The 71,489-nt window shown below is 38.1% G+C and overlaps 3 protein-coding genes and 1 long non-coding RNA gene across 5 annotated transcripts in view; 2 read left to right on the top strand and 2 right to left on the bottom strand.

Annotated features, from left to right (window-relative positions):
• The first annotated feature begins 15,998 nt into the window (after positions 1-15,998).
• Positions 15,999-58,323, top strand: LOC118023852 (protein FRA10AC1). 2 transcript variants are annotated; one of them, XM_035025315.1, is made up of 15 exons: positions 15,999-16,187; positions 16,298-16,366; positions 18,486-18,562; positions 19,883-19,978; positions 20,102-20,147; positions 24,108-24,184; positions 25,643-25,726; positions 26,316-26,400; positions 35,121-35,166; positions 37,180-37,293; positions 38,425-38,467; positions 42,309-42,427; positions 47,664-47,702; positions 52,830-52,908; positions 57,387-58,323. In XM_035025315.1, exons 3-15 carry the CDS (start codon positions 18,486-18,488, stop codon positions 57,427-57,429), a joined length of 948 nt encoding a protein of 315 aa, XP_034881206.1. In that variant the 5' UTR covers positions 15,999-16,187; positions 16,298-16,366; the 3' UTR covers positions 57,430-58,323. The 2 variants fall into 2 exon arrangements, with proteins under 2 accessions (XP_034881206.1, XP_034881211.1); XM_035025320.1 differs by lacking the exon at positions 47,664-47,702 and having other exon boundaries at positions 16,001-16,187.
• On the bottom strand, positions 22,944-23,369 carry LOC118023870 (ATP synthase subunit g, mitochondrial-like). Its single transcript, XM_035025330.1, has one exon. The coding sequence runs from the start codon at positions 23,357-23,359 to the stop codon at positions 23,048-23,050; it is 312 nt and encodes a 103-aa protein (XP_034881221.1). The 5' UTR covers positions 23,360-23,369; the 3' UTR covers positions 22,944-23,047.
• Positions 58,324-63,115: 4,792 nt separating the features above from the next.
• The window catches only part of PDE6C (phosphodiesterase 6C), a 48,484-nt gene continuing 40,110 nt past the window's right edge, over positions 63,116-71,489 (bottom strand). The window contains exons 16-22 of the mRNA XM_035025297.1: positions 71,097-71,197; positions 69,169-69,276; positions 69,020-69,083; positions 66,608-66,682; positions 66,409-66,492; positions 65,872-66,028; positions 63,116-63,441 (exon numbers count right to left, since the gene is read on the bottom strand). Coding sequence (XP_034881188.1) covers positions 63,380-63,441; positions 65,872-66,028; positions 66,409-66,492; positions 66,608-66,682; positions 69,020-69,083; positions 69,169-69,276; positions 71,097-71,197 — 651 coding nt within the window. The 3' untranslated portion in view covers positions 63,116-63,379. The remainder of the gene's footprint in view (positions 63,442-65,871; positions 66,029-66,408; positions 66,493-66,607; positions 66,683-69,019; positions 69,084-69,168; positions 69,277-71,096; positions 71,198-71,489) is intronic.
• LOC118023835 overlaps positions 64,641-71,489 on the top strand; it is an 8,429-nt gene continuing 1,580 nt past the window's right edge. The window contains exons 1-2 of the long non-coding RNA XR_004682913.1: positions 64,641-69,501; positions 70,722-70,912. This is a non-coding gene — a long non-coding RNA (uncharacterized LOC118023835). The remainder of the gene's footprint in view (positions 69,502-70,721; positions 70,913-71,489) is intronic.

The raw sequence follows: 71,489 nt of genomic DNA, 5'->3' as shown, positions 1-71,489 counted from the left end.
GGATGAGATGTGATGCCCAAAGAAGGGCATCCCCCTGCTCCAGATCCTAACTTGTCCACTTCTTGCCCCTCCCTGTGTGTACCCATTGCCCTCTTCCCTGACCCCATTTTTATTTTATTCACCTTTCCCTTGCCATTGAGTTTTGAGTGTTGTGCATTAAATTTGCTAGAAACCTAAGGAAAACAAAAACAAAACAAAACAAAAGACTGCTCTGTTGGTGATACTGTTTGCTTTCCTAGGATGCCTATCTGCTCCTCTCTTTCCCATCCTTGAAGGTTCTGCTCAAGTGTTACCGCCTTGAACTCAAGCTCAGGGTTTCTAGGCTCTCCAGGGGAGAGATCAGTCAAGACAAGGGTTCTCAGCATGGTGTAAGGCTGATGCTGGACTTGCTGGTCCAGCCACCCAGGCACACAGACATGCCTAAGGATAGGCTCTGTGTGTATGAGTGTGTATAAACTGGCCAGTGATATAACGCTGGAAGCACAGATCTGTTTGGTGCAGAATCTCTTAGGATTGTCAGTGGCTGTCTGTCTTGGTGCTGTAGCAATATCTAAAAAAAAAAAAATAGAGGTTTGTTCTACACAACTTCATTTCTTTTGTACCAATGTAAATCTGTACCAACAGCAGATGACAGAGCCCTTAGGTAGACTGACCAGACTTTCTGGCTTCTTCTTCTTGGAGGCCATAATAACTAATTAACAATGAACAGGTTGCTCTTGCTCTTAATGATGGGCTGAGCACACTAGTAAGAAGAGTACGGTGGACCCTTGATCAAGAATGAAACTTCAGAATCATTATATTTCTCTTTTATCGAAGTATAATGGACTAATGACATTGTATTTCTTTCAAGGGCACAACATAATGATTCAATATTTGTACATATTGGGAAATGAACACCACAGTAAGTCTAGTTCCATCCATTACCATGCGGAGTTATGAATTGTTACGGTCTGAGCCCTAACACAAATGTGGCCTCATTCTGAACCAAAGGCTAAGGAAGCAAGGCTACCAATTAAATTGTGGAAACAGAGACCTCTAATCTGATATCTCATTTTCTTCCTCACATCTCTGATGTGCTAAACTCCTTCAGTGAATGTGCCCCGAGGTCTCGTGACATGCTGGGCACTCGTCAGGCCAGGTCGCGCTGGGTCCGTGGCAGGAAATGGGGCAGGGAGGTCCCTGATCTCAAGGAGCTGCTGGTCTGCAGCCGAAGGTCTTGTTTCATTCTCAGAATCTCTCTTTTGTGGGTGTCTGGCTGTGTTAGAGGGACTTCTTAACCAGTGTTAACATTTCCCCCTGGAGAACAGACTGGTAATAATCAGTATGGGAAGAAAGGAATTGTTGCTACTCTGGTACGCACGAACTGGAGCATAAACGTCTTGGTTTCATGTCTCTTTTTTCCATGTGAGAAGCAGTTAGCTTCCCTGATTCCATACTGTTGAGGGTGACTTTTCCATTCTTCTCTCTTGGAAACATAATTTAATGGGAAGCGTCTATTGGTGGGCTGCAGGTATGAGGAATTCTCAGGATAATATATCTGATATCCCCTTTGAAATCAAGTCACATTTATTAAGTGTCTTTTTTATATAGGAGGCACGGAGCAAGGTGCTTCCCATACATTATATCACTTAGTCTCCTGTAAGCCTCCCAATCTCCCCGTGAGTGAGGCATCATTAGCCAGCTTTCACAAAGAAGATAAAAGGGGAAGGAGGAAATGGTAGCTCAGGGCTCTGAAAAGTGCTAATTCACTTCCAGGGGATGAATACGCTTACTGTCTAGTTTCTATTCGATGGATTTCAATAAGCATGTTTAATATTAATACCTGCTGCACATTTGCATAATCTTTTCAACTTTCCAAAGCACCGTTACCTCTTTCGTATCTGGTTTGATGCTCATGCTAGCTCAGCGCTGTTATAACAGTCTAGAACTACTTGATGGCGTCTCTTTTCAAGCCTGAATCTCTGCAGAGAAACTTGCTTTTTAAGCCAATAGAAACCTTGCTCCCAGAAATCAAATCTACATCTTCATCTGCAGGGTCTCCCTGGGATGGTGTAGTCGGCTGCTTAGTATAAGCAGAAGACATCAGCACTCATAGCAGGGCTGATTGCTATGGTTACATCTGCCCCCAACATTCTCAAAAACTCCAGATTTTAGAAATTTAAGCGCCTTTACTACCCTGCCTTTGTCCAGATCTTCCTGCCACTCAGTTTGCCCCAGTTAATGACAGTCAAAGAAAAAAGAAAGAAAAAAAAAAGAAGGGAAAAGCACATTTGTGTGCTTGTGCACTGAGGTGCATTTATTCTCAAAAAAAGCCCCCAGAAACCAGCCTAAATGAAGCAGGGAGGGGGGTGATGGGAGATGAAACATAAAGCAGGTGCTTACTTAATTGCTGCAGCTGGTGTCAAGTGTTTGACATAATTTTTCTCCTCGTTTTATTGGCTCTAGTGTTCATTTAACTTTTTAGCTGGAGCATCTGAGAGGAGTCTAAGAACTCACTCTGTTCTTGGTTTTACAGAAAAGCAAGCAAGGCAGTTTTCTTTTTAGATTTTATTTATTTGTCAGAGAGAGAGAGAGCACAAGCAGGGGGAGCAGCAGAGGAAGAGGGAGAAGCAGGCTTCCCACTGAGCAGGGAGCCCGATGCGGGGCTCGATCCCAGGACCCTGGGACCATGACCTGAGCTGAAGGCAGCAGCTCAACTGACTGAGCCACTCAGGCATCCCACAAACCAGTTTTCTTAAAATATTGTAAGTAAACATAATCCTGAGGATTTTTTTTTTTTTTTGCTTCAAAACAACTCATTGATTATAGAAAGAGAAATTGGCTTAAATGCCATTTGACATCTTATTTGATTCTGCCCTAATTGCCATGGTCAAAATTTTAATTTGTTACCAAAGACTTGATTCAACTTGTTCAGACTCATCTGTGTGATGTGGATTTCAGAATTGTATGTGTGAGCCCAAAGCTTCCTAAGGTGTTTTCTTTGGAAAGACAAGTTGTTAAATTCTCCAGTTGATGTGGCACATTCATTTTGCTGTTTGACTTTTCTCCTTTACATAGTGAAGGGACAAGTCGCAAAAATATCGGCTGCGAGTTACTTTATGCGCTGTCATTTCACAAATGTTTATAAAGCATAAACACCGTGCCAAAACCTTTTGAAGAATAAACACCATGCCAAAAACAATACAAAGAATCATGAGGCATGCAAAGATAAGATCTTTTCCTTTCAGCAGACTGGGTCATGGAAGGAAAGGGAAACAAGTACCAGGAATAACATAATGTAGTTCCAAGGGAAGTAACAGTAACACGCCAAGGAAAAGCACATGTAGACCAGTTACTTCTGATGGCGGATCTAATTTAAAGGAAAAAATTCTTCTTTTTCCTTTCTTAAAGTAATTCAATTTAAAGAATGCTGTTCAATTACTGCACTTAAGGTGATATTTGAATTTCTCCACATTTACCATAACTTTTTTTTAAAGATTCTATTTATTTGACAGAGAGATAGATAGAGCCAGGGAGCACAAGGGGCAGGGGGGTGGGGGAGTGGCAGAGGGAGAAAGAGAAGCAGACTCCCCACTGAGCAGGGAGCCCGATGCGGGGCTCGATCCCAAGACCCTGGGATCAGGGCCTGGGCTGAAGGCAGATGCTTAACTGACTGAGCCACCCAGGTGCCCCCCCATTTACCATAACTTTATTGCCTTCTATTGACTCTAATCTGTATATATATGATATATATTTGTATATTTACATATTTACACATAAATATATAATTCTATTGGGCGCCTGGGTAGCTCAGTTGGTTGGGCAACTGCCTTCGGCTCAGATCATGATCCTGGAGTCCTGGGATCGAGTCCCGCGTCGGGCTCCCTGCTTGGTGGGGTGTCTGCTTCTTCCTCTGACCCTCCGCCCTCTCATGCTCTCTCTCTCTCTCTCTCAAATAAATAAAATCTTAAAAATATATATATAATTATATTTCATATAAATATATTTGTATTTTATATATTCTATATATATAATTAATACTGAAAAAATTTTTTTATTTTGGAACTTTATTTCAGGGTGCATTTCATGGAGGGGGAAAGACAGGTTGTAGTGCAGAGAGAGCTTTAAGAGACCTGGGCTGGTCTTGTTTTCTCCTTCACCACTTGTGTTCTGGGTCTGTGAGGGCTTATCCCAGAACCTGTCCTTTCAGTCCTAACGTTAGCGTGATGCCTCCCGTTGTCCCATAGCAGTGAAGGAAGCTGGAGGCGTGAGATGCTTCCAGCAGAGATGCTGGAAGCGGGACAGGAAGTACCAGACTTGGGGGGGAGACATTCCAGTGCCTTTCTGCTCTGTCAGCCTTCTCTTTAAATACCACAGTATTTATAGAAGGCCACGAGGTCAGGGCCACTTGCAATTTGTGGTGGGTCTGATTCCTTTTAATTATCAGTTGGTATAGCACTGGCTCTGGAAGATGGGGAGCATGGTCTATCGAAAAATATCAGAAAGATCTACAGGGTGGCTAAAGTCTGTGCTGAGTTGTGTCCACAAAGCCTTGAAGGCAAAAGAAATGAGTTCTAAGGAACAGATGGAAGGAAATTGGGGACAGTGTGGAGTGAGAGAGGAATGCCGTGTCTCTTTGTGGTTCTTTACTAATGGCATAGCCAGCAATTTGTCCAGGCCCTAGTTAACCACATGCCTAGAGGTTGCTGCTGGTCCCCCAGTGATCCCTACCTTCACACGTCACTGTCCTTCCTCAAACACTCCACTCACCATGTTGCTTCCTGGGCCGTGATTTCTCATGAATCTCTGTGACCTGTCACATTCATCTCGACTTTTCAGCTTAGGTTTGTTATTTTAGCTCAGGAAGCATGGTAATAAAATAGGAGATCTAGCTTTTGCCTTGGTCTTCGCAGCTTTCAAGCTGTGTGATCCTGGGCATGTCCTTCAACTTCCCTTGCCTTCATTTACCTGATCTATAAAATGACTGGGGACTCCAGATGTAAATGGTCTCCTAGAAATGCTCATCCACCATGGCTGCCCTGGTCTTACATTTCCCAGGGATGCCCAGATTCAGATATGCTGGCCCACACTCCCGATAGCATCTATACTCCCAAGCCAGCCTTGGATCCCAAGTTTGAGTTTTAAAAATGTCACCGCCCTGGCTTGTTAAGACCATCTCCTGTTATTCTCTATGGCATTCTTCTACTCCAGACGCGTGGGTAACCTCAAGGACTCTGAACAAACTCAACTGATTCCGTCCTAGCTGCTCTGGCCCTGAGCCGCTGCAGCTGTCAGAAACGAGCTCCTGGTCCCTGCACCACCCCCCACCCCCATATGGCTGTTAACTCCCAGATTAAAGCTCATCTTACCCCGAAGCCCTCGCTGACTAACTCTCCCTGCCAATGGCCACTGCTTCTGCCGTGGCAAGTGTAATAGCCACGTTCTTGGCCCCAGTGGCCTTCGGCAGTCTATTTTAAAATTCCAATCATCCCTTCAAAAGTGCTTTTTTTAAAAAACAAAACAAAACCGTGATCATTATTATACATATGTACACTATTGGAGGCTTTTTCCCCATTGTATCATAGATGTTTTCTCTCATTGCCTCGAAGTCTGCACCAGGCGTTAATGAATGCCTTGGGACTCTGTTAACGCTTCCCCTCATGTTGGGCAATTAAGTGTTTAGTTTTTCGATATTATACATACCTCAGTACATGTTGCTTTTGAATTATTTTTTTGGTCAACTCAGATGTGTTATTATTGTAGGACAGAAACATTCTTACCTGTTTATGGCATCTTGTAGTTTGGAAACCCCTGCATAGGTCTTACTGACTCTCCAGCATGCACCCAGGACTGTTGTCCCGGCCTCCTTCTCTGCTCCTTCAGCCTCCCCGTGTGCCTACACTCAGTGGATGGCCTGCCCAGGGCACCACATAGCTTGGTCTCAAAGATCCCTGCCTCTTCAACTCTTGCCTAATCCAGTGGTTCTCCAGCTTCGGGTACATTGGAATCGCCTGGGGGGCTCGTTAAAGCAAAGATTGCCCCATTCTCCAGAGTTTCTGATGGAGTATGTCTGCAGTGGAGCAGGAAAATTGTGTTTCTAACCCCTTCCTAGTGGTACTGATGCTGCTGGGACAGGGTCCACACTTGGCGAACTCGGGCTGTAATTCTTTTCTCTGATGTCAGGGGAAATGGTTCAGCTTCTCTAACTCGTACCCACCCAACTATCCATCCTCTGAAACTCGTTCTCATCTTCTCCGAGACTGGACTCCTATTCTTGTTTTCTTTTAGTGCCTCCTATATCTGTGCCATTGAAACTTTCCTTACTTTGTCCTTCAAGCTCCCTCCCATCCCTGCTCTTTCAATAGTCACCTTTCTCTTACCAACATTACCTGATTCTAACTACCAACCCCAATGGCTTTCCTTCTGCTGCACGTTTTTCTGAACTTGACCTTGATCTTCACTTGCTACTTCTACTTCTTATCCATGTATTTGCTTTCAAATTACCAGAAATGTCCCAAGCTGCTCTATGGAGACTATCTGGAAAATTGAAAATCACCCTTCTTCCCAAATCCGATGGCCTTTCTTTATTATGTAACAATAGCAATTTACATTCATTGACTTCCGACTGTGTTCCAGGCATTGTGCTAAGCATTGAATATATAGCTTGTATATATAAATATAATCTCATTGTGAAGATTATCCTCATATCAACCCTATGGAGTAGGTATTATTTTATAGATTTAAAAAACTAGGCTCTGAGAAGTTAAATAACTTGCCCAACAGCTTAAGTGAAGGAACCAGAATCAGACCCAGTTCTGATTCCACATCCCATGTATTACACATTACTCCAGAACATGCATCAATGTCCCTGAGCACCTATTAAAATGCCAATTCCTGGTTGCAGGGCCAGAGATTCCAAACCAGGTGTGGCAGAGGCCTGGGAATCTGAATTCTTAATAATGGCCCAAGTGATTCTGATGTGGGCATTCCCAGAACCACACACATTTTGAGAAACAGTCCCTTGGTATTGACATAATTGGCCACTTCCTTTCTTTAAACATTTCCTTTGGTTGCTATGATACAACATTTTTTTCTGGTTCTGTGGGCTCTCTGAGTCTGTTGTTCTCCATCTCCTTCTTCCTCTCCTGGCCGGATCAGTGGCCCCAGATTCTGCCCCCGCCTTCTCCTCCCTCTGCTGTCTGTCCCCATGCGCCCATCCACTTGCAGCACTCCCAACTCAGGCAGATGGTCCCCAATCCAGCCATTCTGGTGCCAGCATCCTGGTGAGAGTCATGGAGCAGCATGATAGGATTTTGGAACAGCAATGAACTATTGCCCAGGCTCTGGACAAAATCGTGAGGCAGATGATACATTGATTTGGGTGCCCCACCACCACACCCAACCCTTGTCTTTCCCTTTGCCTATAAGAACCCTGTGCTTGCAGCTTTGTAATCAAATCAGTTCAGCAAAAGGCTGATAATTGTACACAGTCACACTAATGTGTTAATTCTCATTTGCCACTCATTTGCATTTTTAAAAGCCTTTTATCTTTTTTTGTGGGTTCAACCGTTGTTCACAAGTTGAAGACATTTCAGGCTTCCTTTAGCAGATGGGGGTAGTTCAGAGGGGAACTGGGTCAGAGGAGGAAGGAGGGCAAGCTGATTTGGGAGGGACCCTTCTCTTCTCCTTGACATTTTTTGAAGCTTAGACTCAAAGACAGCCATTTTACCACCACTGGGAAGGCAAGACCTGGCCTTTGTTGCCTCCTGAGCACTGGGGCAGGGATAAGCAGTAACTATAGCTGCTGCAGACCTGTCCCTAGAAGCACAGAGGGTGAGCACAGACTGTAGAGTTGGCTGCTCTGCTGGCTTCCTGCCACCCTCCACCTTGGAGTAGCTGGCTCCTCTTCATTTTTCAAGTCTCAGCTGAAATGTTCTCTTCAGTGCAACCATCCTGACCACTCTACTTACCTAAGCCCCTCTTGGTGATTCTCTGTGTTGGCAGCTACTTTCCTTCATTGCATTTATCAGTTTGTAATTATTTTATTTGTCTATTTACTATTCTTCCTGTCCCCATTTGGACAGTAAGGCTCCAAAGGACAGGAATCAGTCCGCCTGATCCCATAGTGCTCATAGCATAGTGCTGGCTCAGGGTAGATAGTATTTGTAGCAGGAATGGCTGGAGAGCTGTACCTCCACTACACGGCACCCAATGAGCAGTGCTTGAGCCGAAATAACCGTCGCCAGGAGCCATCACAGTGCTGACGGACTTCAGGCAACCTGAGAGCAGCTGGTGCACTTCACTGGCGGGAGAGTGGTGCTGGGGGTGCTCTGAGAGCAGCATCAGGAAAAATTACGAAAGACACTGAAATAGGCAAAAAAGGGTTACTAGGCTGGCACCCTTTTGAGTTATTGGGACTTTCATCATCTTTGAGCTATTTTACAACTTTTTAGGTTGTATAAAACCGATAGCATACAAATGATTCTTGTCAATAGAGACACAAACTCGTTTTGTCTGGTGGAAGCGCAACTGATTATTGCCCTTGGATACTGACCAGTTTTGCATCTATTTGTAAATTCCTGTTAGCTTTCCTGATTGCCTTTATGTCTGGGTTCTTTGAATTTTTCTTTGAACTGATGGTAAACTCTTGCTGGTTGTCTCATGAATTAGGTAAATAAAATCTCTGATATGTGTTTTTATATTTGTAGAAGAGTCATGATTTTGGCTTTTAAAAAAGTCTAATAGAAAACAAATCAGGATGTAGTTAGGAGAGGCTTTTATTAAAAGATGTTTACAAGGAGGAAAGGGACTATTGCAACAGGGGGAACCTGCAAGTGTCTCAGGGGTCAGGGCACATAAAGGTGGTTTTTTGCACAGAGGCATGAGCAGGGCTGGAAAGAACTGAGTGTGGGGAAAATGGAATGAAAGGGTAGCATGATCAGATGGTAGATCAGAGAAGATTTTATGCTAAGGCCAGTCTGTTCTCAGGAGGGGCTCAGTGCTGGCCCAGGCTGTTGGTGGGCCAAAGTTCAGGGGCTTGGAAGACGGAAAGAAGCTTACCCAAAGTTTGGTTAACATTGCGTTCCAATCGATCAGTGGAGTAAGCAGTTCAGCTCATCATTTATGAGGCAAAGAATGGGAATTTGGAAGGTCTGTGTGTAGCTTTGTCATTGGTTAAACAGGGGTCATCTGAGTCTTATCTAAGTCTTATGGGAAAGAATGGTTCTTTGCAGTAAGCTGTTTTCCAGAACACAAAAATGAGGGGATTCCTTTAATCATCCCTGTTTTCTAGGAGTGAAGAGCTCAGGTAAAATTCAACATTGTCAGCATGCTCTGGGATGTGAGTTCCATCCCCCCAGTCTGGGGGTCACCCTGATCTTCTCAGTCAGCATAGATATTCCTGCCCAGGAACTTAGGGACCACCCCTGGCTGTGGCCCATGCTGTGACCTCTCTAAACCCCCTTTCCTGAGTGTTTATTTAAGGCTTTGATTCCTCCTGCTTGACTTGCCAGGAGCCTGTCTTATCCCCAAGAGACAAACCCAAGATAGCTTCATAATCTTTGTTTCCAAATCACCATCTCCAAAGAGGATAATGGACCACCCCTTGGAAATTGGCATCCTTTGGGCTGAATGCAGGTCACAGAAGTGTTTTATTCCAAGTGGTGTTTTGCTTTGATTTTTAAACTTGAATTAGATGCCAATATTAGCAATCAGAATATTGAATCTAAAAATCCAGATTTTCAACTTCTCTGGAAAAATGGATTGCTCTGGCAATTCTGGCCTGCATTTCTATTGTATGCCATCCTACAGTATTTAACAGAATTCCTGACAATAAAGTGTGTCATTGAAAAAGTTCTATTTCTGGATCCAAATATGACTTTGGGTGCTGTTGCTTTTTTACAGCCTGAGGAAGGAGAGGCATGAGCTCTCCATCTCCTGTTTACCGCTGCTCCTCTGAGCCTGCTCAGTCATTTAGGTTATTGTGTGTGTTGAAGTATTTCTATTTCCTTCCACCGATGATCACTTTCAGTACCTGAACAACTAGTCAAAGAGGTTTTACTTTCAAGAGATTGTGTAATTAAGGCATCATTTAGGAAAACTGCTTACTATTTACATATAATTGCCTGACCACATAACACTACTGAGATGTGTCCTTAACCATGCAGCAGACCTATTTCACTGGACATTTCACTCGGCTACACCAGCATGCTCTATACATGGTCAACTTGTGTTCATACACTGTGAAATCATGGGATTTGGTCAACTCCTACTTGGTTCTTGCTTATGCCTTATAAAGAAAGAGGCTGTTGGTGGTCACTGGTGAACGTGGGAGGCCTGGAAAGACATATTGACCTTGCCTTTGGATGCAAAGTCAGTGCAGTTTGTAGCATAGAGTTAAATCTGTGATTTAAGCATTTGGAACATAAACATTAAGTCCTCTGAATTCTTAATTGCAGGAAACAAACTGAGGGTTGCTGGAGTGGGGGGTGAGGTGGGAGGGATGGGGTGACTGGGTGATAGACACTGGGGAGGGTATGTGCTCTGGTAAGCGCTGTGAATTGTGCAAGACTGTTGACTCTCAGATCTGTACCTCTGAAACAAATAATGCAATATATGTTAAGAAAAAAAAGAAGAAGAAGAAGGTAGCAGGAGGGGAAGAATGAGGCGGGGGAAATCGGAGGGGTAGACGAACCATGAGAGACGATGGACTCTGAAAAACAAACTGAGGGTTCTAGAGGGGAGGGGGGTGGGAGGATGGGTTAGCCTGGTGGTGGGTATTGAGGAGGGCACATTCTGCATGGAGCACTGGGTGTTATGCACAAACAATGAATCATGGAACACTTCATCTAAAACTAATGATGTAATGTATGGGGATTAACATAAGAATAAAAAAACAAAACAAAACAAAACATTAAGTCCTCTGTCTCCTAAGCATTTCCAGTCTTCCTATTCTCAGGACTAGAGGCCCCTCCCTGGTGCTTCCACAGCCTTTTGGGTCTCTCCCTATCACTTCTAATGACCTGTGTCTGTGTCTGTGTCCCACAGAGAGCCTCGGCCTTGATGGGGAAATTATGTATTTTCTATGATGATAGGCCCAGGCCTAGCCAGCCCTTGAGGCAGGATCCAGAGATACGACACCCATCAACCTTCATTAGTCTAGTGAATCTCTCTACTTTGCACGTGCCTGAGTGAGGCATGAAATCTTTAGACACACAGATATTATATGACAAAAAATAAGTGCATCAGTGTTCCGGTGACATTTAGTGTTCCTGGTGTCTGTTTCTCATCTCGTCTGATCTGGTGTCTCCCTATCTCTTAATCACAAGGCTCCCTACCCATGACTGCCTCAGAGAGGGGCTTTATAGACATCCTGTCTCTGTTCTTGCCTCCTGGGAGCAGGCCTAAAGATGACAATCAATTCATTTGGTAATTGGTATATTGCTGTCTCTCCACTTCCTAACATCCATCCAACCACAGTGTTCATGCTCTGGTAGTTTCCTTTGCGCATTTACACAAGCAAGTGCCTGACCTTTGACCAGCTTGCACAAGATACCTATTGGACTGTGTCTGTATTCATGGACTGAACTCTATCATGGAAGTTGTAGAGCTACCTTCTGCCAGATCCTGACTTGTAAATGTTCAGGAAGCACAGGCTGACCTTGCCAAGGGTTCTAGGCCTGGGTGCTTTCCGTCCTCTGGGTGCTGACTAAGCACTTACAGAGCAACCCCCCCCCAACCCCCCAGCTGCCCCCATCTCAGTGCTTAGGAAATTTGTCTTTGACTATGTAGCATTTATATGGCATGATTTCCCAGGAAATCCCATCTCTCTATTCCCCAAACTATTCTGTCATGCCTGACACTGCTTTAATCACCAACACTTCCATTTACCCGTTAGAACCAAAGTTTTTAAAAACCTCTAGGAATAGTTCAATTTTTTTAATGTAAACTTTGTATTGAAGTATAACATTCATACATAAAGGTACACAAACCAGGGGCACCTGGGTGGCTCAGTCGGTTAAGTGTCCGACTTTTGATTTCGGCTCAGGTCATGATCTCAGGATCTTGAGATCGAGCCCTGCTTCAGGCTCCATGGGGAGTCTGCTTGAGATTCTCTGTCTCCCTCTCTGTCTGCCCCGCCCCTTGCTCTCTCTCTCTAAAATAAATAAAGCCTTAAAAAAAAAAAGTACACAAACCATAGGTGCAAATGAACCACTAATGTAATGAATGCAAGGATCAAGAAATAGAATATTGCCATCTCCCCCAGAAGCCCTCCCCACCACTGCCTTGTGTTCCCTTCCAGTCACCTCCTCTTCACCCACCAGGGAAACCATTATCCTGACTCATAAGAGATTACTTTTGCTTTTGTTCTTTATATAGATGGGATTGTATTTTATGTATTCTTTTGCATATACAATGTTTCTTTTGCTCAGTATTATATTTATGAGATTCATCTATTTGTTGCATATAGTTGTGGTTTATTTGCTTTTATTGGTGTATGGTCTCCCATTGTGTGAATAAGCTACAATTTACTTAACTATTCTAACGCTGATGGACATTTGGATTGCTTCCAGTTTTTTACTTATAAATAGTGCTGTTAGTTGTAAATAGTGTTTCCTAGTTCAGGTCTTTCAATGAACATATGCACCCTTTTCTGTTGAAAATACACTGAGGAATGGAATATATGCAACACAGGATATATTCATCAGTACTAGATCCATTCTTTCCATTTAGCCATTCTGGGGGGTGTGTAATGGTGTACATTGTGTTCTTCATTCCCATTTCTCTGATAACTACTAAAGATGAGCACTTTGTTTTCTATGCATTGGCCATTTGGGTATCTTTTTTTGTGAGTTGTTTGTTTGAGACTTTGGCTAAATTTTCTATTAGGTTTCCACCTTTTACTTAATGGTTTTTAAAGTTCTATGTATAATCTGATAATTTGTTAAATATGCATACTGCAATATTTTTTCCCACTTCGTGAATTAACTTTTCATTGTTTAATTGTCTTCAAAATAAACAGAAGTCTTTATTTTTTTTCCCTTTATGGTTAGCCCTTTGTGTGTCCTGTCTAGGAAAATTTTTTATGCCCTAAGGAAGATATCATGAAATATCATGAAGATGTTTTCCTGTTTTCTTTGAAACTGACTTTTATGTAAAGTGTAAAGTAGGAATCAGTATTTTTTTTTCCATATTATTCAATTGACCCAGAACTACTTATTGAAAAGTCCACACTTAAAACTATGCCTTTAATTATGGGATTATATATGTGTGGATCTGTTTCTGGGCTATATTCAAGAAGCAGTTAATTGTTAAACTTATTCTCAAGAAAGAGTGCCTGTAATCTGCTTCTTTCCTCAAGTAGCATTCATTACATACTCATTATGAACTAGGCATCATGCTAAGAATTTTTGCTGCATCATTTCATTTTAAACCTCATTAACCCTCTGTAAGATAGCTCCTATGTGTAATCTCCATTTTGTAGATGAAGAAATTAAGACTCAGAGAATTAAATAATTTGCTCAAGATCTCCCAGCTAGTAAGTGGAAGAAAGTCTAGCTGACTTTGAAATGTGGTTCTTTATTATACTGTCTCCCAGAGCAGCTTTTTGAGTGGGCAATAAGAGTATGTATGTTGACAGTGAAAGGAGTAATGCAGAGGAGTGAGACCAACTTCCCTCACCTCCACCTATCATAGTATTTTGTTGCTTTATTTGAGTTATATGGCATGTGGCGGTGGTGTACATTTAAATTTTCACATTCATTGAAATAACACATTTTATAGCTTAGGAACCATAGGTTTATGCCATTTACTAGGTACTTGGCGTATGATAGAATATACTGTTCTTTTTTTTTAAAGATTTTATTTTTAAAGTAGTCTCTATACCCAATGTGGGGCTCAAACTCACAACCCCAAAATGAAGAGTCACACGCTCTACTGACTGAGCCAGCCAGGCGCCCCCATAGAATATATTGCTGTTATTATACTATTCATTTTTTCTTTATTACTTGTCAACCTTTTACATATTTGTAACCCTGATGAACAGAAGGGTACTCTGCCCAGAGCAAGGACTTAATAAATATTTGTGTTTTTATAGTTGTTGGGCTCTGATTGCTAACTTGAGGTTTTCTGTTCAGGTAGGTTTTCTATCCTGTACAAATTGTTTTTAGTTCAGATCATGTGATCTATCCCTAACATATATTTCCTATTTTTTCTCTTTCTTTTTTTTTTTTTTTTAATATTTTTTCTCTTTCAATAACTGCTGCCTCAAAGGGAAAAAAATGCAGATCTTTGGCTGCATGGTCTGGCAGCAACAGATGTGAAATTCTTAAAACGTTAGAACCAGGAACTACTTTCCACACAATCAATGGGTTAAAAAGAGAGGGAAAACTGACAGAGACACAGAGACAGAGAGAAAATGGAGTCTTGTAGAGAGACAAGCACTCCTAGTTCTAGACCTTTACCAGGTCTGTGGCTTTAAGTTCTGTGCTTTAATTTCTCATGTGCAAAATGGGGCTGATAACAGGACTTGTTTTAAGAGTAAAATGAAGCAGTGGACAAAAACATACCAAGAATGGTAGAAAAATGCTATTAGATGTCAAATACTGGTAGAAAGTAAACTGAATACAAGGTACAGATGTGCTTGGTTTTAGTAATAAAAGAACTAAATATAGATTTTAGATATTTACTAAAAAAGGAACTGCTTGACAAAGTAATTCAGTATAGTATAATGTTAAACTGTGGTGTATTATTACTTTACATTTTTTGAGTTAATGTTTTTATTGAAGTATAATCTGGGGCGCCTGGGTGGCTTGGTCAGTCTAGCATTGGTTTCGATTTCAACTCAGGTCATGATCTCAGGGTCCTGAGATCAAACCCTGCATATGGCTCTGCGCCCTTGTGGAAGCTGCTTAAGACTCTTTCTCCCCTTCCTCCTCCGCCCCTCCCCCTCAAAAAAAAGTATAATCTGAGTGTATTTTGAAATAATCGAATTGACATTAACTTACAGATTTTTAAGATCACATTCACTGCATTCAGTAAAACAGGATTTATCTATAATTTACTGTCAGGAATAGAAGGGGGCCTTGAATATCGTTATCTTCTGTTTAGTGCAAAAGATGTAAAATGATATGCATGTTAAGTGCCAAGGTTTTCTCTAAAATGGGCCCACTGTAAAAGTCAGTGGTGTGCCAGTTCAATTCACCAAATACTTAATTAGCGCTTCTGATTTCCAAGGAATTGTGTTGGGTCCTGAGGAAGCAGCAAGGATGAATAGCATCAGATGAAGGCAGACAAGACCTGAACCCAGTAAGTAGTCAGCAAAACAGATTGGGGCATCATAACATTGAAAAGGTAAAACACAGGGAGAACCTGGTGGAGCTCAAATAATTTAAAATTTCTGCCTACGTTTTTTTTTTTTCTTCTTCTTCTTTTTTTAAAAAGGAAATCTTTTGGATTCCTTTTCACATGTGCCAGGTTGTTGTCTGCAGAGAAGCTGCGACCCTGTTAAATCTCCCCTATTCCCTGTTCTTCCTTTCCTCCCATATTCCATGAGCTCCTCTGCCACCAGCACTGCATTTGGAATGGCATCTATTGTGTGGGTGGTGAAACGATGGAAAGTTATTTTTGTTCTAATTATGAGAACTGTTTTATGGAGGGGGGAGGAGAGGCAGATCACAGACGCTCAACGAGGATGCTCCGAGGAGGCGTTACTAAGGTTACTAGAAAGAGGACGGCAGGTGATATTTAGGCAGGGCTTTTTCTAAAACAAAACATTTTCAAACGATGGGCGTGGGCGTAGTGTGAGCAGTGCCACACGACATTAGATGACGGGCTCGGAGCGGAAGGAAAAAATTGAGGGCTGCGACTTGAGAAAGTAGGAAGCCTCTGCCTCCCCTCCCGGCCCTGTTCTCCGCTGCCTTTGTTTCCCGGGGCTGTTCTGGCTGTAGCACAAGGTCGCCGCGCCCGAGGACGGTGTCATTTAAATGTGACACGCGGCTGCGCCGGACCGGAAGCGGCGCCCAGTCGGGACCCGTAGGAAGAGGCGGGAGCGGGCGGCGGCGGTAGTCGCTGTGACGAGGCTGAGCGGCCGGCGCGGACGGGACGGGCCCTGCAGCGGCTCGCTCAGGCCGTGGGTCGTCGCTGCAGCCGCCGGGAAAAAGGAAAAGGACTCTGCGGGCGTACTTGGCAGAGCAGGGAGGAGGAAAGGGGTGTGTCATAAGGGCCTTGAGTGTATTTGGGGTTGGGGAGAACGACTTCCAAACTTGTTCCTCATATGCTACTAGTTGATTACCTTTTTGTTGTTGTTGTTGTTTGGTAGGTTCTAGAGACACCGGCGTCTCTCTTCTCGAATTTCTCTCGGCCCTTGTCAGTTGATTCGTAGCTCGAAGTGAGTGAGAGCTTTTTATTTTTCTTTTGAGATGGGTATGGGATGGATGAAGACGCCAGAGAGAAAGGGCGAGGGGGAGCAAGGATAGGAGGTGGTGTCGCGGTTTGTGGGAACAAGATGACGTTAATAATAGTCAACATTTACAGGATTTTATCATACTGGACTCCGTCTAAAACTCTTTATATGCTGTAACTCATTTAACGTCCAGTCCTATGAGACCGGTACTCTTATAGCCTGATTTTATAGAAGGGGAAACTGAGACTCAGAGAGAGGTTAAGGAACGTGCACAACGAAGGACAGATGGAAATTTCAGAGCCTGGATTTGCACTCTGGTAGGCTGATGCTAGAATATATCTCTAAGCTCCACACAGTGGTTGACCCCCATCAGGATGTAAAGAAAATGAGGACATAAAGGGTGAGAAGCTGGTATGGCTTGAACAGATGTCATAAGACAGCTGGAGCAAGGAGTTGACATGATAAAGGGTGTGAGATCTGCAGGTGATGACAGATGTAAGAGAGGATAGAGTTGGAACTGTGGCCTTCTAACCTTCACCTCCAACCTAGGCTAGGACCTTCCTCTCTAGAGTTCTGTGGGACAGGGAAGAGAGGTGTACACCCACACACTTAAGTTTGAAAAAGATCACAGACTTTATTTATTCAGGGTAGCCAGGACTAGAAACGTACCTTGTCTTAGGTCCAATGCAATAAAGTTTAGGGAGTTATTTCTTCTTTTTCCTGCTGCACTTGTAATAGTAAATCTAGTTTAAAAATTTGGATATGTCATTTGACCGGGACTAGTTCCTTGTAGCCATATGAATTGAGTATGACTTCAAAAGTCAAATAATCCACTGATTCCCCATTAATGTGTGTCCCAAATTCAGTATAATGCTGTAACCAGAGGCTTCCAACACAACTGAGTGACAACTGAGATCTTTCAGTATTTCTAAGAATTTCAGTTAAAAAAAAATGAATTGGAACAAGATAAAGTTAACTAGGTCAAAGAGCAAGATTGTTTACCTTGAAGAAAGAAGGTTTAAAAGAAAAAGGAAATCTCAGGGCACCTGGGTGGCTCAGTCGTTTAAGTGTCTGCCTTTGGCTCAGATCATGATCCCAGGGTCCTGGGATTAAGCCCCACATCGGGCTCTCTGCTCAGCGGAAAGCCTGCTTCTCCGTCTCCCACTCCCCCTGCTTATGTTCCCTCTTCCGCTCTCTCTCTGTCAAATAAATAAAATCTTTAAAAAAAAAAAGAAAAAGAAAAAGGAAATCTCAACATATGTTAAAGATAGGAAAGTTTTAATGAATTGATAGTGTACTATTCACAAATACAGTAAGTCTAATGGAATATAATTATGTTAGCATATTCCAGAGGCAATTTGGAGTAGTTGAAATCATGAGCTTAAGAATCAAGTAGTTCAGTTTAGCTGCCTGTTTGCTCTATAATTGATTTTTTTTTAAAGATTTTATTTATTTATTTGACAGAGAGATAGACAGAAGAGCACAAGCAGAGGGAATGGCAGAGGGAGAGGGAGAAGCAGGCTCTGCACTGAGCAGGGAGCCCGATGCGGGACTTGATCCCAGGACCCTGGGATCATGACCTGAGTTGAAGGCAGACGCTTAACCATCTGAGCCACCCAGGCACCCTGCTCTATAATTGATTTACTTAACTTTGTTTGTCCTTGATTTCTTCATCTGTAAAATGGAGATAATAGTTCCTAACTTGCAGAATTAGAAGCGGTGTTTGTTAAGGACCTACCATAACGTCTGGAACAAAGTTGATGATAAATACACAGCAACTTCTAGTAATCTGAGTCAAAAGTGAAGCATCACTGAACCTTGTGTGCAGTCACACGGCAGCTTCTAGATCTTGTTTTCAATGAGAAGGTCAAAGAGTATCCTAATAATTAAGGTGGAAAGTGTTGATTCATTTTCTGAAGGGTAAGTCTGTTATTTCAAAGTGAATGAAAGTTTTAGGTGGCTGGATAGCCATGAACAGTGATATACTCACCATGATCCTTTACAATTATTATGGCTTTGAAAGATAATTTATTTTTGAACTATTCTGTTTCCTGAACTATGGGCAACTTAAGTTCTAAGTAACCAATCTTATATTCCTTTACAGATGCATGGTCATGGAGGCTATGACTCTGATTTTAGTGATGATGAACACGGTGGAGAATCTAACAAAAGGAAAAAAAGGTAAGTAATTTTTTATTCATTTGTGTTTCAGATCCTTTCTAGATTGCGATGAGGTATAAATAAATAATATTGAAAGTTTTTGGATTTTGTTTGCATATGAAGACAATGATGCTCTATTGAATGAATTTTCGTTTATTAAACTAGAATGAATTGACTCGAGAATTTGAGAACAGTTATGTGAAAAATAAAATAATGTTTATGCTGTGAAGGGATTTATGGAAAGGGAAGTCAGGGACAAAAGAAATCAATTAAAACTCTTGGATTTCTCTGATGCATCTATTTTTCATTCAGCTGTTAAGGACTTGACTTGGGAACATCATAGCTAAGAGAAGGGGCTTGGTTGGTGGTCCCTTTGCAAGTACGTGACTTCAAAATGAGGTTAACATGGAGGGTAAGATTGTGATACAGTGCAGTTTTATGGTTTTGTGAGTGAGCAGACTAAGTGCTCAAAGGAAGGAGCTCATAGAATTTTTTACTGAATTGGAAGGGATAAGAACTATCAGCAAATAAAGTCTGGGCCTTATAAGAAGGTCACATCTTGGTGATGTTGCTGTGTGAAGGGGCATTGTTTTCAGCTCTTAGTGCTTAGAAACTGATTTTATCTGTTAACTTAGGAGTGGTTGACTGATTCATATTAACCAAACTTATAAAAATTGCTTTATTATTTCACACAGAGAGCAATATATTCGGCATACTAAATGGGGCTGAACATTTTTGTTGGGTACTTAGTCTTCATGGGTAACCAAAAGAATAGAAATAATTATAATAAATTATATTGTTTGGTTCTTTACATTTTCAAGATTTTTCATTCAAAAATACTACTTTATAAGAATAGAATTTGAGCAAATCTAGATGAATAGTTTCTATTCCAGGGTTATATCTATCTTCATAACTAGGGCTGATCATCTATAGTCTGTATCACTTATAGTCAGCCCTTATTTTTTATATTATTGATTACCAAAAGCTTCAATAGCTCTACAAACAGGAAAAGTGTGGAACAGAGAGATTAAGTAAGTTAATCTTACTTAAGGTTAAGATAGTGAATGACAGAGCCCAAGTTTGGATCTCAGAACCTGGGTGGTCTGACACTAGAACCCATTCATTTGTTAGTTTCATTTTCTCCATTTTATAAGTATTAAATAAAGTTCAGATATTAATTAAGCATTTAAGGAGACATAAAATGTCTTATTAAAGATCGGTGAGTCTTTTTTAAGACTTGAATTTTTAAAAAACATGTTCCAGTTATGAAAATATGAAGAAACAAGAAACATCCTTTGAGAAAAATGAACTCTTTAGTAATTTTTCTTCTTCACAAACCAGGACAGTTGAAGATGATTTATTGCTCAAAAAGCCATTTCAGAAAGAAAAACATGGAAAAGTGGCCCATAAACAAGTTGCAGCAGAATTGCTGGATAGGTATGTACCTCTGTAAATTACTTTTTTTGGTTTAAGATGTTTTTATAAGCTCAGGGACTTGGGGATTTAATTCTGTTAATTAGAATAAAGACAGTTGAATTTGCTTAAAATTTGTCTTTACAGGGAAGAAGCAAGAAATAGAAGGTTTCACCTCATAGCCATGGATGCTGTATCCTTTTTATATTTCTAGATTTTTCTAACGAATAGAATAATTTAAAATCTACTTTTTTATTTTAATAAAATCTTGTGAAGTCAGGTAGACCCATATTATATTTTTAAAGGTAACTGTTTATTGATGTGCAGTCTTGTCATTTATACTTTTGAGTACAATTCTCTTTTATTAACACATAAGAAAGACTCAGAGACAGAAATAATAAAACATATTACTAATGATCTATAAATAGGTTTACAAAGTCCATGAACTTGCAGATATTTTTCCAACGTGTTTTTGCCAAGCTCTCAACATTTCTCATTTTAATACTGCTCTTATCTTTAGTCTCATTTTAACTCTTACTCTCTTACTACCTGGTTCTGGGCTGTTTAAGGTCTTTGTAAAACTTGTATCTAGAAGTAGAATGTGTCTGTGGGCTATCCTCAGGCCTGTTGTGGCTTCATCTCTCAGGCATGACTTGGGGTTGTCGTCAAGCTATATCGTACTTCCCTATTATGGCCACGTCTCATCTCAACTTTTTGGTAAGATTGTGGCTTGTTACACTAACTGTTACCACTGGCCATCCATATTACTGTTGGGAATATTGTAGAATGGAAGAGAAGCCAAGCAAGACCTGAAGTGTTTCTGGGTATTTATTACTACAGTCAGGATTAAGAGAAAGAGACAATAGCAAGTAGATACATCCCCTACCTATTGACATCTGTTTCACTTTGTTATCATTTCCTAATCTTTTTCTTTAAGTTATAGAAATTCTCTTACCACCAATTTATTCCTCTTATCTTCTAACCCAATAGCTGAACTTTCCCATGGATCTCATCTGCCTTGTTCCTTTGGCATTTCAACATCTATTGTGCCTCCTATGGCACCACTTATTTGGGGGTGTTAGGGTATCTAGTTACAGCCTGGTGAGGGTGAAAGTGTAAGTCCCCTTTTCTGGCATGGGTGGAGGTGGGGCCACAGTTATTTCTAGAATTTTTGGCTGGAGTAGAGTAGGTATTGTCTAAAGGTTACCTGTCTTGTTAGGCTGCCCTCTATCTTGGTTATTCAGTTAGAGAGAGCAGACTTTGTTGGGACTTTTCTTGTCTGTGCTTGTTGGCATTTTCAGCTTGCCAGCTTCTTCATTTTCAAGTCTGAGTTTATGAGTCAAAAAGAAAACCTGAGGAGCTTACCGCTGTGTCATACCCTGGGTCTTGAGCTCCCTAGCTGTTATGACTTCTTCTCCACCTTTCAGAATCTTCTTATATTTGTTTTAGATATAAGTTCCAAGGTTTTTAGTTGTTCTTAGTGGGAAGAATAAGGAGAGGTACATCTTTGTCTACTCCATCTTCCTGGAAGCAAGGTCCCACTCAGCACCTACTTTTGTAAATAAAGCTTTATTGGCACATACCTGTGCTTACTCATTGAGGTGCTAACTGTGCCTACTTTTGTGCTAAAATGACAGAACTGAGCTGTTGTGACTGGTACCATATTGCCTGCATATTGACCATTGACAGAAGAAGTTTGTTAACCTAAAAGATTGAAGTGACTTGCCATGGTCATATGACCAGTTAGAGATAGACCAAGAACTAGAAAGAACGCAAATCTCTGGATATCTAGCTTTTCTCTTTTTTCTTTTCTGAAAGGTTAGCTGCTTTGTTACCAGTCTTGGAAGTATCATATTCTGATTCAGTATTCTGTTAGAACATACTGTGATGAATTAAGTCATTATTTACCTTTGATATAATAGGGTGTAGTCAGACAGTATTATGGATGAGGTCAGTTATGTTATTTGCATGTTCAGCTCTGGAGAGAATACTGTTGAGCTTTTTAAAACAAAAAGTAAAATGCTCATATATCTTGTTATATTGCATTAAAGATAAACATGACTAAATTCTTAAATATTAAAAGAAAGTAAAAAAAATCTGATTTCTTATATTTACAGGTTTGGTGTTTTTTTTTGATAGCAAGCATTTCTTTTTATTTCAGGACATAATCTACTATTTAGAACCATGGAGGATACTAAATTTATAACTATTTAAATATCCATAGGGTATTTTATTTTTGTAAAGATAGGCTCTAAAAATCATAAACTGAATAGATTAATAATATAACACACATCAAAATTGTATTTAAAAAGGAGGTGGTGGCTCTTAGTAGCTCTGTCCTGGTGTTAAAGATGGTATAAAGATACTTACTTAGAATACTACCAAGTACTCTAACATTTGTAAATGCAGGTGTTATCAAAGTCTATCTCTGATTCTAGCAAAGAGAAACCATCCAAATTTTATTCTTTATATTACGGACATGATTTAACTATACCACTTTGGCATGTGGTATTACTATTTTTCCTACTGTAGCAAGTCCTGGTTTTCCTAAGACCTTTCCCCTGACTATTCTGGAAATCAAATAAATTGATCATGTATTTCAAACCTTCAAATTAGAATGTTATCCTCATAAATGTATTTGCCAGGTTGGTATATTCACATACATCCTTTCCAATTTTAGGCTAAGCAAAAGACATGCCCCTTAGAGCTTTATTAATGTATTAAAGGATGACAACCCATCTTATTATCAAGAGAAACTGTGATCCATTTAGCATCGGATAGAGAAAACATTGATTTTTTTTTTTTTTAAGATTTTATTTATTTGAGAGAGAGAGAGCATGAGAAGGAGGAGGGTCAGAGGCAGAAGCAGACTCCCCGCTGAGCAGGGAGCCCGATGCGGGACTCGATCCCAGGACTCCAGGATCATGACCTGAGCCGAAGGCAGTTGCTTAACCAACTGAGCCACCCAGGCGCCCCGAGAAAACATTGATTTTGATACATTATCTTCTTTTATTCAAATACCAGTCTGATCACACATGGTCCAAGAACACTCAAATAATAAGCCACGTATAAACAGATGTTAAAGATTGGTCTTCAAACATTATAGCCAGTGATGCCACGCTTGCCTATGATCTCACCAACATAAAACCACATCCACACCTCGGTGGCCACTAAACCATTCAGCAGAGCTTCCTTAACTGTGAGCTGTTTGAAGCTACCAATTTGAGCACTCTTGACTATTTTTTTCAAGCTCTGAATAGCTGTAGGGATCTCAGCAGGGGTTGGAGGAACCAGCTCAACCTTGGCATAGTGCCAAAATGTGGCCAATCGAGGCTTTGAGTAAGTCACAGCAGTGTTCACCAGTGCCAGGGCCTTCTCCGTGAGATTACGGACAAACTGGGCCATGGTTCCATGCTGGAAGGTCATATTTACAGGTTTTTGAAAGCCTAACGTTAGGATTTAATATTATAAAAGTTGTATCTTCTATTTTAGAGGCTTTATCATTACTGGAATAACTAAATTATATGTTATAGTAATAAAGGGTAAATTATACTCCTTATCTTTAATTTTAGAAACTATAATTTATTTCTCATATTATGATTAAAATGAATATTGGTGTGAGGCTGTGTGTATTTCAACAGTAGAATAGGAAGCTTTTTCCCCAGGTAGAGCTATATTTTATCACAAGAGTAGTATTTGCTTGAAAAATGTTCAAAACAACAGAAACAGTATTCAGTAGAAAGTGAAAGCCTCTCTGCTCTATAGTATTGACTCCTAACAATTAATATTTACCCTTTTAGATATATATTTTTTAAAGATTTATTTATTTCAGAGAAAGAGCACGTGAGTGGGGGGGAGGGGCAGAGAGCGAGGGAGACAAGCAGACTCACTACTGGGCATGGAGCCCCACGTGGGGCTCGATCCCAGGACCCTGAGATGGTGACCTGAGCTGAAACCAAGAGTCAGATGGGTGTTCAACCAGTTGAGCCACCGAGGCACCCCCTTTTAGATATTTTTTTAATTCGTAAGCATGTAGAGTAGGTTTTGCATATTTAAAAAACTAAGTAGACTTATACTGTTTTTCTTTACTTACTCATATATCATAGACACAGAACAACTGAGCAAATCAAATCCTTAATTTTTTGCATTTCAGTATCAAAGGCACACAAAGTTTGTAAATGACTATATTTTATACTATGGTGGCAAAAAAGAAGACTTTAGGCGATTGGGGTAAGTGTCATGAAATTTACATAGAATGGGAGGAAATTATGGATGTCTTTAAAGACCCACAGCTACTGTGTCTTCTGATTCTGTCATTCTCTCCTGCTTTCCATTCCAGTTTCCTTATAATATCCTCAAGTGGAGAGGCTATCTATAACTTCTTGCTAAGTACCTCATGAACCCCATTTCTCTGGCAACAGGCCTCAGGTAGCCTGCTGAGCCAGATCTGTGCTTGGTGATACAGGTTATGTGAGGAATATTCATGTGCCTGATTGATTATGCAGTAAATTTTTTTTTTTTTTAATTTTTGGGCAAGGATCTTTGAAATAATTAACTTTTTAGACCTCAGTGTTTGGGATTGCTTTTTAAAAGGTAGGGCAAACAGGAAAAAAGCCAACTCCTTCCTAATATTTGAGGCTCTTCTATCAGAGCCTCTTAGTTATGTGTGGGTTTTTTTCTCTGACTTAATAATTTTCTGAGTTTGGTAGAGCCTTAAAAAACTTTATATGATCTCATCTACCCCAAATTTATCTCCCCTCTCAGTTTAACCTGTATTCTCCAACAATCCCTTGTTCTACCCCCAAACTGTTAGCATCTTAAAATACCATCCCTTCCTCCCATTCTCTTCTGCCCTTACTTAGTCTTTCTAGGAAGCCGTAGTAAAATGAGGTATGGAAAACTCTTCATACAGGTTTGTTTTTGTTTTGTTTTTTTTAAAGATTTTATTTTTTTATTTGACAGAGAGACACCGAGAGAGAGGGAACACAAGCAGGGGGAGTGGGAGAGGGAGAAGCAGACTTCCCACGGAGCAGGGGCTCGATCCCAAGACCCTAGGATCATGACCTGAGCCGAAGGCAGACGCTTAACGACTGAGCCACCCAGGCGCCCCTTCATACAATTTTTAAATGTGATCTCAGTGGGTTGGGGTTACTGACATTTTTTAGATTCTAAAACTTACTTTCATTATTTTTTCTTATCCATTTAGTGTTTATTCGGGTTTCTCATCCTGGCTTTGGTGATTTAGCACCATCTGTATAATTGAAGCCAGTATGAAAGGTGGATGGATGCCTTATCCATTTAACTTGCTTCTGTAGCAGCACTCTTTTTAAGTGTCTTTTGAAAATATGGAAATTGTTTTGGTTTTTTTTTTAAAGATTTATTTATTTATTTGAGAGATAGAGAGCGAGAGAGAGCAGGAGTGGAGAGGAGAGGGAGAAGCAGGCTGGATCCCAGGACCCTGGGATCATGACCTGAGCAGAAGGCAAACGCTTAACCAACCGAGCCACCCAGGTGCCCCAATATGGAAATTGTTTTTATAAGTATATGTACATATGTATATATTCACACATAAAACTATCTTTATTTTCATGTATTTTTTCTCAAATGTTAAAAAGATCTCACAGAACTAACCTCGTAAATTTGACTAATTTTGTGTTCATATGTAATTGAAATAGTTTTATTTTCCAGGGAAAATGACAAGACAGACATGGATGTTATACGAGAAAATCATAGATTCCTGTGGAATGAGGAGGATGAAATGGACATGAATTGGTAATTTTCGCCATCTGAGACGTAATGCATAAACTGCTTTAGTCCTGTCTCTCCTGCTCTCTCCATGTTTTCTTACCCTGTCAGCTGTCCAGGGCATTCAGCCCCGGCATGGAGGAGCTCTGAATGGAGGACATAAAAACATGCCTCAGAGTATTTGTGTCTGGTTTGGTTCTTTCGGTAATTCTTAGCAATTTTAACGGACTTCTTGTTGCTTGACTTTGTCTTGAAAAGAAAATGTATTACATTTTTACTATATTGTTTGTTGTCCTGTAATAGGCTTTTTAAAAAACTTTTAAAATATTTTGGGGAAAAGTAATACCTGAGAGTGGTTTTAAGAATGCAAACCATGGAAAAGGTGAAAAACGAGGAGTAAGACTCCTGTCCTCTGACTGTCAATCTTCCAGTTTACCTCCCTGAGAAAGCCACTATTAGTAGTTAATATTCAGGTATTCTCTGCACATGTAAGTAATAGACCTCTTTTAAAACATTAATATTTATATCATATATGTTATTTATTTGACATTGCTTCCAAGTAGCAAACTGTGGTTGAATTTCTAAATGTAAAAAATTTGTTTTTTTATGGATCTAGGGAGAAGAAACTTGCAAAGAAATACTATGATAAATTATTCAAGGAATACTGCATAGCAGATCTCAGTAGATACAAAGAAAATAAGGTATGGGGCGCCTGGGTGGCTCAGTTGGTTAAGCGACTGCCTTCGGCTCAGGTCATGATCCCGGAGTCCTGGGATCGAGTCCCGCATCGGACTCCCTGCTCGGCGAGGAGCCTGCTTCTCCCTCTGACCCTCCCCCCTCTCATGTACTCTCTCTCTCTCTCATTCTCGTTCTCTCAAAAATAAATAAATCTTAAAAAAAAAATAAAATAAAATAAAATAAGGTATGCCTTCCAAATATTTATAGAAGGTTCTTATTTAAGTACAGTATTACTTTTTGTTATACTGTGACACCCCACATTATTCTTTTAAAAGTACTAAATGAGCTAGGTTGTCCTGCATCTATGAAATATCATTTGGACCATTTAACCTCTGCAGCTATGAAATTTACAAAGAGCCCCTTAGTCAGGGGTGCTTTGTGAACTGAGGCATGAATAGTCTAAAATTAAACACAAGTGGCTACTGGATCCTGTTTCCTCCTGACTCTGGCCTAGAGCCCCTACTGACTATAATGAATGATTTGACACTGCAGAATGATGTCTTGTTTCATAGATGGTGTTTGAAAATGATAGGCTTTTTTTTCAAATAAATTACCATCTGTAAAGAGGCAGATGCACATCTTCTTTTATACCATTGTCTATTCTAGTAGAATTAACTCTTATCAGTGCTATTTAGTAATGGCAGATTTCTGTTCCTGCTTTATATCTTACTTTAGTTGATACTAAAGTGATTTTTATTTCTATCTCAAATTTCACATTTGCAGCTAGAGAAGGTGACCTTGAACAGATAATCTCAGTTTGAAATTGGGGAGGGAATGTTGCATAAATCTGTATGTTTTGGTTAGTGTACATTTGTATTAAGACAGTCTATTTAAAAAGTTGTCTTAGATTTATTTATTATAAGAATTTCTTTTTCATTTAATTAGTTAAATCTCAGAACCATGATTGGTTTAATATTTTTTTCTGTAGTGCCTTTAATATGTGGGTTGCTTTACAATATTCTTATAGATAAGAGTGTCTAGTTTTACAACCCTATTTACAGACCCATGCACATCATGTATCCCAAAGACTTCCTCGGTTTCTTAGGAGCTAGCTCTCCTCTCTGTACTAGTTATTGATCACATCAAATCCAAAAGGCACCACAAGGAGTTACTTGAAGTTACTACACTGCAAGTTGAGTATGAAATACAAATCTTTCTAGGAGCACATAATAAAGCAGCTTTTTCAATGCTGGCTCATTTGTTGATTGCTTTTCAGTGTTAAGGACTGGGCGGGGTGCTGTGAATTAAAACATGACTGCCCTTCAGAAAAAAACAAAACTATAATCTAGTTGAGGGGAGAAAGTGTACATAAAACAATTAAATATTTGTATTCTCCATTCAAAAAACATAATATATTACTGGAAAACATGCTTTAAAGAGGATAATCTTGAAACAAATTATATTTTCTTATTAGAACATGATGAGTAATTAGATACGAGGGTAAATCCAAGTAAGAAATCAGAAATAGGAAATGTGGAATGAGGCAGATGCTTTTTGTTTTTTTTGTTTTTTTGTTTTTTAGGGGCAGTTTTAAGTTCACAGCAAAATTGAGGGGAGGGTACAGAGATTTCCCATATACCCTTTACCCCATACGTATGAAGGGTATCGTTTCTAAGGGAAAAGATGACTTTTTTGGCATACCATGTTTGAGTTAAGAATGGTGCCTTTGATTTCCTTGCTAGGATGCGTTTTCTCATAGTTTTATTTATACAAAGACAGTGTTTTATTCACTTTTTATTAATCAGCTCCTTGCTCACTGCCTATTACTTGGGGCATTTTTAGTGAATGCCAGCCTTTGTCCCACACACCTATCCCCTTCCTTATTACTTCTTCCCTTTCATCATTGAGAATTTGGTTGAATTGTTGCATCAGTTAGGATTAGAATCAGCTGCAAGAACTGAAGCACTCCTAAATAATACTGACTTAAATGAGCTAGAAGTTTATTTTTCTTCTACATAGAAGTCCGAGTAGATGGTGATGGAACTTTGTGTTTTCAGGAAGTTAGGATCTGTTTGTCTTATTGCTTGAATGTGTGATCTCTGTGCTAGAAGGTAAAGTAAGAGAAGGAGGCTTAGCACCAAATCCTGAGTAACTCCAGTATCTAATCTGGCCTATCAGCAGGAAAATGTATGTCAGGAAAGAATATAAAAACTCACTGAGGCAAAACCTCTATACAACCTTTAACTAGTAGGACATACTGTATTTGTTTGTTATATTTCTTATCCCCTATAAGATTATAACCTTCTTAATAATAGACACTATTTTCACAATCATCTTATATGTGATGTGCCAAGAGTGCCAAGCCCAGTAAGTAGTTGCTTAATACTTATTTGTTGAATAGGTTAATGAATGGAAGAAGAAGTTGGGAAACCATTGCTGTACACATTTGTCTGTGCTTCAGTGGATATCCCAACATATATGTTGGATGGCAAGCAATACTTACAAGTGTAGGCTTAAAAATAGAACTAAACAGAGTTATTTTGGATGTTTTATTTTTTTTCCTAGACTGAGGGGGTTTTATTTTTATTGGATTTTAATCATAATATTTTCAAATATTTGAGCCCCCAGTTGCATTTAAACTACAAAATTGCCTAATTCAAATAATAGACGATAAAATAAAAATAGACCATTAACTAGGCATTGAACATTTCATCTGAATTATCTCTCTTAATACAACAGCCTTTAAGATTGGGGTTTTTATACATAAAAAGGAAGTAGACTGAGAAGTTAAGAGACTTTCCAAGGCCTCAGAGCTAGTTAATGAATGGTAGAGCTTACATTGGTTCTGCATGATTCTAGAGCTGAGCTTTTAACTATTATAATAAACTGAATAGAAAATGAAATCATTTACTAAACCTACAGAAAATTAGCATATGAATATGAAAGATCTTAAAAAGGCAGTGGAGAAAAATTATTTTTGGCCAAAAAACAAAGTTACGTTTAGGAATCTGGAGGGAAGTTTAACAACTTTCCACTTTAGGGCTCCAGAGGGTCCCCTTTCTCTTTCATGTTCATCACTTTGCCAGTGGGGAAAGAGCCATACATGAATGATTGTGGTTGTGTTCCAAGAAAACTTTATAAAATAGGCAGCAGGCCATAGTTTGCTAACCCCTGGGATACTATGTACCGGGTACTATTCTAAGTACTGTTCTATTCTCAGGTACTATTCTATTATGTGTATTATCCCATTTGAACCTCTTAGTCCAAAGAAGTAGGTATTGTATTATCTTTACATTACATATGAGGAAACTGAGGCACAAGAACATTAAATACCTTGTCCAGTATTATAGAGCTGTTAAGTGGTGGAGCTAAGATGTAAACCCAGACAATCCAGCTCTTTTGCACTATAGTATATTGCCTCTTTACTGGACCATAACCTCTTTTTTTTTCTGTCAGTGTCATAAAACAAGATACATATTTTTTATTAATTTAGGTATTGTGCCCTAGTACTTGTATCTTTTATTAGGTAGTTTAAAAGTAAAGAAGAGGGGCACCTGGGTGGCTCAGTCGGTTAAGCATCTGCCTTCAGCTCACGTCATGATCCCAGGGTCCTGGGATCGAGCCCTGCATTGGGCTCCCTGCTCAGCAGGGAGCCTGCTTCTCCCTCTCCTCCTGGCTTGTGCTCTCTGTTGCTCTCTCTATCTCAATCTCTCGAATAAATAAATAAAAATCTTCAATAAAAAAATAAATAAAAGTAAAGAAGATTATTCCTTAACAGAAAAGTTGGTAACTGTTCAAATGTATTTTTAAATACCTGGAATCCTATAAGGAGAAAAAAAGCCATCACAATGAGAATTAGGTTTGCTTCTTTTTTTTTTTTTAACTTTTAATCACCCGGTGCTCATTACAAGTACACTCAAAATCCGCATCACCTATTTAACCATACCCCACCTCACCTCCCTGCTGGTAACCATCAGTTCTCTAAAGAATCTGTTTTTTAGTTTGTCTTTCTCTTTTTTTCCCTTTGCTCATTTGTTTTGTTTCTTAAATTCCACATGTGAGTGAAATCATACAGTATTTGTCTTTCTTTGACTGACTTACTTCACTTAGCATTATACTCTAGCTCCATCCATGTTGTTGCAAATGGCAAGACTTCATTTTTTATGGCTAAATAATACTCCATTGTGTGTGTGTGTGTGTGTGTGTATTACATCTTTATCCATTCATCAGTTGATGGATACTTGGGTTGCTCTCATATCTTGACTATTGTAAATAATGCTGCTGTAAACCAAGGGGGGCATGTATCCCTTTGAATTAGTGTTTTTGTTTCTTTGGGTAAATACCCAAATAGTGCCATTGCTAGATTGTAGAGTAGTTCTATTTTTAACTTTTTGAGGAACCTCCGTACTGTTTTCCAGAGTGGCCATACCAGTTTGCATTCCCACCAGTGGTGCGTGAGGGTTCCCCTTTCTCCACATCCTCACTAAAACCTGTGTTGTTTTTAGCCATTCTGACAGGTGTGATATGATATCTCCCTGTAGTTTTGATTTGCATTTCCTTCATAATAAATGATGATAAGCATCTTTTCATGTGTCTGTTGCCCAAATGTATGTCTTCTTTAGAGAAATGTTTGTTCGTGTCTTCTGCCCATGTTTTAATTGGATTATTTGTTTTTTGGGTGTTGAGTTGTGTAAGTTCTTTATATATTTCGGATACTAACCCTTTATCAGACATGTCTTTGGCACATATCTTCTCTCATTCTATAGATTGCCTTTGAGTTTTGTTGATTGTTTCCTTTACTGTGCAAAAGCTTTTTATTTTGATATAGTCCCAATAGTTTATTTTTGCTTTTGTTTCCCTTGCCTCAAAGGACCTATCTAGAAAAAAGTTGCTATGGCCAATGTCGGAGAAATTATTGCCTGCTCTTTTCTAGGATTTGTATGGTTTCAGGTCTTTAATCCATTTTGAATGTATTTCTGTGTATGATATAGGAAAGTGGCCCAGTTTCATTCTTTGGCTTGTTGCAGGCCAGTTTTCCCAACACCATTTGTTGAAAAGACTGTCTTTTTCCCATTAGGTATTCTTATCTGCTTTTTCAAAGATTAATTTACCATATAATTGTGGGTTCATTTCTGGTTTTCTATTCTGTTCGTTGATCTATGTGTCTGTTTTTGTGCCAGTACCATACGGTCTTGATGATGACAGCTTTGTAATGTACTTGGAAGTCTGGAATTGTGATGCCTCCAGCTTTTCTTTTTCAAGATTGCTTTGGCTAGGGGCGCCTGGGTGGCTCAGTTGGTAAAGCAGCTGCCTTCGGCTCAGGTCATGATCCCAGGGTCCTGGGATCGAGCCCCACATCAGGCTTCTTGCTCCACAGGAAGCCTGCTTCTCCCTCTTCCACTCCTCCTGCTTGTGTTCCCTCTCTTGCTGTGTCTCTCTCTGTCAAATAAATAAATAAAATCTTTAAAAAAAAGAAAAAAAGATTGCTTTGGCTATTCAGGGTCTTTTGCGGTTCCACACAAATTTTAGGATTGTTCGTTCTAGTTCTGTGATAAATGCTGTTGGTATTTTGATAGGGATTGCATTAAATGTGTAGATTTCTTTGGGTAGTATAGACATTTTAACAATATTTGTTCTTCCAGTCCATGAGCATGGAATGTCTTTCCATTTCCTTGTGTTTCTTCACTTTATTTCATCAGTGTTTTAGTTTTCAGAGTACAGGTCTTTCACCTCTTTGGTTAGGTTTATTCTTAGGTATCATATTATTTTTGGTGCAATTGTAAATGGGATTGTTTTTTTAATATCTCTTTCTCTTGCTTCATTATTGGTGTATAGAAATGCAACAGATTCTGTACTTTGATTTTATATCCTGGGACTTGATTGAATTTGTTGATCAGTTAGTCATTTTTTGGTAAAGTCTTTCAGATTTTCTATATATAGTATCATGTCATTGCAAATAGTGAAAATTTTACTTCTTCCTTACCGATTTGGATGCCTTTTATTTCTTTTTGTCATCTGCTGTGGCTATTTTGTGAGTTGCTTGACTGGTGTTTGACAGAAATAGTCATTTTTACTGCTTTTGTGTTTCCTAACTTCATACTCTCATTTTTGGTTTTTCATTTCCCCTCAAGGAGTCCCCCTTTATTTATTTATTTATTTTTTAAAAGATTTTATTTATTTGACAGAGAGAGAGAGAGTGAGAGAGGGAACACAAGCAGGGGGAGTGGGAGAGGGAGAAGCAGGCTTCCTGCTGAGCAGGGAGCCCAATGCAGGGCTCGATCCCAGGACCCTGGGATCATGACCTGAGCCGAAGGTAGATGCTTAACAACTGAGCCACCCAGGCGCATCAAGTCCCCTTTATTTTATTTTATTTTTTTTAAACTCTTTTTTTTTTTCCAGATTTTATTTATTTATTTATCAGCGAGAGAGAGAGAGTGCACAAGCAGGGGAATGGCAGGCAGAGGGAGAAGCAGGCTCCCTGCTGAGCAAGGAGTCCGATTTGGGACTCTATCCCAGAACCCCAGGATCATGACCTGAGCGGAAGGCAGACGCTCAACTGACTGAGCCTCCAGGCATCCCTCAAAGAGTCCCCTTTAATATTCCTTGCAGGGCTGATTGAGTGGTCATGAACTCCTTTAGTTTTTGTTTGCCTGGGAAACTCTTTATCTCTCCTTCTATTCTGAATGGTAGCCTTGCTGGATAGAGTATTTTTGGCTGCAGGTTTTTCCTATTCAATACTTTGAATAGATCATGCCATTCCTTTCTGGCTTGGAAAGTTTCTGCTGAAAAATCTGCTGATAGCCTTATGGGGTTTCCTTTGTGTGTAACTGTCTTGTCTTGCTGCTTTTAATATTTTTTCTTTATCAGTCTGTCATTTTAATTATAATATGTCTCGGTGTGGGTTTGCTTTTGTTGATTTTGTTGGGGATTCTCTTTGCCTCCTGGATGTGGGTAACTGTTTCTTTTCCCAGATTAGGGAATTTTTCAGATTAGGGAAGTATTATTTCTTCTAATAAATTCTCTGCCCCTTTTCTCTTCTTCTAGGACTCTACTATAATACAAATGTTACTACATTTGATGGAGTCACTGAGTTCCCTAAGTCTATTATCACTTTGCATAATTTTTTTTCTCTCTTTTGTTCATCTTGATTACCTTCCGCTACTCTGTCCTCTACGTCATTAATTCGTTCCTCTGCTTCTTCTTGCCTGTTGTTTATTCTGTGGAGAATATTTCTCGTTTCATTTATTGAGCCCTTTATCTCTGCTATGTTATTCCTTATCTCTGTGTTAATGGTTTCACTGATGCCTTCCACTCTTTTCTCAAGTCCAGTGACTTTCCTTATGATCATTGCTTTAAATTCTCCATCAGGCATGTTACTTATATCTGTTTTGCTTAGATCTCCAGCCATGACCTTGTCCTGTTCTTTCATTTAGGACAAATTCCTTTGTCTTCTCATTTTGTCTAAGTCTCTGTGCTTGTTTGTGTGTTAGGAAAGTCAGCTTTGTCTCCTGTTCTTGAGGGTACTGGCTTTATGAAGAAGAGGTCCTGTAGTGCCCTGCAGTGTAGTGTCCCCTATTCTCCAGGGCTTGGTGCTTCTGGGAGTGTCTCCTATGTGTGTACTACATGCACTCTGCTTTTGTGTCCTGGCCGCTTTATCCTTCAGGCCAGTCGTCTGCAAAGGTTCTCTTTGCCTGTCATAGGCAGTGTTTGGTCTCTGGCCTGAATGTGGTGTGTTTTAACTAGGTGTGCTCTGGTCTGCTTGTGAAATGAGACCTGTCACTGACACTACCAGAACCAAGGCCTTGCAAGACTCCCGGGTAGGGAGACATGGTGTGGAAGGGGTTTGGGCTAGTCGTCTGGGGGAGGGGGCCCACTGTGCTGGGACCGAGGCAAGTGTGCCTGGGAAGCAGGGATTCTCTGGAGCATGGGGACGGACAGGGCTTGGTGTAAGCAGGTTAGGTAGTGAGTGTCAGCACTGCGCTGGTTTCCACAGGTGGCCCTGTGTTTATGCTGAGGGGCAGGGAAGGGAAATGGTGCTGGCCGGTTTCTTTATCCCCACAGGGGTCTTTCTGTGAACACTGCCTTTCTGGGACATGCTCAGAGATGAGCAACTGACCTCTGCACTGTGTGCCCCAGGCACTCTTCAGATCACTGTTTCTATGCTGTATATCCATGGGGTGTTTGACCTGCCTTTTGTCCAAGAGCAGCCCCAGTGTCCTCCAAGTTGTCCCAGAGCCAAGCATGCTGACCTTTAAAACTCCAGGCTTTTGGAGTTGCAAGAACTCAGAAAATTTTGCCTCTCTTGTTTTCCAAGCCAATTGCTATGTGGATTCATTTGCCCCGAGCACTCCCCCGTGTGCTAGTCTGTCTCTCGCCCTTCTCCCTGACCATAGTTCCCTCCCCACCAGCCACAACCTATTTCTCTCCAAAGCCACATCTCCACACTTTCTACTTACTTTGATGTGGCCTCTTCTCTAACCTTTAGTTGTGAAGTTTGTTCTGCCAGTCTACAGATGGATTTCTGGGGTATTTAGGATACCTTGATAGTTACCTAGTTGTATTCATGGGACAAGTCAAGCCTAGGGTCCTCCTACTCTGCTGCGATCTTCCCTTTCTGGTGAATTAGGTTTACTTTTTAGATTGGTAAATGTCATGTCAATTGTTGGCTCTATGTTTAGATGTATATACAGTTTAAATAGTGTTTAAATTTACACTGGCATAAATGTAATTTTTTTCTCATCAGTTTGGATTTAGGTGGCGAATAGAAAAAGAAGTAATTTCAGGAAAAGGTAATTCTTTTTTGAAATTTTACTTTTTAATAGGATAAGGTTATTTTGTTATATTATTGAATTGAAGTCATTGGGTAAGATTATTCCTCATTATACAATAAATGGTTATCTATAAAAGTAAAATTAGAGACAATGTATTCATGATATTTTACTATCAAAAGTCAAAATGTAATGCTTTAGTGATTTTTACCTTTATATTTTTGCTTTTAGAGCATTCAATGGAGATTAAGTAGAAAATGTTTAAAGAGTTAAAGCAAACTAATGAAGGATGAATGCTTGAGTTTTTCTTTTTATCAACTTTTGGAATAATGAGTTGGTATTACTGTATTCCAGTCTAATCACATTTTGAATATAGAGATTAAATATCACTTTGAACCTAATAGAATTTTTGGACAGGCTAGTTCTTACTTTGGGATGTCATTGAGATTGAGCCCAAATATTTAGTCTTATGGCAAAAGATCAAACATTTGGTAGGCAATCAATAAATGCTTTTTATATGCATTGTTGTAATCTACTCATAAATCTCTGAAAAATTAATATCTTTGTACTGTCTTATGATATAAAAGCTCTTTATTGATAATTGCATTTTAAAGTGTTAATGCTTCTGAAAACTACAAAAGAGCATTTAGGAAATAATTTTAAACTAATAACTTAAAGAACCTTTAAACTGAAAATAAAGGCACTTTAAAATGATTAAACATTGAGGCCATCATTGTGGATCATAAATTGGATGTCTGTGTAAAGTATAAAACTGGATTTGCAGTAAAATAAAATTAAGGATTAGGAATTTTTTCTTTTTTAGATGAAGGATCAGCCCTGAAGATACTCTAAAGGAGAAGGAAAAAGAATAAATTTAAAGCTAGTTTTAACTTTTCTTAGTATTACATTTTAGTTTGTGTTTTTATCTAAACAATGAGAAATTTTGAAATGTCTCACAGTTTTAAAATTTCATACTTTTATTAAATGGAATTTTCAGGTGATGGTAAGTAATGCTGCCTTTAAAAAAATTGATCAGCATTCTTCAAGTTACTATAACTGAAGAAAGGATTAGTTGGTAAGAGAAAGCTATTGCTCTGATTTAGAATCATAATTTTGTTGCTGTTTTAAAAATAGAGCCATTACTGAACATGCACAGATTTCATGAACTATTCATTTGGAATGAGTAAAAAAAATGCCAGTTTAGAAAAGTTATAGGCTGTTTGGACTGATAATTTTCAAAATTCATTTTGATGATTTCTTTTTTATGAAAAGTTTAGATTTGTTTCTGTTGGTGCAAATTATTGAAATAAAAATTCTTTTTTGTACAAATACAAGGTTCATCTTCTGTGAAAGTAAATAGTTGTTGAGTAGTTTCTTTTATTTTTTCTCATAGATCATCAGTGTTAGTCCTTTTTTGCAGAATGTTTTAATATACAGTGGACATGATAATGTGTTGATTTTAGTGTCAGGTAACTAAAGTTTAGAGCATTGGGTTTAATTACTTACTCTACTTCATTTCAGAGTGCTACTATTTTAAAATGTGCTTTAAGTGCCATTTTATGCTGGTACTTAAAATAGAAACCATAATGTTAATACTTAAAATAAGAATTTTAATCAATTTAAAAATTATTATTAAATATTAAAAGGATTCACCCAGGTGTAAGTACATGTACTATGGAAATATATTTATTCTTTTTGGGTATTATTGAGTATGTATTTTTAGTACTTCCATTTTCCAAAGTATAAGATTTCCTAACCAGGGAGTCGCTGAAACCCTGATCTATATGGTGTATCTATTGGGCAAGAATTCTGTGACTGATTTTTTTAATAACCTTTTCTTCGGCTCTTTGATTTAATACTTGTATATGCATTTGTTGAGCATACTATAGATATCATGCTCAGTTATTTTTTAATGCTGACTACCTAGAACTAAGAATTTATGTGTGTTAAGAGTAAATTTTAGTAGTAACTCCAGATTGTACAGATAAACATTGTCACCAACTATCATAGCTAATATTCCTTTCTTTATTGCAGGCCAGTTTTTCTGTGGAAATAAATGTTGTGATAAAAAAGAAGACTTGAAGAGTTGGGAAGTTAATTTTGGTTATATTGAGCATGGTGAAAAGAGAAATGCACTTGTTAAATTAAGTAAGTTGACTTTAGGTGGGATATAATCGATTTCTTCAAAGTTTATCTAGTAATTTAGATTTAAAAATATACAGAGTAAAATTTAATTTAAAAAATTTAATGTATCTTTCTGGAAGTGCTCTTTTTTCTGAGAGTTTCCCAAAGTGACAAATGACTTTTTAGCCTACAATTTTTATATTCTCAGAATTATGGTTACATTTAGGTGAAACAGTTCTAATGCCAAACGTAAACCTATAATATGTAAAGTGAAGACCTCTTCCCGCTAACATGGGAATGTCACCAATGCAGAATGAGATGCAGAGTATCAGAAAAGGCAACGTAAAATCTCATGTTACCTGGTAGCCATATTGTTGTGGTGTGGACAATAAATATACTCTCTTTGTGTCAATAAAGAAAAAAGTTTTAGGATGGCATAATTGTTCTTGATATCAGTCTTAAAAGCTTATTAAGGTTATACCCCAGAGTGCAGCAGCTTCTGTTAATATGCATGTTTTAGAATCTGTTGTTTCTTTTTTTTTTTTTTTTTTCCATAAATTAAGCTAGTCTTACTGTGTCAGCTTCTTCGGTCCATCATGTTAGCAACCTTCTCTGGGTCCTAAATAAATGTGCTTCAGAGTTTTCTGCCTACTCCCTATAGGAGTCAAGAATTTCCTCATGTGCTCCTTAATGCACACCAATGCAGAAGTTCCTCCTAGAAGTGCTCATGAGGAAAAGTCAATTGGTGTGAACTGAGATTAAGGCAAAAGAAGAGGCCACAGCTGTGAAACTTTTTGAAAAGCTCTTTTCTATTTGAAAACTCTGAAAGCACTTCAGAGGAAGTGACTATACCCACACTGTTGTTACTAGATATCTTTGATGTGAGACACACATTAATGCTGTATATGAAAGAATAAGTTGACAGCACTTTTTTCTAAAGTAATGGTAGAATATTTTTAATTCCTCAAGCATTCTGTTACCCTTTTTATTATGCATATGCATTTTTTGAGGTGGAGAGAATCAGATTTTTTTTTCTTCAGATAATCTGAAAAAGGGATATAAGGAATAATAAAAATGTATGATATTAAGGTAGAGTAGCAGTACAGTTAATTCAAATTCAGCCTTTAAGTGGTGTCACTTTCTTTTTTTTTTTAGGGTTATGCCAAGAATGTTCCTTTAAATTAAATTTTCATCACAGGTAATATTATCTTTTAAAATGCTGTTGTTAATGTTTAGTAGTCTTGGACATAGTCACTTACCTGCACTGAATGTCTGCTGAGCAGGGAGCCTGATGCGGGCCTCGATCTCAGGACCCTGGGATCATGACCTGAGCCGAAGGCAGACACTTAACAACTGAGCCACCCAGGCGCCCCCTAGCCAAGCAGTTTTAAATGTGACGGCCTGTGCAGGGTGGTAGATAGATGCTAGAATTTTTAGTTTGGAGTCAATGTTCAGAAGCCATAATATTCTTGGAAACTGTATTGTAAAGCAGATCTTCATAAAATGATTCTTATGTCTCATTTCTTTTTTTTAAATTTAAATTCAGTTAATTAACATATACTATTTGTTTCAGGGGTACAGGTCTGTGATTCATCAGTCTTATATAATACCCAGTGCTCATTACAACACATACCCTCCCCAATGTCATCACCCAGTTACCCCATCCCTCTAGGCCCCTCCTCTCCAGCAACCCTCAGTTTGTTTCCTAAGATTTGTCTCCCTTGCTGGTTTTGTCTTGTTTCATTTTTTCCTTTCTTCCCCTATGATCCTCTGCCTTGTTTCTTAAATTCCACATATGAGTAAGATCATAAGATAATTGTCTTTCTCTGATTGACTTACTCGCTTAGCATAATACCCTCTAGTTCCATCCACATTGTTGCAAATGGCAAGATTTCATTTTTTGATGGCTGCATAATATTCCATTGTGTGTGTGTGTGTGTATATATATATATATATATACACACCACATCTTCTTTATCCATTCATCTGTCAATGGACATCTGGGCTCTTTCCATAGTTTGGCTATTGTGGACATGGCTGCTATAAACATTGGGGTGCAGGTGCCCTTTCGGATCCCTACATTTGTATCCTTGGGGTAAATACCAGTAGTGCAGTTGCTGGGTCGTAAGGGTAGCTCTACTTTCAACTTTTTGAGGAACCTCCATACTGTTTTCCAGAGTGGCTGCACCAACTTGCATTCCCACCAACAGTGTAGGAGGGTTCCCCTTTCTCTGCATCCTCGCCAACATCTGTCGTTTCCTGACTTGTTAATTTTAGCCATTCTGGCTGGTGTGAGGTGCTATCTTATTGTGGTTTATTTTTGTATTTCCCTGATGCCAGGTGATGTTGAGCACTTTTTCATGTGTCTATTGGCCATTTGGATGTCTTCTTTGCAGAAAGGTCTGTTCATGTCTTCTGCCCGTTTCTTGATTAGATTATTTGTTCTTTGGCTTTTGAGTTTGTTAAGTTCTTTATAGATTTTGGATACTAGCCCTTTATCGGATACGTTATTTGCAAATACCTTCTCCCATTCTGTCAATTGTCTTTTGGTTTTGTTGACTGTTTCCTTTGCTGTGCAAAAGCTTTTTATCTTGATGAAGTCCCAAGAGTTCATTTTGCCTTTGTTTCCCTTGCCTTTGGAAACATGTGTAGCAAGAAGTTGCTGTGGCTGAGATCGGAGAGATTGCTGCCTGTGTTCTCCTCAAGGATTTTGATGGATTCCTGTCTCACATTGAGGTCTTGCATCCATTTTGTGTCTAGTTTTGTGTATGGTGTAAGGAAATGGTCCAGTTTCATGCTTCTGCATGTGGCTATCCAATTTTCCCAACACCATTTGTTGAAGAGAGTGTCATTTTTCCATTGGATATTCTTTCCTGCTTTGTTGAAGATTAATTGACCATAGATAGAGTTGAGGGTCCATTTCTGGGTTCTCTGTTCTGTTCCATTGATCTATGTGTCTGTTGCCAGTACCATACTGTCTTGATGATTACAGCTTTGTAATAGAGCTTGAAGTCCAGAATTGTGATGCCACCAGCTTTGGTTTTCTTTTTCAACATTCCTTTGGCTATTCAGGGTCTTTTCTGGTTCCATACAAATTTTAGGATTATTTGTTCCAGTTCTGTGAAAAAAGTTGATGGTATTTTAATGGGTTTGAATGTGTAGATTGCTCTAGGTAGCATAGACATTTTCACAATATTTGTTCTTCTAATCCATGAGCATGGGACGTTTTTCCATTTCTTTGTGCCTTCCTCAATTTCTTTCATGAGTATTCTATAGTTTTCTGAGTACAGATCCTTTGCCTCTTTGGTTAGGTATCTTATGGTTCCTAGGTATCTTATGGTTTTGGGTGCAATTGTAAATAGGATCGACTCCTTAATTTCTCTTTCTTCTGTCTCATTGGTGTATAGAAATGCAACTGATTTCTGTGCATTGATTTTATATCCTGCCACGTTGCTGAATTCCTGTTTGAGTTCTAGCAATTTGGGGGTGGAGTCTTCTGGGTTTTCCACATAGGAGTATCACTTATGCCTCATTTTAACAGTGTTTTATTTGGAGTTTGTCATTCTTACATGGAATTATATACCTTTATTTTCATTTCAGATGTTAAAATCAGGCTCCTGCCAAGTGAGCTAGAATGTGTCTGTCATGTTGAGTGGGGGAGGAATATCAGTGTTCTGCAATGTGCAGTATATATAAATAAGATCATGGGCTTTGAAACCAGACACCTGTGTGTTCCTCTCAGCTTCACCATTTACTAGTTGTCTTCTTTGGGCAAGGTACTTAAACTCTGTAGAACTCAATTTTATCACCTCTAAAAATGAGGATGCCAAGGTTATTGTGGGGATTAATGAAAGTGCATGTAAAGTGCTTGACATAGTGCCTGGCATATGGGAAGTTAAGCATAATGGGGTCCCTGGCATTGAAGATGTTCAGACAAAATCTATGACCTGCCATTATTGTGATTAACAGTGAGATTCTGCAACTTTATAAAATATGTTTGTCAGTATATTAATTTTAAAAATCAGCTATGTTATAAACATGCTAGATAAAGTATAAAGTATTTTAGTTACTAAAAATAAAAAGTAATTAATAATTTTTAAATTCTTGAAACTAGCAGAGTTTTTTAGATTACTTGGATAGCCTAACCTTTATTTCCCCTCTCCATCAGTGATACTGAAAGGTACCAGAGAGTCTTTTTTGACCTTGACTTTCAAGCTTCATTTCAAAATTGAAATGATTCTTATGAGAGGCAGAAAGTGGTTACTACCTTAAATAATCTTACAGCATTTGGTATAAGTACCTTAATTTGGGAAGTCTGTGAGCAAGTTTCTTGAAACTGAACCTCTTTGTTGTCTCTTCATTCTCTTTCCTGGTCCTAATTTCAGCATTATCACCTTTTCCTATCTAGTATTTCCTTTCTTAACCAGTTAAAATTAATTACTTGCCAACCATGGTACTGGCAGCATTGTAAACCTGGCCTAGAAGAGAGAAAGCTACAGCAGTAAAAGGACAAATGGTCTAAAGTAGACATTTGAGTTAACAGTGAGCCCGTCCATCCTCATTCCTTTATGCCTTTTTACTGTATTCTTTTATTCTTAACAGAAGAATTTTCTACTTAGTGGTGGTTTAGAGCTGTTACAGTGTTTCTTCTTATTTTATGTATTTTTTTCAAGTATAGGTAGCTATGAATTACATGGAGGGAAATGACATTTGTTTTTGTAATTTAAAAAAATGGCTAAATGATAGAAAATAAAAAGGAGGAAATGAGTAAAACTATGATTTATATTTACTAAAGTTTTATATAGAACTTACAAAAAATAATTTGTCTCAGAATTTTAGGCTTCATTATCTTACAGAATTGTCTTTAATTAATATACTAACCTAAAATATTTACAGACTCATTTAAGGCTTTCTTATGTAAATTATATTGTAAAAATAAGGTACTTTAACTGATTTGACTTTTTTGCTTATTGGTTCCTTATTTTTCATAAAGGTCAGTTGAAAAAGTTAACTTTAATTTTATGTTGTTCAACATAAAGGAGAAAAGAAGTCAAGTCAAAAAAAAGAAAGGATAAAACCAAAAAAGATTATGAAGAGTCAACACATAAAAAATCCAGATTATCTTCTGCAGAAGAGACCTCTAAGAAAAAGGAAAAAGGTACAAGGGAATTAAAATATAATAACCTATTTACTTTTTTTTTTTTTAAAGATCTTATTTACTTATTTGACAGAGAGAGACATAGCAAGAGAGGGAACACAAGCAGGGGGAGTGAAAGAGGGAGAAGCAGGCTTCCCGCTGAGCAGGGAGCCTGATGCGGGGCTCCATCCCAGGACCCTGGGACCATGACCTGAGCCGAAGGCAGACGCTTAATGACTGAGCCACCCAGGCGTCCCCCTAGTCACATTTTTTAACATGAAATGTAATCTGCTATATGTGTCAAATGTTGGATTTAATTGGTGAATGCATTTAGATTTCTGTTTTATACTAGATGAAAGGGGGGGAGCGCCTGGGTGGCTCAGTTGGTTAAGCGTCCAACTTTTGATTTTGGCTCAGGTCATGATCTTGGGGTCGTGAGATTGAACCCCAAGTCAGGCTTGTGCAGGGCATGGAGCCTGCTTAAGATTCTCTCTCTCCATCTCCCTCTGCCCCCCCCCTCGCTCGTTCTCTCTCTCAAATAAAAAATAAATAAATCTCATAGTAGCTGAAACTGGTTGGGGAATTTTAAAGATTTTTTTTTTAAGAGAAGGGGGGAGGAACAGAGGGAGAGGGAGAGAATCTTAAGCAGGCTCCATGCCCAGCGTGGAGCCGGAGCCCAGCACAGAGCATGATGCAGGGCTTGATCTCAGGATCCTGAGATCATGACCTGAGCCAAAATCAAGAGTTAGACACTTAACCAACTGAGCCGCCTGGTTGGGGAATTTAGATATAAATTTACAGCGGCTTATAAGAGTTTCAAGAACAAGGTTGGTTTTAATTCATTTTGGGTAGATAGTAATAATATTGCAAACAACTTCCTCCTTCCTCACTTTGTCTCTTATAGACTCATTACCTTGAGCAAGTCCCTGAACTTCTTCAGTTTTATATTCCTCATATAAGTAGGGGTGATGTGAATATCTGGCTTCTGTACTGTTTGAGCTTATTGTGGAGAACCAAATAAGAATGTGAAAGGCATTTTGAACACTGTAAAACAGTACATAATCTATAAGTCAGTAGGAAATTATAACACTGGGATTTCATTACCATGGCCTATGTGATTTTCTCACTAGCTTATGAGTTTGAAATCATGGAGTTTGATATACGTATGTCCTCAGAACCTAGCATGGTGCTGTGCACATACACTTAGTAAATAATTGTTAAATTCAAATCCATCAGTCACTTCTTCAGTAGTGCTTAAGCTCTCTTAAGCCGTAATTTCTTCACATGTAAAATGTTTATGCTCACATTTCCTAGCTCATAGGATTGTTCAGAAGTTGAAAGGAGATAAAGGATATAAGCAGTTTGCATGGTGCTTGGTGCATAGTTAGCTATTATGAAGGTTACTGCTAGTTTCTTTTTCAGTCCATAATAGAGTCAAATTGGCTATAACTTCAATCTTAAATTATGTAATTAATGGTAGATTACATTAGATTCAGCCAAATGTTAACACAGTATTTGGACAGGAGAGGGCTCCCTTGCTCCAGCTATGAAGATTATTAGCTAGGTTTCATTCTGACATATACTTTTTTCTAGTGAATCAAACCTATTCAAGCATATAGTATCACCAAGTTTTCGACTTGGTGAAACTGATAGATGGTGAGAGGAAAATGCTGTTCTTGTTTATTGAGAAATGGTATTTGAAGCAGAATGCCTTTTTGTGTCTAAATCATTTCCCAACTCTAAAATATATGTTAATTAATAAATGTGAAAATTCCATTTGAGTTTGAAAAATTTTTGTTTTATTTTGTTTTATTTTTTTATTTTTTTAAAGATTTTATTTATTTGAGAAAGAGTGAGAGACAGAGAGATCACAAGCAGGAGGGAGGGGTAGAGGGAGAACCAGACTCCCCACTGAGCAGGGAGCCCAATGCGGGACTTGATCCCAGGACCCTGGGATCATGACCTGAACTGAAGGCAGAAGCTTAACCGACTGAGCCACCCAGGTGCCCGAAAAATTTTTGTTTTAAAAATGTTTAATGTATCATACTTGAGAGTTTTGTATTCGTTATTGTATTATATAATATTGTATTCTTATAGTATGATACCATGTGAATCATTACATATTCCAAATTAAAGAATAATTCCTACCTTGTAAAATCTTGTTTAGTACCTTCAAAGCAGACAATTAAGTAGCTGGATACTCAGGATTGGGTATGGGGTTGGAACCCTCAGATTATACATACATATGCATGTGATCTTCCTTATAGATGTTTTCCCTGTAGTGTTCCATATTTCAGTAGATGACACCTCTGTCAACCTAAAACCTAGTCAGATATCTGGAAATTATCCTCGACGTCTTATTTCTCATTATTTATGTTTAATTTGTCACCAAATCCTGTCAATTTTACCCCCAGAGTATATATTTCTTGAATTCTCTCCACCCTAATTCAAACCACCATGTTTTCTGATCTAGACTACTGCTATATTGTCCTTCTAGTTCTGCCACTGTCTTGTCATCCCACCTACTCTCCCCTTAAGGCATTCTCAATAAAGCGGTGATTGCCTGTTGTTCTTAGGATGTTACCAAAATTCGCACAAAGCCCAGGTGCTCTATATGATCTGTCATACAACACTTGTTTCTCACCACACTCCACCTCGCTTTCACACTCCACGCTTACAGCCTTTCAGTATCTAGAAAATGCCAAACTTCTTTCCATTTAGGGACTATGTAGATGCTGCTTCCTCTCTTTCCAACCCCCTCCCCCCACTGCCAGGTTCCAACCTAACTCATCCTCTGGGTCTAAGTTTAAATGTCACTGATCCTTTCTTGATTCCATCCCTCACCATGAATTTAAATTAGTACTTCTAATTAGTATCCCCAGCACCCCACTAGCACATGTAAGGTATAAGTAATAAAGAATGAGGAAATGAAAGACTTTGAATGAAGATTGTTTCAGGACAACTTCAGGGATAGAGAACTAAAGCAGAGTGGAATTGAGATAACTGTCATTTATTCTTTATTTAGAGCACCTTTGATAGCAGAGAGTACAGGATAAAGTTCTTCTTTTCAACTTACATGGTGTAAAGCAAATGACATTTTAGCAAACTTAAGAAAACCATGTGGAACTCTGTAATATCTTTGTATCTGGGATCATCTGGAACTAGCTTGATTTTGATGTGATACTTTATAGTCAGACTACCTTAATTTGTCCCAAACTTGAATAGTAATTAATAAATGCTTAATATCTCAGCTGCATTTGAACTGTTGACAAAACTATAAACAATCTACTTTCTTGATTTCCTTCCTATCTTTGTGGCCTCTCCTCTGCCTCTTGATTATAGGTCTTCCTCAGTCTTACCCTTAGATGCTGGAGTTGCCCAAGGCTCTTACTTAACATCTGTTCTTTCTCTCTGTTCTCCCTGTATGATCCCCCTTCTCCTGTAGTGTCAGTTTACAACCATACAAAAAGTAAGTGGGTGGATGGATGGATAATTGGATAGCTAGATGGCTGAATGAATGGATAGAGAGAAAATGTAAGAAAGACCAATAGCTTGACTTTGAGGACCAGTCTGCTTTGGCAGGTCTGAGCAGAACAAGGTATTTAGGTAACCTGAGTGTCTTGGCCAAAAGTTGAAGATCTTATCACTCCCACCACTACCACTGCATCCCCAAGCTCACTTCCTTGGGAAGGCCTTTGCTGACACCCTTCAGCCCACTCCTCCAGGCAAGGTTAGGTCCCTGTTACACATTCCAGTAGCACCCTGCACTTACTTAGAGATACATAATCAATCACCCTTGGAATAATTTGCTAATTTTTTGTTAAGGAAGGGACTGTGTGACTTATTTAATTCTTTATCTCCAGTGTCTAAGCACAGTGCTTTCTCCACATAGTAGGTGTTCAATAAATGTTAGGTGAGTGAGTGAATCAGTGAAACAACAGTTTCTCAGCGTTGAAGGGAACATCAGAGATCAGTTCTGGGATCATGATCAAAAAGATATTCTGTGGTTTTGCTTTTCAAAGTATGGTCGTCTGGCATTGTCATCACTTGGGAACTTGTTAGAAATGCACCATCTTAGACCCTTCCCCAATCTCCTGAATTACAATTGCATTTTAAGTTCTGGGATGATTCATATGCACCATAAAGTTGAGATGTACTGCTCTATATCAGGTACTTGTTCTGCTTTTGCTTCAGCACCCCCAGGGAAGAGGAACTTAACTACCATCCTGAATATTCTTTTACATTTCAGTTAGTTGTAATTGGTAGCAGGTGTCTCTTTAATTTAGCCCAAATCTACAATTTCTTCCCTTTGGTTCCAGTTATGTCCTTAGGCCTCCAAAGTAAACCTAACCTCTTTTTTACCTATAGACATTTGGAAACGGGTATTATGTTCCTCATATGACAGAGAAGAATTTGTAACCAGCTTAGCTATATTTTTATTTGCTTTCTGATGAGTAGGAAATTGGAGTGAAGAAACAATAAGCTAAAAACAAAACAAAAAAGAAACAATGACCTTAAGCTGCAGTCCAGGCCCTGGCTTCCTGTGGAGTCTTTACCCTGTGGCTCTGATACCCTCTTCATTGGGCCTGAAAGGGGCCATGTATGCACCAGCTTTGGTTTATGAGATCTCTAGTCCAAGGAAGTTAGAGGAATTGGTACTCTCCATCTGTTATCTGTAATTTTTTTGATTTATCAGCCTTCAAAATCATTTCCCTTGTGGTCTTATTATAGGAGACTCTGTAGAGTGATGATTTTTTGAAATTACGCTAGTAGATTTTTAGTACTTTTTTCTTTTTCTCTGACTGGATAACTTGTGGAACTGAAACTTTGTTTTGTGAAGTAATATTTTGTGTGAATTTTAGTTACTAAGAATTCTCATCTGTATATGAAAAAATATTGTGAAAAATGAGTATTTACAAACTGCTTTCAGATGTTGAACATCTATAGATAAAATATGGTTAAATTGCAACTAATCTATGAGGTTTTTTTTTTTTTAGCAACAGATTTTTTTTACAGGTGTTCGTATTTTTTAAGCTGCACGTTGTGCTATGTATTCCAGGCATAAAATACCTCTGCCTAAGAGAACCTAACATTTTAATTAGAGAGAGAAGTCTGAGGAACATGAAAGATTAGAAGACAGTGAGGTGCTTTTCTATAAGACTATAAAGTAAACTAGACTCTTAGGAAGAATTCTAGTTACAGCTATAACTGTTGCACCATTGCAAAATTATTTTTAACAAAACAATGCTGTTTTCAGGGCATTCATCCTCAAAGAAATCAGAAAATTCTGTAAACAGTAAGTATCTAGTATTTCTTTAATAAAAATACGTAGATTCAAGTTATTCATAGTTTGGATTTCCCATCAATTGTGACTTGCTCTGATATATTATTTTTTGGTTTGGTACTATGTAAAAAAATCATAGAAAAAAATACCAAGAGTGTACGATTTCTTCCCCAATTTTGAACATTTTAAACTTTCTTATTTTAAAATAGAAGAGTGTAAAATTTCTTCTTCAGTAAATACAATGGATACACAATTTAATTTCACTTTATAGAATATGAGGAAGAAAAGTAGAAGGATGAGGTTGGAATGGAAAAAGAATTGGAGAAGTGGGTTAATATTTAAGTAATGTTGCTTATATTGTATACTGAGTAATCTCTGTTATTTGCTGATCTTGATTGATAAAATGAAATGTGTGGTTTGTATACGAACAATAAAATGTTGGCAACTGGTTATTACTGGTTAGTTTTTTTAATAAGTACTGTGGTTTTCACCAGATTGTATCAAACCAGATTGATTTTATTGGATATTTGCCACAGATTTTATTACTATTTTTTCCCCTGCAACATTCCAAAAAACATTCAAATAACTTCTAAATACAATAAAATAAGATTTTAAAAAGTAAAGTCAGGATAATGGAAAAATAAGATAGAATAGCAAAGTAAAGCTTGAGGTAAAATTAACACAGACAAATGTTCACTAAAAAGTCCTGCATAATTACAAAGGTAGATCACACATTTGTCACTGTTCTTCTAAGCAACCAAACCAAAGAGGGAAACCACCAGTAGAATGATTAATTGTACCCATATGATCATATGCAGGGTATTCATCTTTTTCCGGTCAGAGTTCTGAGAGCAGACTCTCCTGTGGGCTCATAAAAGGGGCATCCACCTGTGAGATAACAAACAGTAGCCTTGCATCTCAATAGTAATACAATGTCAAATTTCTTAAAGACCTTGCAGTAGGGTTAGGGCTAATGATAAAGTGTAGTTCAATAGCCTTTCTAATTCATTTTATAATATCTGGACTTATTTTATGAGACTTCTAGGCTTGGAAGTTTATAAACTTAAGCATTAATTTTTGTTCTGATTTAAAGTAATATATATTTACTGTGGCAAACTCAGGGAAAAAAAATTAGTAATTCCTCTAAATCCCACCATTCAAAGAGAAACATTATTAGCATTTTAATATAATTCTTAAGAATTTCTCAGTAGTCAGTAATCAGAAATTTTGCACTGTGAGAAATAGAAAAAGAGACGTTTTAAGATATTTACTGTTTAAAGATTTAATGGAGAGGGAGGTGTCATTGGAGGCATTCGTCTAGTTTAGGGATATAGCATGTTCCTTATAAATTATTTTGCTCATACCAATTTTGTTTTCAGCATATTTGAAGTGTCCTAAAGCACTGATACTTTGTTTCTTCCCATGTGAATCCTAATTGATCTGTAGCTCCTTTTCCTAAATTAGGTGAAGTGTAATGACAGTTTCTAGAACATAGCCGGAGTCTATCAGTCTCATGCTATCTGGGCTGAAGTAAGATGTGTGTGTGTGTGTATATCTTTCATATCACTTGGATAATGTTCGGTTACTCTTTTACCACCATTTAATGTATGGATTATTAAAACTAAATCTATGAAGAAAAACCCAATTTCTGTGGGGAAAAGAATTTTAACTTGGATTTGTTGACTATTTACTCTATCAGCCAAAATGGCAAGTGGTTTACTTGTATTACCTCATTTAGTCTTAATAATGGGCATATAATATCCCATTTTGCAGACAGGAGAACTGAGACCCAGAGACTTTACATAAAATGCCAAAGATCTAGTAGTTGGTTAATAGCAGAGTGTGGATGAAACACAGATTTATAATTCCACAAAGTCTGTGCCCCTTTACCTATATCATCAATAACTGTTCAGTGAATCAAATGTAAGTCTACTCTTTATACCCCAATTTTGGCAGATACATTCTATAAATCTACATTAAATGATTTGATCTGTGTCTCAGTTCTATATGTAAGATAGGTATAAAGAGACTTAACTTTTTTTTATTATCAGAGCCAAATGAGACAATATATATGTATAGCATGTGTCCAACACAAAGTAAGTTCTTGATAACTTGTAACTATTATCATTGTTACAGAAAGGAAAAAAAAAAAACAGACATTAAACAGATTCTGTGTTTGTTCTCTAGAATTGGTCAAATCAAAAGTTAAGTCTGTAAAAGTTTGGCCCATCCATTTGTAATCATAATTGGAGACTTGCCACTTCTTCAGTAAGCCCAAGTTATTTAGATATCATATAATATCTAGAAAAACCAAGGTGACAGACTGTTTTCATTATTCAAACATATAGGGAAAATTATATGCAGTTTGCATTTTAGAAAGGAACATTGAAAACTTAAAGCAGGTCAAGAATGGAATAACCAAGGCATTGACAGAACTTGAAAATTTGTGTCATAGGAAGAAGGTAGAAGGAAATACAGATGTTTAGTTTGGAGAAACTTGTAGGGATGGGAGGGAAGGGATAAGGAGGTAGACATGGAAACTAGATGTTTGTAAGACTGCTTTTGTGTAGGAGACTTATTTTTGATGACTATTTGGCAGAACTAGAGTCTCTGGATAAAAATTGCCCAGAGACAGATTTTTGCCTTAATTTAAGGAAAAACTTGTCACTTAGAACTATCTGAAGAAAGGGATGGCGGAATGGGCTACTTCAGGAAGTAGTGAGGTGTTTAAGCATAGATTGGACAGCCACTTGTCCTGGGAGATGTTGCAGTAAGAGATTTAATCATTGGATAAGGGCTACATTAAAGACCTGCAAGATCCCACACAGAGTCAGTGATGTCCATTCCGATCCCTGCTGTCTAATAACTGCTGCGTAGCTTTGACACTGATGCCAGGGCACCCGTTGGTATTGCCTGTTCTGCTTATTGTGATTTCCTTAGCAGTGCCCCGGCAGTGCTTCCTTAGCAGTGCCTCTGGCTGGCTGCAGCAGTTACCATAGGAATGAATGGTTTCTCTTCATTGCCGCTCTCAGGGGACTAGGATGCTATAGATCACAATGTAGTCCAGTCTTCTAGATTTGAATCTCTGACAGTATTTGGCTACTTTTTAAGCATATGATCTTTCAAAGAGAGTTATTTTATAATATTCTAAACTGATTCGATCTTTTAGTAAAAGTGGGTTGTCTAGTATCCAAAAACATGTAGGAAAGTTGGCATGTGGGAGGTACTCTTGAAAGGGAACAAGGGGACAGGTGGTTGTAAGGCCTTTTAAAATTAGCTGCCCGCTTTCAAGACCTTACAGGTTTTGTTCTTTGACATCATTAACAGGGTAACACTGTCATGTTAACTATTAGGCCTCATTAGTTTTTCCGTGCTTTCTTTAGCTCATGTTAGTGAGTTTTCATAAAAATAAGAGTAGAACACTTTCATTCTCTCTTCTCACACATTCAGTTTGGGACACTGGCAGTTTCAGTGCTGGTTGTGATTGAGTGGGAATCTGGTTCCCAAGGCTTTATAATTTCATCTTTTATTGTCTTTGTATGTAGATCATTATAAATACAACCCCTGGGGCGCCTGGGTTAAGTGTCAACTCTCGATTTCAGCTCAGGTCATGATCTTAGGGTTGTGAGATCAAGCCCCGTGTTGGGCTCTGCACTGGGCATGGGACCTGCTTAAGATTCTCTCCCTGTTCCGTCCCCCTGCAAAATACAACCCTTCTCCTTTTTTTTTCCCCCTGCCATTTTTGTTAGTTTTTGTGCCAGAATAGATGCAGTTAGGACCAAAGTTCAGACATGCATATTGATTCAAGGATCAAAGTCTAACAGGTAAAAGGCTAAAAACACTGTGGGCAAATCAATGTTGTTTTATTTTTTGTGTGTTTTTAAGGAACATTCTGTATTGACAGACTGAATTCGTGTCCATTCTTTTTGAGACTAACTTACTGGAGAGGAACTATTTGCTAATATAATGACTTTATGGCATTTACTTTTATTGCCCTATAATATCTTTTTCAGTATTTGATAATTTTTAGTTCACTAATATAGGGTAATTTTTAAAACACGTCTGTTTTGTTATGTTTTAAAAATAGAAATATCTTTATTGTTTTGACTGATTTTTAAAGGCAATACATGATCATTGTCTAAAATAGAAGAAATTTGGAAATGCTTAAAGTAGAAAGTGAAAGTGTCGCAGGCCACAGGTAATATAATTACTGTTAAGTATGGTTGGTCCTTACAAACTTACAGTATATATACACACGTATGTAATCATAAATCGGATTATACCATGCATGCTTTCTGTAACTTAAAAAATTTGGAATGGCACATGGTAATACTATAGACATGCTAAGGTTTTTTTAACAGCTATATAGTATTAATTTAACCAATCCTTGATCCCTAATTGTGGGGATATAGGTTGTTTTCTTTTGTTGTTGTTGTTGTTATATAATGAACATCTTTGTACATGTATCTCAGGTGCTTATTTATTCTAAGTAAATAATTAAATTCTTAAAAGCAGCATTGCTGGTTAAGGATATGTATATTTTAAACTGATCTTTGTTGCTAGATTTTCCTCAAGAAAAAAATTTACAGAACGTTTACTCCTCTAACAATGTATGAGTATGCCTATTTCTTTACTGAAATCAGCTTCTTCTGATTAATTTAATCAGCATCAATTTTTAAAAGCATCTGACAATATTTTTTCATGATTTAACTAACTGGTCCTACATACTAGTTCAGTTCTTGAGTTCTTGATCCTAATGTAAATATACTCTACAAAAATCTTAACGTGCATGTCTTTTGTATGCCAACAGAAAGAAGAAACTAAATCAAAGGCAATTATATTGCAAGAGATCATTCCTTTATAAGAGTTAATACTGAAATTGCCACTTTAACTCAGTGTAACTTAGGGGAGTTTCCCATGAGACTCTCCTTGGTCTTTTTGCTGAGACTCTTTGGTATATCTCAACTTATTTATTTATTTTTAAGAAGAATTTATTGGTCTGAAAGAGTGAATTACATTTTTAGAGCCATAAAAGTTGAAACTAAACTGCAGTTAAATCTGAAGTTAATTGCATTGGTGGGTATTTCAAAATATGTTTTAAATATAATACATTTTTAAAAATCTCTTTTAAATGAACAGGAAATTCTGACGAAGAAGAAGGTACTTCAGAATCTGAACTTTGGAAGGGCCCCCTACCAGAAACAGATGAAAAATCGCAGTGAGTTCTGATATTACTAGATAGTGCATACCCTTTGCTTTGGTAGAGAAGCCACAGCCATTCTTGATAACAATTAATGAAAAAGCTTATCATCATGAATGTCTGTTTAATGCCAAGGACTGCCTAGCCTGGTAAGATCAGAGTTTATTCCCAGTCATTTTTGTGGCCATAAACGGCTAACTCATTCAGCTTCCACTCAGTGAGTAAATCTTTCTTCAGCTCGCCTTGACAAGTGACCTTCTGGTCTTTGCTTAGAATCCTTCAGAGAAGGGCTTTTTACTGGTTCCAGAGCAGCCTATTCTTGATATTCTGATTATCATAAACATGTACAGGGAACCCCTTGAAGCTGTCTATGTACGGGTAAAAGTTTGCTTGCCAACAACTACCTTAACCCCGCAAAGACAGATAACTCAGTGTGCACATTGTTATCTGCCTTGGGTTGGAAGAGCTGTCTGGATGTGGCTGGAATTTTATCAACTCTTGTCATATACTGGGATGTTCAGCACTTGAGCTTTATATGTTAAAAGAGGATAAAATAAATACCTACTGCATAGAGTTTATTGTGAAGAGTTAATGAAATAAAGAATGTAAAGCACTTGGTACAATACCTACAAATATAAGTGCTTAATAAATTTTAGTCCCATTTTGTTAGTCTTTAGGCAAATTGGTTCATAATATTGAATCAATCTTAATTCATTAATTTAGCCTGATTATGAAACATCTTGCTAATTATGGTATGTTCTCAGTGTAATGGAATTCAGGTGTGTTGGAAAGATTTTTTTTGTGTGGATATTTTAAAAAGATTTATTTATTTGAGAGAGGGAAAGAGAGAGAGGGAGCAAGTGCAGGGTTGGGAAGGAGCAGAGGGAGAGGAAGAGGAAGAAAGAATCCTCAAGCCGACTCCCCACTGAGCACGGAGCCCGATGCAGGGCTCAATCCCACGACCCTGAGATCACGACCTGAGCCAAAATCAAGAGTCAGATGCTTCACTGACTGAGCCACCCAGGCGCCCCTGGATGATTCTTAATGTAGATTCTTTTTTTTTTTAATTTTTATTATGTTATGTTAGTCACCATACAATACATCATTAGTTTTTGATGTGGGGATCCATGATCCATTGTTTTCATATAACACCCAGTGCTCCATGCAGTACGTGCCCTCCTTGATACCCATCACCGGGCTAACCAATCCCCCCTCTGCCCTCTCCCTCTAAAACCCTGTTTGTTTCTCAGAGTCCATAGTCTCTCATGGTTCATCTCTCCCTCCCATTCCCCGCCCCCCGCATTTTTCCCTTCCTTCTCCTAATGTCCTCCATGCTATTCCTTATGTTCCACAAATAAGTGAAACCATATGATAATTGACTTTCTCTGCTCGACTTATTTCACTTAGCATAATCTCCTCCAGTCCCATCCATGTTGATGTAAAAGTTGGGTATTCATCCTTTCTGGTGGCTAAGTAATATTCCATTGTATATATGGACCACATCTTCTTTATCCATTCATCTGTTGAAGGGCATCTCAGCTCTTTCCACAGTTTGGCTATTGCGGACATTACTGCTACGAACATTGGGGTGCATATGGCCCTTCTTTGCACTACATCTGTGTCTTTGGGGTAAATACCCGGGAGTGCAATTGCTGGGTCATAGGGTAGCTCTATTTTTAAATTTTTGCGGAACCTCCACACTGTTTTCCAAAGTGGCTGTACCACCTTGCATTCCCACCAAGAGTGTAAGAGGGTTCCCCTTTCTCCACAACCTCTCCAACATTTGTTGTTTCTTTCCCTGTCCATTTTTGCCATTCTAACTGATATAAGGTGGTATCTCAATGTGGTTTTGATTTGGATTTCCCTGATGGCTAATGATGATGAACATTTTTTCATGTGTCTGTTAGCCATTTGTATGTCTTCTTCGGAGAAGTGTCTTTTCATATCTTCTGCCCACTTTTTGACTTGATTATTTGTTTTTTGGGTATTGAGTTTGAGAAGTTCTTTATAGATCTTGGATACCAGCCCTTTATCTGTAGTGTCATTTGCAAGTATCTTCTCCCATTCTGTGGGTTGCCTCTTTGTTTTGTTGACTGTTTCCTTTGCTGTGCAGAAGCTTTTTATCTTGGTGAAGTCCCAAAAGTTCATTTCTGCTTTTGTTTCACTAGCTTTTGGAGATGTATCTTGAAAGAATTTGCTGTGGGCGATGTCCAAGAGGTTACCGCCTATGTTCTCCTCTAGGATTCTGATGGATTCCTATCTCACATGGAGGTCTTTCATCCCCTTTGAGTTTATCTTTGTGTAGGGTGTTAGAGAATGGTCGAGTTTCATTCTTCTGCATATGGCTGTCCAATTTTCCCAGCACCATTTATTGAAGAGACTGTCTTTTTTCCATTGCATGTTTTTTCCTGCTTTGTCAAAGATTATTTGACCATAGAGTTGAGGGTCCATATCTGGGTTCTCTCTTCTGTTCCATTGGTCTATATGTCTCTTTTTGTGCCAGTACCATGCTGTCTTGGTGATCACAGCTTTGTAATATAGCTTGAAATTGGGCAATGTGATGCCCCCCGCTTTGTTTTTCTTTTTCAACATTTCCTTGGTGATTCGGGGTCTTTTCTGATTCCATACAAATTTTAGGATTGTTTGTTCCAGCACTTTGAAAAATGTTATTGGAATTTTGATCGGGATGGCATTGAAGGTATAGATTGCTCTGGGTAGCATAGACATTTTAACAATGTTTATTCTTCTAATCCATGAGCATGGAATATTTTTCCATCTTTTTGTGTGGAAAGAGGTTTTTTAAACAAGATCACTTTTTTTCTGCAACCTTAACTTTTTTTTCCAGCCAAGTAAAGAATTCTTAGAAGTGTGGTCATTATAGATCAGATTATAAAAAAGTTATTACTGTAAATAAAGTATTGCTATCCTAGTTAAACTATGGACTAAACTTTTAATGGTATAACTTCCCATTGAAGAGCTTTATAGCTGAAATTGACAGAATAGGTCTTAGGATCAGCTCACCATTTTAGGCAGTGAAGATACTTGAGTAAATCCTTCTAAGAAGACTCTTATCAGGGGCGCCTGGGTGGCTCAGTCATTAAGCGACTGACTGCCTTCAGCTCAGGTCATGATCCCAGGGTCCTGGAATCGAGTCCCACATCGGGCTCCCTGCTTGGCGGGAGGCCTGCTTCTCCCTCTCCCACTCCCCCTGCTTGTGTTCCTGCTCTCGCTGTCTCTCTCTCTGTCGAATAAATAAATAAAATCTTTAAAAAAAAAAAAAAGAAGACTCTTATCATCCAGAACTTTTTGTGACCTTATAAATACTTGACATTGATCAAGTGTGGAACATCTAAGCCTACACAGAGAGTCAGTTAATTTCCTGTATTTAAGTTCTTACTACAGTTTTAAAAATTTTACTGCATTTCGCTGTCATGCTGGGGGAAAAGGGACAACAGCATGGGGAATACCAAATTGCAGATAATTTTTAAATCAACTTTATCTGATTCTGTAGTGTTTTTTTTTTTTTAATTTGAACATGGGTATAATGGCTTTGTGCATTCACTGTTATTTAAAACCAAGTAATGGAGTCCCATTGTGAATTTCTGATCTAAAAGAACTTTTTCTGAAGAGACTGGTAGACTGGATTTGACTTTTCCGCTTAATTCCCTGTCCCAGAAGGAAGAAAAGCAACTGTGTGTGTGTGTGTGTGTGTGTGTATTTAATCCTCACAGCACCTGTGTAAGGAAATACAATGTTCTCCTTTGTACAGACAAGGAGACTGAGCCCAGAGAAGTTAAGTAACCTGCTCATATAAGCTAATAAGTGACAGAGCTAGAACTTAAACACTGTCTGACTTGAAACCCTGTGGTATTTTTCTTTATCAGTCTGGTTCCTAGTGCTAATATTTATTTAGTACTTGACAGTTTTCATAGTATTTTAACACATTATAATACAATTTAGTATCTTCTTTCAGTCTTTGATTCATTGTTTTAGACATGATATTTACTGCTACAAATATGTATTTACTATTCCCAGAGCAATAAAGACCTACAGCCTAAACAGATTTTCCCCATTTCTAGGAGTAAAACTTGTATTTTTCCTGAAAATAGTTTTCTTTTTCATTCATTTCTTGATCAGACTATAATTTGAAATGAGAATGAACAGAGAAGTTATAAAGTCAACCAGAAAAGTAGAGAAGCAGTAACATGTCACAAAGCATGTACTTTAAAGTAAAATCTTAGGTAATAAATACATTTAGGGAGAGGTGGCAACATATAAAACACTTTAAATTTAATCAATTTGGGTATAGTTGTGATTATTCCAAAAGCTAAGAATTATTTGATGGCTGAGTCATGAAAAATATCAATATATAGAAAAATTAGCAAATTATATTGAGTTAAAATATTTTATTTCCATTAATCACATATAATTGTCACCTAATTTTTTTTCTGTAATTGTTGATTTTAATCAATATATATACCTTTTCTTTTAAATAGAGAAGAAGAATTTGATGACTATTTTCAAGATTTATTTCTGTGAGATGGAAGAGAGAAGCCCACATTCCTTAATGTGAAAGTACACTTTGAAACTCTTCACAAAAATTTTATCTACAAGTTGCAGCTTGAGTGGTTTATCTTCAGAAATAAAAATCCATCTACTCTCAAGATGTCAGCTGCTTTGGAAGTTTTTCAGTTCTATTGGAGACATGCTTCCCCATCCCTTTATATCTTTTCAGTTGCTTGTCGACGACTGCTCCATCTGTAGCTGCTGGAGGATGAAGCTAGTACACTGTACAGAGAGTCCATTGTGCCTGTATTTTGTAGGGGTTTTTGCTGTTGTTTTTACTCATTCATATTTATCTTCCCTTGCTTCAGTTAGTTTAAGTTATTAGAATTATTGGTGTCTCACAAAAATTATAAAATAGACTCATTATGTCTTTACCTTTCCTTTGATACACTGGCACCCCTCTTTTTAAGCACCTACTTTCCCATTACCACCTCTTGCTAGCTGCCTTTTTTTTTTCCCTTTGCTTACCTTTTTCTTCCTTCTCACCTATCCTACTTAAGGGACTTTGTTATAATCAAATTTGACTTCCCCAGTGTGTGAGAAGTTTATTACAAAGTAAATTAATACCATGGAGCAGCGGGGCACGGCAAATGAGGTCCCAGAAGTCTGAAACAGTAAATTAGGTTCACGAAAGTTGACTCTCCAACAGATAGATTCTATAATAAGACAATTTAACTGAATAATAGTATGTGCTAGATCTTATCTCAGATACAGTCACACAAATATGGATATACTTATATGCCAGGATATATTATAAAATGTAACTTTTTTGGGTATTGACAGCATTTTGCTGTCATGCTGGGGGAAAAGGGACAACAGCATGGGGAATACCAAATTGCTGATAATTCTTAAATCAACTTTATCTGATTCTGTAGTTGTTGGTTTTTTTTTAATTTGATCATGGGTATAATGGCTTTGTGCATTCAGTTATTTAAAACCAAATAATGGAGTCCCATTGTGAATTTCTGATCTAAAAGAACTTTTTCTGAAGAGACTGGTAGACTGGATTTGACTTTCCCGCTTGGTTCCCTGTCCCAGAAGGAAGAAAAGCAACTGTGTGTGTATGTGTGTGTATATATCATACTTTGCTGATCATACCCCTCAGAGTCAATGGATGTGCTTTAGGAGATCTAAGCACTCCTAAAATCTGTGTGTAAACTTCTGTGATTATGTGTACTTATGGGGGAAAAGGGTCCATAGTTTTCATCAAATTTTCAAATGGATTTATTGATTTTTTTAAAAAAGGTTTTAACCCACGTTTGTAAAGAGCAAAGAGATGGCTAAGAAGATGCATGATTTAGTGAAGAGAGGGCCTGTAGAAAGCAATCATAGCATTTCAATTATTTATTTATTTTTTTAAAAGATTTTATTTATTTGACAGAGACGCAGTGAGAAAGGGAACACAAGCAGGGGGAGTGGGAGCGGGAGAAGCAGGCTTCCCGCGGAGCAGGGAGCCCGATGTGGGGCTGGATCCCAGGACCCTGGGATTATGACCTGAGGCGAAGGCAGACACTTAACGACTGAGCCACCCAGGCGCCCCACGAAAGTTGACTCTCCAACAGAGAGATTCTATAATAAGATAATTTAACTGAATAATAGTATGTGTTAGATCTTATCTCAGATACAGTCACACAAATATGGATATACTTATATGCCAGGATATTTTTTTTTTCTTATTTTATTTTATTTTATTTTTAATTTTTTATTCTTATGTTAATCCCCATACATTACATCATTAGTTTTAGATGAAGTGTTCCATGATTCATTGTTTGTGCACAACACCCAGTGCTCCATGCAGAATGTGCCCTCCTCAATACCCACCACCAGGCTAACCCATCCTCCCACCCCCCTCCCCTCTAGAACCCTGTTTGTTTTTCAGAGTCCATCGTCTCTCATGGTTCGTCTACCCCTCCGATTCCCCCCGCTTCATTCTTCCCCTCCCGCTACCTTCTTCTTCTTCTTCTTTTTTTTTTTTTTTCCTTAACATATATTGCATTATTTGTTTCAGAGGTACAGATCTGAGAGTCAACAGTCTTGCACAATTCACAGCGCTTACCAGAGCACATACCCTCCCCAGTGTCTATCACCCAGTCACCCCATCCCTCCCACCCCACCCCCCACTCCAACAACCCTCAGTTTGATTCCTGCGATTGAGAATTCCTCATATCAGTGAGATCATATGATACATGTCTTTCTCTTTTTGACTTATTTCACTCAACATAATACCCTCCAGTTCCATCCACGTCGTTGCAAATGGCAAGATCTCATTCCTTTTGATTATATGCCAGGATATATTATAAAATGTAACTTCTTACTTTGCTGATCATACCCCTCAGAGTCAGTGGATGTGCTTTAGGGGATCTAAGCACTCCTAGAATCTGTGTGTAAACTTCTGTAATTATGTGTATTTATGGGGGGAAAGGGTCCATAGTTTTCATCAAATTTTCAAATGGATTTATTGATTTTTTTATAAAAAGGTTTTAACCCATGTTTGTAAAGAGCGAAGAGATGGCTAAGAAGATGCATGATTTAGTGAAGAGAGGCCTGTAGAAAGCAATCATATTATTTCAATTATTTTAAGACTGTTTTAAAGGACATTTAAACATGGAATGATTGGCATTAAATTGCAGAATAAGTAGTTTAGTGTCTTATTTTTAAATGGTTAGTATCAGAGATACTCCTTTTATTAAATAGTTGTTATTCATTAATTCAAATATTTATCAGGCTTCTATTATATGTGAGGCACTATGCTGGATGTTGCTACAAAGGAACTACCTAGGAAATAATTATACAGTCATTTCTAAACCATCAAAAAAACAGTAAATCAGTATTGGTTTGTTAATATTGAACATTGTTTTTAAATCCCCTTATTTCCTTAAAAAATTGTATTTTTTTAAAATCTCACAACTTACAGTGAATAAAATGGAATCTTGGTTTCTAGGGAAAAAGTGCTGAAATGTCCAGCAGCAAACTGATATTAGTATATATGTAGCTAAAACATGTTTATGATAAAAATACATTCATAGTTTAGTGATCATCAGAAAATAAAATTCCTATAAAATTAAATGATAACTAAAAAGCTAGACTCCTTTAAAATAGATCCATGTATTTGGTATTAAAAGTATGGTTTATGGACATTAGGTTCATTAGTAAATTTAGGTCATTATATATAATCATAACACTTAATCCATTCATACATAACTGAAGTCATATTTTTAAGGAGTCTTTGAAAAGGCCTCAAGATGACGAGTTTAAAGAATAATTCTCCAATAGACCTATCTCATATTTGGCTATAGTGCAGTCATTGGTGTTCAGTGGACCACCGTTTGGGATATGAAGTTAATGCTTTCTTCTACTTGCTGTTAAGCAAAGTTCCTATTTTTGCAGACCTTCAATAACAGCACATCTCTGCTCCTCAATTTGCTTTCTAGTAAATGAGGAGGAGAAGTTGTTTGAGCTGATAATTTGGGGTCCAAAATTACATAAAGCTAAAGGAAGAGTTTTGGGTTTTTTTAAAGATTTTATTTATGTATTAGAATATGAGCAGGGGGAGGGACAGAGGGAGCAGCAGACTCCCCAGTGAGCAGGGCTGGGTGGGGGCTTTCTGGGTTCATGACCTGAGCTGAAGGCAGATGCTTAACCGACTGAGCCACCCAGGAGCCCCTAAAGGAAGAGTTTCTTAAGCAGTTTCTAAAATAATCCTAAAAGTGGAGTTTCAAAATTATTTTAAGTAATGGAAACAAGGTGTACATGGATCACTTACTCAAGGTAATGACTTAATAGACAACACTCATGTTCATGTATATATTGAATGAGTTTTTCCCCCCTAAAGATATTTCGTTAACTTACAGGCACTACTCATTTATAGCTGTTTGTTATGACATTTATTCAAAATACTATTCGTTCATATTCACTGAGAACCTACCTTGTACCAGGCGCTATTCTCTCTAGGTGCCAGGATAGAGTTAGGAACAAAATAGATGAAAATAGACAAAAATCTTTCCTTTCACACACCTACATTCTAATGTGAAAGCAGCAATCCTATGATTCTAAATCTTATAATTTTTACTTGTGAACATAAAACAAATGGTGATTTTTTTTCCCCTGGCTGCTTAAAATTGAACGATATCTTCTGTATAACAAAACATTTGAGGTTCATAGTTTGTCAATTTGATTCGTTAAAATTTAGATACCTTTTGATAAAATCTGTGGCAGAATCTAGGGCATAATTATTATTATTTGGTCTGTGATTGTAGATAAGGAAGAAATCCTAAATTTCTCTGATGTCCAAACGTCCACCATGTAGTAATAGTTGATTGTCCTTAGTTTCTCTTGACAAAACAATATTTAGAATGCATGGTAGATGGTTCTAGTAATCTTTTTTTTTTTAAATAACCTCTGTTGAAGTTCTTCTAAACTGCTTTTGATAGTAAAATTCTTGCATAATCAAATCACATGCTTCTTAATGCATAACATTTATTAGCTGATTTAATTTACGCTAGGACTATCCAGGGAATGTCTTATAAACTGATTATTCTTTCAATGAAAAGAATAGAATATTAAAAAATATTCTGTTATGCATAAAATAATTGCTTTCACACTTGTGGAGAGGGATGGGCATAGGACAAAGACATAAACTGCCAAAAGCAGTGTGGTCTTCATCCTTCCATTATCAAGGATAAAAAGTAGAGGAAAGAGATGATGAGCATTTCAGATGGAATAACATTTAACATCCTATTACTTGTTTTGTGTATAGTACTTACAGATATAAGTTCTATACTATATTTACTTTTTTTTTTTTTTAAAGATTTTATTTTTTTGCGAGACAGAGAGCATGAGAGGGAGGAGGGTCAGAGGGAGAAGTAGACTCCCCGCTGAGCAGGGAGCCCGATGTGGGACTCGATCCCGGAACTCCAGGATCATGACCTGAGCCGAAGGCAGTTGCTTAACCACTGAGCCACCCAGGCGCCCCTGTATTTACTCTTAAGATGTGTAGATGAGAGATTTTTAGTTTAGGAAGGAATTTGAGGTATGAATTACGATTATTAATGTTATGGGCTGACTTATGTCACCCCCCCCAAATTCATGTTGAAATTCAACCCCCCAGTACCTCAGAATGTGATTATATTTGGCGATAGGGTATTTAAAGAGTTAATTAGGGTAAAATGAAATCATATGAATGGGCCCTAATCCAATATGATTGTGTCCTTATAAGAGGAAATTAGGACACAGACACACAAGAGGGAAGACTATGTGAGGGTAGAAGAGAAGATGGGCATCTACAAGCCAAGGGGAGAAGCCTCATAAGAAACCAACCCTGACAACACCGTGATCTTGGACTTCCAGCTTCCAGAACTGTAAGAAAGTAATTTCTGTGGTTTAAGCCACTCAGTCTGGTATTTTGTTATGGTAGCCCTAGCAAATGAATACTATTAGTAAGAACCTTTAAAAAAAGAATTGGTGACTGGTTTCAGGATTGCATTTCATTTTTATTTTATTTTTTTTAAGATTTTATTTATTTGCGAGAGAGAGAATGAGAGACAGAGAGCATGAGAGGGTCAGAGGGAGAAGCAGACCCCCCGCTGAACAGGGACTCCAGGATCATGACCTGAGCGGAAGGCAGTCGCTTAACCAACTGAGCCACCCAGGCGCCCAGGATTGCATATTTTTAATTTAAAACAACTTGGCTCCAAAAATGCACTTATTTTCATCTTATATTTTGAATTTTTGTTGAACTTTATTTTACTCTCAGGGTTTTCAGGCTAGCAATATATTTTCTTTTGGTGGTCATAAGAGTAGCGTATCTAAAGATCCTCTTACTCTGTTAGTTGATGGTGTGCTGAATGAAGTTTGCTGAAGCTCTTTTGTTTCTTCTGTTTTTCTTCAAAAGTAGAAACAATATTTGAAATTTCAGCCAGTCAGATTATAACATGAGACATGTTTTGGACTTTTTGTCATCACTGCCACCTCCTAAATCTTCTGTGGCTAGTAAAAAGGAGAAAAGCAGTAGTATTGGGAATCCGGGGACACACAGTGTTTTTATTCTAATACTCTCATAATGTTAGTATCAACTTTATAGCTAGTTAATAGTTTTAACACAAGTACTAGGGTTTTGACCATTTTAAAACTTGAATTAATGTTCAGAGTTGATCCATTTAAAAAACAATCTTATAAATGATTAACCATTTAACAACATCTGTTTCTCAAACCACTGAACTGCACAATCTGGGAATCTGAGTTGTTGCTTTGTGCCAACAAGCACAAAGCTTGTTGCCTGAAGATACAAGATAATGTTTTTAGTTCACAGAGACTTCTCAGGGTAGCAGGAGGAAAGTTCACAAGTAATTTTTTATGCAAATAAACAGAAGATCTATATCCGATATACTGAATACTAAAAGAAAGTATCAGGAGCCACTTAAAGAACCTGATATCCTGTTCATCATAAAATTGAGATAAAGATTAAATTTAATTGTACTAAGAAATACCTTTGCTTTCCACTTGCATTGTAAAATTGACCACTTTTGTTATCTTTTTTTTTTTTTAAGGTTATTTATTTGAGAGACAGAGCTTGAGCATGACGGGGAGAGCAGAGTGAGACTTGTTATCTTTTTGAAGTGCAAATCAGGTTATTGCTTTCCTATCTAAATCCCTTTAATGACCTCCCCTTGCTCTAGAGGACAAATCCTCAAGCAAGGCCTTTAAGGCAGCACTATCCGGCCTAACTGCTTTACCAGCTTTATCTGGTATTTTGCCCTGCTTGTTCTCTAGACTCCAGCTACACCAGTTTCTACGTTCTTCAGTTGCACCAAGCTTATTTCCACTTCAAGGCCTTTGTGCATATTCTTTTTTTTATTATGTTATGTTAATCACCATACATCATTAGTTTTTGATGTAGTGTTCCATGATTCGTTATTTGCGTATAACACTCAGTGCTCCATTCAGTATGTGCTCTCTTTAATACCCATCACCAGGCTAACCCATCCCCCACCCCAATACTTTAAGTGGAAAACCCAAAAGACTCCACCCCAAAACTGCTAGAACTCATACAGGAATTCAGTAAAGTGGCAGGATATAAAAATCAATGCCCAGAAATCAGTGGCATTCCTATAGACCAACAAGAAGACAGAAGAAAGAGAAATTAAGGAGTCGATCCCATTTACACTTGTGCATATTCTTTTCCTTCCTTCTTCCCCAACTCCTCCCCCTTTCTTGGCTTAGCCAAAGCCACCTGTGTTCAGAGTTTAGCATAAGCATCCTTCTTCAGGAAAGCCTTCCCCATGCTTCCTCTGATAGTTACATAAATTGTTCATGATAGATAATTAATTGTTCATTTATTGGTTTAATGTCTAGCTCCCCGACCAGGGGGTAAGCTCTGTGAGGTAAGGACCCTAACTTTCCCCAGGCCCTGCCGAACCCAGGGCCTTGTACAGAATAGACACCCAATAAATACATTGGTGAATGGATTATCAAGAAGTCAAACTCCTACTTTTATTCTGTTGAAGGACATCCTTAACCTTTTAAGCAAAATACTTTCTCCCTCCATGAATTTTTTTAAAATACCAGTAAACACAATGGAATCATCTAAAAAGAATGTTGTATTTTTTGGTTTTTGTTTTACAAAGCTCTTCCAGAAAGAGCAGATTTCTTGGTTAAACAATAAAAATTTCTTACAAAACCTTTTAAGTGCTGAATCTCAAGACAAAATAGGAAGTCATGACATTAGCATTCTGAATTCAAGGTAACATCTGAGTCATCTGATAAACTCATAATTGATCCTAAGCATCTTAACAGTGGCTTTCTGAAGATAATGTTAAACCAAACAGTGACTTCAGGAGTAGAAGTTTCATCAAGAAAAACCACTATATGGGGACATTTGAGACACAGTCAGTCTTGGAATAACTGTCAAGTCATCCCATTCGGTTGGCCAGCTTTGCTTTCATGTAGGGCTTCCTTAAGTCTGGAAGGGAGGCTGGAGGTCTGTAAAATCTTCTCATTATATAGAGAAGAATATTGAGCTCAGAGAGGTTAAGCAAGTTGCCCAAAGAAACAGCTAATGCGTAATGTTAGAACTAAAATTGTTTTCTCACCTAACTCTGATGCCACTGATTCTATGGCTTTTGTATTTCTAAAATCTCAGTATTCTGTGGAGGTACTCAGGAGCCACATACTAGAGTGGATGAAGAAGCCTAACCCCAACCCCTACTTCAACTGGACCAGTCAATTCCTCCTGGAATTATTCCTAAGAACTTGTTGGGAGTGGGGGTGGATATCTGAAAAGCACTAATCAATTTATTATAATTACTTGAAAAGCAAGTTTCCTGTTTGCATTTACTTACGGTTTTGTCATGTGAGATTAAGCTCAGCCTGACTCCTGGCTATTTTACAATGAGCAAAAACACATTCCATCTAACTAACCTTTTGTGGTCATATTTCCTTCTTCCTGTTTTTTCACCTCCTCTTCAAGCACCTTCATCTTTGCATCATACTCATCAGCTAGGGATTTCCATTCTACTCTGTTGTTCTGAAGACCATTCAGCATTGGTGTGATTTCTTTATGAAACCGTGAGAACTCCTAGAGAGAATTTTAGGTCAGAAGCTATTTAAATCATATAGTTGATTTTCAGTACTTTTCATATGCAGAGAAGGAGCTATAAGGAGTTGTCACAGTGCTCAGTGCTCAGAGCTGCTTGGATGAGCTTAACTCAGTGCCATGGAAACAGGAAAGACAGTGCTGTTTTCTGAGTACGTGTCATCTGTTCAATGTGCTCATGTCTGAATTCTAGTTTTTCTCCCACCCCTGAATGAAATTAGGGTAATTCCTCAAGCTACTTTGGAGAAACAAGTATACCCCTAATGGCTTTCCATGTGGGTGACTTCTGAATTTGGTAACACTTTGAAAGAAAAAGCCTCATCCCCAGATGATTATATATTTCACTCAATTTGTTTACTTACCTTATATACAAAAGTACAGACAAAATCAATAAATCCAACTTGAAGTTTGGGTAGTTCATCTTTTTTATTTCTGTCCATCATAGGCTAGAAAGAGAAATAAATTCTTTAAGGATAGTTTTCTAAGACTCAGGGAACAAAAGAAACTGATTTGTATCAATAATTTGTAATAAATAGTGTATTTTTATGTCAAGGTCTTTACAATAGGCTGTTGCTGCAGCACGGTCCTCTCCAGATCTCCTTGTTCCCAAAATTCATTTGCAACCAGAAGTGCCACCTGCAAATAAGAATAAGACTTGGCTCATGAAACTCACTCATTCATAGAGAATTTGCATTTTATTAGTATGAGTGACACTTAAGGATAACATATTAATGCTTGAGGCACTGTCACATCACGTGCTCTTTGGTTTTAGAAAGATGGCGCCTGGGTGGTTCAGTCGGTTAAGCATCTGGTTCTCAATTTCGGCTCAGGTCATGATCTCAGGGTCATGGGTTTGAGCCCCGTGTTGGGCTCCACGCTCAGTGGGAAGTCTGCTTGAGATTCTTTTTCTCCCTCTCCTTCTGCCCCTCCCCCTGCTCACGTGTGCTCTCTCTCTCAAATAAATCTTAAAAAAATAAAAATGAAAAATATAGATTATATTGAAATGGGAAGGGGAAATTTCTCTTGCCACTTCAGCATTCTAGGCCCATTCTGGGAGTACCTATCTCCTATTTGCTATTGCCACCACCTCTCAACAATAAAAAGGGGAGATGGGAGGATGTTTAATTCTGTTACATTTTGCTTCAAGCTCTGAAACTTCCCACACATCCTCCTCTTGTCCTACTTATCTGTTAGCTTCTAGCATATCTGCATGTACACACATGCACACAGATTAGAACACAGCTTTACTTGATTACAGGGTAAGGATATTTGAGGGTAAATTTATAGAGCTTTTAAAAACCCAATATCAAGTTTAATGAATACCCACTAGCTGCCTTATATTGGCATGAACCAGGCTTGCCAGGAGGAATCAGATGTGACCTTTTTCTTTAAGATGCTTCCAGTCTTGTAGAGATAGTCATGTAAACCATGTGGGTAAAGGCTATAACAGTAGTAGTATGAAGTGCTGGGGATTGAGGAGAAGGAAGTAAGGATGAGTTTCATAAAGGAGCTTGCATTTATGTTGCATCAAGGATGAATAGTAGTTTTTCAGATAAAGAGGAGGGGAAGACTATCTGCAGAGATAAAACTGAACATCCAGAGCTTAGCGTGAGAGATGGTGAATGGGAGAGAGTGCCAGGAAATAATCTGGTGAGTGTGAGTTAAGGACAAGGACAGGTAGTGACAGGCCATATAAGCTTTGCTAGGAAGTTTGATTCTCTAGAACGGTGATTCTTATTCCTGGAGCCCTAGTGCACCAAAGAGTACTAGCAGCCCCAGCCAAGAGAGATTTCAGCTAGAGTAACGTTGGTTTTTTCTTTCATATAAGTGGTCTTTATTGGGGGTGGGGTGGGGAGGACTTTACTTCTTTTTTAAAAGAAAGCTTGGAAACCTCTGGCTGTGGGGAGTTTAGAAGGAGAGGAGTGGCTGAGCAGAGCTCTATCTATAAATAATCCCAGCAGCAGCTCAGAGGAGGGCTGGGTAGCTAAGGATGAAGAAGGATCCCTTAGGAGGGTCCCGCCACCATCGTGCTGATGAAAGAGGAAGTCTGACCTGAGGCAGTAGCCAATGTGACAGACAGGAATAGGGAGGTGAACTTCATGCAAGGCCCCAGGTTTCTGGCCTGGGTGATTGTGCAGATAAAGAATCAAGGAGGAAGAACAGGCATGTCAGGGTGGAAGGAGCACAAGTGTTTGGTTTGGAATTTAATGGTTCTAATTATTCTATCTTTATTCATACAACCCACAATTATAGTTGAACCCAGTGAATTCTGGCCTTTCTTCCATGTAGGGTTTCTCCTAGAAGTCACTGAGGGAAAAAGAGAAGCTTAGTAAGAAATCAAATAGTAAACTGGTGACTCCTGACTCTCACTCCCTGAGGTTGGCAAAAAACTGGGGAAGGCACCCTTAAACATGAACTTACTATAGACAGTGCCTTTTAATTATTGATAACACAGTGAAGAAGAGGTTGTAGGAGCAAAACCACCCTTGATAGAGGAAAGCACTAATGATTCATCTTTGTCTTGTGCCAATTTATCTCCTCTGTTAAAAACTCAGACATTCCCTGAATAATTGTATATAAACTTTTTGCAGTCTGTTCAATGATAAGGAATTCTTTGCAGAAAGCATTTCCTTTCTAAGGTCCCTTCTCTTTGCCTTGTTCTGGGGCCTAACCAAATGACTTATTGTCTTATTGACACTTGTGAGCTCTTGAAAGCTAGTTATCTTTCTTCATTAGCAGAAATCCAACAGGGAACATTTTTTGTCTTAACGTCTCAAGTTTCATTTTTCTTTTTAAATTATAAACCGATTGTTTGTTCCAGGGTAATGAAAGATAATTGCTTACAAAATATATAGTCACATAATTGCTAGCTATAACAAAATTCCAAGATTGCCAGAATCTTCACGTTCGCTCTTACATGGATCTAGGTAGTACCTGTGCAAGTGACGGAAAAGGAAACATAACTGTACTCGCCTGACTTTGTACCTCCCAGGGTTTGGTTATAGCTGACAAGTCACATGCAGTCATCATCATTGCCCTTGAGAGAAAACAACACTTGTTAAAACAAAGATATGCAAAATATCTTTTTTTGCCAAAAGAGGAATAAAATTCTGACTACTTACATGACAATCTCCTTTTTGGTTGGATCAATGGTTACATATTTGATGGCCTCTTCTTCAGTTTCCATTTTTTCACAGGCATCAACAATTTTTTGAAACATGCTTCTCTTCCTAAAAAAGATACAGCTTTGCAACAATTTTAGCATGTAAGACCAGAGATAAAAAGTATCTTTAATATATGCTTTTCAGATTTCATGTTCCCACTTTGCATCAGATGTCCACATAGTGGATCTAAAGGGTCACAGGGGAGAAGAGAACAGGGAATGGCTGTTAACCTTGGCACAGAAAAGGTTTAAGACAGAAAAACCACAAGCCACAAAAGGAAAAAAGGAATTGGTAAGTTTGAATACATTAAAAAATTGAATACATTAAAACTAAAAGTAACATGTGACAAATTAACGTGACAAAACAACATAAACATAAAGGCCACAGTCTGTGATGAGATAAATGATGATAAAAAATGCATAAAACCAACAAAGAATTAGAACCTAAAATACATGAAAAGATGCTCAATGTCACTGGTAAAAAAATACAAATTTGAACATCAATAAGATACCATCTCTACTCAAATTGACAAGATAAATAAGTGAATAGATAGATGTAAGTGTGCCCAGATCAAAGGTAGTTCAGATACGGGATAACAGAAACTCTTGCACACTGCTGGTGGGAATTTAAATTGGGAAAACTACTCAGGAGTGCAGTTTTGCAATGTAGTATTAAGACTGAAGATTTGCAAACCCTATAGCAGTCCCGTTTCTAGGCATGTACATTAGAGAAACTCACATGCGTACAAGGATATACAATACAGCATTGTCAACAATAATGAAAAGTTAGAAATGATCTAAATATCCATGTGTAGAAGAACAGCTGAATTCATTATGGCATCTTCATAAAGTTGAATATACAGTTAAAACTAATGAACTGGATCTTCATATACCACCAAAGTAAATCTTTAAAACATAATGTTACATGAAAAAGCAAGTTGTAGAAAAGTATGTACAGTAGGATACCATTTATGGACAATTTTCAAACACTTAATATAAAAACATGGATGGAAAGGATGAGTACACATCAACATCAGAATGATGGTATCTGTGAGGGAGAAGGAGGGGCTTTTTGTGGAATGAGATGGGATGCCTCAATTGCATTACTTTTTTTTCCATAAAAAAAAAAAAAAGATCTCAGATGGGTGTGGCAAAATCTTAGCATTTGTCGAATCTGGGTTATGGATGTTTGGATATCAATTATGTTATTCTAAGTATCTGTCTTCATCTTCGGACTATAGAATAACTAAATTTGTAATTAAGAAGGACCAGAGAGGCACAATTTGATACTACCCATCTAAGTCATTAAAGAGTTGGACATTATAACTAGTTCACCTTGTTCTAATCTGTTTTCACCAACAACTTTATAGTTCACTGACAAGAAAATGGGCAGAAGCTTGGAGTCTCTGGTCTCCTTGGTTATTATTATTGTAAATAGGCTAGTGCTCTGCTGTATGTAACTCAGAATTATGTGTTTGGTTAATGTGCATCAGTATCACCAAGATTTTTTAGTCCCAGGTTCCAGAAGAATCAAATGTCTGATCCTGCAACTCTAAATATCAGACCCTGGACCATGATGAATCCACCAGGACCAAGATCACCTCCTAAGGCTGTGTGGCATCACTCTTTGGGCAATGCACCAACCTTGCTGTACATCCTTCAGTTCGAACTTCTTCAGACAACAAACTAATTGACATTAGGAGGTTAGTTTTTTAAAATATGTTTTCAGATGTCTAGGAAATTATCAGGTACCTTGAGGGTATTCTACTGATGATCCAAAAGGAAAGTGAATAAATGTGTGTGTGAAGAAATGCCTTTTAACTTGAATGCAGTGGGTCATTTATGCAAGGCAGAAACACATAGAGCGTAAGGGAGTTCTGTACTTACTTGAAATATAAAGCCAGGTCAGTTGCTATTATTGCAACTTCAAACAAATGAATAACTGTTTCAAACTGGCGTTTATTTAGGTTCTGGAAGATATTTAAACTCTGTAAGATAAAAATTCACATAAATGGGACTATTTAAAAAAAATCACAATAAAGTGCAAACATTAATTTGCCTTTGATTCAACAAATAAACCAAACTATGCCTAACAAAATAAAGATAATTAGCATGGAAGAAAGCTTTTAGCTTTCTCTCTTGGGTTAAGTTACCCCTCTACTTTGAGTAAGGTAATTTAAACTATAAAAATAGATATTCTTAGCAAATATTCTTGTAATCAGTGTATAAGTTTGGGGAGTAAATAAAAGTGTTTTCTCCAGGATCATTTATAAATATAAC

Source organism: Mirounga leonina, unplaced genomic scaffold (genome assembly GCF_011800145.1).
Source record: "Mirounga leonina isolate KUSES-001 unplaced genomic scaffold, KU_Mleo_1.0 Mir_114, whole genome shotgun sequence".
Classification (NCBI taxonomy): Eukaryota; Metazoa; Chordata; class Mammalia; order Carnivora; family Phocidae; genus Mirounga; species Mirounga leonina.
This window is presented reverse-complemented; position numbering and strand designations above follow the sequence as displayed.

What these genes read in the sequence shown, in the direction of transcription:
- LOC118023852 (XM_035025315.1), top strand. Translation starts at nt 18,486, where the DNA reads ATGCATGGTCATGGAGGCTATGACTCTGATTTTAGTGATGATGAACAC. An exon ending in GTAGATACAAAGAAAATAAG is followed by an intron (nt 26,401 to 35,120) that starts GTATGGGGCGCC and finishes TTTTCTCATCAG; the next exon opens with TTTGGATTTAGGTGGCGAAT. An exon ending in AAATGCACTTGTTAAATTAA is followed by an intron (nt 37,294 to 38,424) that starts GTAAGTTGACTT and finishes TTTTTTTTTTAG; the next exon opens with GGTTATGCCAAGAATGTTCC.
- LOC118023870 (XM_035025330.1), bottom strand. Translation starts at nt 23,359, where the DNA reads ATGGCCCAGTTTGTCCGTAATCTCACGGAGAAGGCCCTGGCACTGGTG.